This window comes from Jaculus jaculus, chromosome 2 (genome assembly GCF_020740685.1).
Source record: "Jaculus jaculus isolate mJacJac1 chromosome 2, mJacJac1.mat.Y.cur, whole genome shotgun sequence".
Lineage (NCBI taxonomy): Eukaryota > Metazoa > Chordata > Mammalia > Rodentia > Dipodidae > Jaculus > Jaculus jaculus.
The window spans coordinates 192,525,246-192,597,334 of record NC_059103.1 but is presented as its reverse complement, the minus strand read 5'-3'; the positions used below and the strand labels follow the sequence as shown (position 1 = coordinate 192,597,334).

Sequence of the window (72,089 nt, the reverse complement as noted above, 5' to 3'; positions counted from 1 at the left end):
GAGAGAGAGAGAGAACTGGCACACTAGAGCATAATGTAGCCATGGCAAAAAATGCACCATTTTGTGCATCAGGGGAATCGAACCTGGATCATTAGGCTTTGCAGTCAAGCATCTTAACAACTGAACCATCTCTCTAGCACCTATATTATGCTTTTTAAAAAGTTGTATCTCACTCTAGTCCATGCTGATCTGGAATTAACTCTGTATTCCCAGATGGCTTTAAATTTACAGCTATCCTCCTACATCTGCTTCCAAAGCACTGGGATTAAGGATGAGCCAGACCATCTAATTTCTAAGAATAAGAATGGTTCTGATGGTGCCTTCTAGCCTTTGATTCCAAGGAAAGGAATTGTTCTTGACTCTTCCACTGTGGAAGCAAAGGAAAGCATCTCTCAGTAAGAATAATCCATAGAGCCACACTCAATAGAAAGACTACAAACTCCACTCTTTGTTGAATGATTTTTAGATTTGTTGCTGAGGGCAAGCATTAGTCATAGAAATTGACTGCCATCAAGGCTTTCTGATTGCCTGTGAGGGGTTGACACTGTAGAAAAGTCCTGTGGTTAGAATGTAGTTTGTGGACCAAAGAAGGCTTCATGTATTAAAGCATAGATTCTTAATAAAGTATTTCATTTATTTATTTAACAGAGAAGGAGAGAGGGAGAGAGAGAGAGAGAGAGAGAGAGAGAGTGAGAGAGAGAGAGAGAATGGACATGACAGGGCCGCTAGCCACTGATAACAAGCTCCAGGTGCGTGTGCCATTCTGTTTATCTGGCTTATATGGGTACTCGGGAAATGAACATAGGTCCTTAGGCTTTGCAGCCAAGTGCATTCACTGCTGAGCCATCTCTCCAGCCCCCTTTTGGTGTTTTTTTTTTTTTAATATTTCATTTAGTTATTTATTTTGCATAAATTTTGAGTACGGTGATGTGAGAGGTGGTGGGACTTTTAAGACGTGTAGCCTAGAGGGGAGTCCTAAAGCAATTAAGGACATGCCCTCAGAAGGGTTCAGCCAGTTCTGATGGTACCTCAATTGCTTCTGGTGAGAGCTGTTATTAGAATAAACACAACCACGAATCACGGTGGTGCTGGTCTGGTGACATGACCCTTTTTTTCCAGCTGCAGTGACACTATCCATGTGAATCATTAAGCCTCAGCAAATACCAAACCAATGGGGCTTACTTGAGCTTGGAATTTCAATCCCTTGATCTATTAGCCAAATAATTGCTTTTAGTTTATGAAATTAAAAAAAAAGAAAGTGAGCCTGCCTCAAGAACTTCGCTAGTTTAACAGATAATTGATACATAGAGAAGATCGACATGGGGGATGATGCCGTTATGGTAACTATACCTGACAGCATGGAAACAGCTCTGGGTAACAGGCGGAATTTGCTAGAATGTGGATGAGGAGGCTAGTGAAACACCAGGAATGCTGAAAAGAGAACAGTGCGTACGAGTCTGAGTGGAGTCAGAAGATAAGAGAAGAAGCTAATCTTAGATGGAAGTAAGGATTCTATTATATATTGGGCTGAAGGCCATAATTGTAAAAAATTGGCTACATTTAGTCCGTGCATACTGTTTGGCATGCAAATAAACGACTAATGTATACCAGGCATGGTGGTGCACAGCTTTAATCCCAGTACTTGGGAGGCAGAGATAGGAGGATGGCCATGAGTTCAAGGCCAACCTGAGACTACATAGTGAATTCCAGGTAGCCTGGGCTAGAGCAAGAGACCTTATCTTGAAAAACCAAAAGGAAAAATAAAAAGTAAATAACTAAATAAAAAGAATATTGTGTTATCCGAGGCAGAAGATTCAAGAACAACAAAGCATTCAGGCTTCAGAACGGGCATTGTTAGCTGGTTTTTGGCAGATTTGCATTTAAACCCAGGAGTCAAGTAGCAAAACAGTTTGAGCCACTTGCAGACTAATTAGTGAAAAAGGTAAAATATAATTATAATGAAAACTGATAAGGCTGCAGCCGAGAAGCTGCTAAAGCGTGTGGCAGAGATAAAATTGAGCTTGTTAATTTGCATTATGCCAATAGTAAAAGGACCTGGGGGGCGTCTGAGGACTGAGATTCCCAGGAGTGCGAAATTGTTCCAGAGACTGGCTCACTGGAAGCCCTTATCTGTGCTGGAGCCTAGCAGTGATTATAGGGAGCTGTTTTTGCAGACATGCAGAATGTGAGAGTTGTGGGGAAATGGAGCTTCCACCAAGATGTCAAAGGAAAGCCCGGAAGCTCAAGCCAAAGTGTGTGCAGCACTGGAGCCTCTGAGGAATGGTCCTGATGAGGTCACACTTTAGAGATGCTTGGAGTACACCCATAGCAAGGAACACAGAAAGGTACAGCTATCAATTACATGCACTGCTCACTCCCTAAAGGCTGTTGTCTTCATATCCTGCCCAGTAACACAAACAGGCAGACTATGGCCAGCAAAGCCATAGGTAGGTTCAGGGCTTCCCATGAACTTGGGTGGCCAATGTGTTATGACAGGGCTTACAATATGAAAGGTTTAGAACTTTAAACTTAAATCAGATTTAATGGCTATTCTGTTAGGTTTTGGTCTTGCTATGGGCAGGTTATTGCCTTTTAATTTCCAATTTCTTTCTTTTGGAATAGGATATTTATTCTGCTCCTATCCCACTATTATGTCTTTGAAGTATAAGACTTGGCTCCTGACCTTACAGAGGTTTACACTTAAAATGATTACTTTTTAAAGACATCACCATGGACTTAGACTTTTGAGTGAAAGTGTCATAGAGTAAGACTTCAGGATTAAAAATGATTGGATAGAGCTGGAGGGATGGCTTAGCAGATAAGGTGCTCACCTGCAAAACCAAAGGACTCAAGTTTGATTCCCCAGGACCCACATAAGCCAGATGCACAAGATGGTGCATGCTTCTAGAATTTGTTAGCAGTGGCTGAATTCCCTGGCAAGCCAATTCTTTCTCTTTCATAAATAAAATAAAAATTAATAAAGATGATTAGATAAATGAATTTATAGAGCTGAAGAGATGGCTCATCACTTAAGGTGTTTGTCTGCAAAGCCTAATGATCAAGATTCAATTCCCTGGTACCCATGTAAAGCCAGATGCACAAAGTGGTGCATGCATCTGGTATTCATTTGCAACAACTAGAGGTCCTGGCATGCCCATTCTCTGTCTCTCTTCTCTATATCTCTATCCACTTGCAAATAAATAAAATTATTTTTAAAAGAAAAAAAGGGATTTATATTGTGAAAGAAATGTGAACCTTAGAGGCCAGGGGCAAAATGCCATGATTTCCATTTGTTCTTTTCCTCATGTAATCATACATTGGAGGCTTGGCCTTCTTTATAGTGACATAAGAAGTGATGGGGCTGTTCAAAGGTAAGGTATAGTGAGAGTTCCTTAGTCTACTGAGATAAAATCTAAGAAAGGGATTAAAGTAAATCTCTCATAGGATCCTCAGTTTTCTTGAAAGTCTGACTCTTGAATTGTACCCTGGTATCCTGGTTGTTAATATAATCTCTTGCACAACTCGTTCATTCTTGTGAGAGCTGAACCAATGCCAATTCCATTCCCTTGAACTTCCACAACTGTGGGATATAGCAGTGCCCTCCCAATGCAGGGGATAGAATTTAGGGCTTCACATGCAGCAGGCAAGTGATATACACTGAGACACTCTGAAACCCTTAAAGTGTTTTCTTTTAGAAAGGCACTCAGTTTCGTTATGAAGAAGCAATATGAAGAACTGAGCTAGTAAAAATAATTTAATACACAGTGTTGGGCACCATTCATCATTATTTTAGATAAAGTAAAGTACTTTATATTCTATTATCAATATTACAAATGACAAGTGATGTGGAATTATTTCACACCAGGGATGAAAACTGTGAACTTAATTTAACATTAGAAAAAGAGATAATTTTAGTTTTGTATTGACATTGAATAAAGTGACTTTGTTATGTTGGTGATGTAAATGTATTAAATTTGTCAGCTATTTCTATATTCATGACTTTTGCTGGGTTACGTTTCCTTTTCCTTTGTTGTGACTTTGTCCCATAAAATATCAGCAGATGTGTCGCATATGGAGACAGGAAACATTTCTGCACATTTGGCTGTGTTGGGGCCAGCAAATCTAATCAAGTATGCTATTATGCTTACTCATAAAATTCATTTATTGCTGGGCGTGGTGGCACATGCCTGTAACCCTAGCACTCCAGCTGTAGAGGCAGGGGGATCTCCAAGAGTTTGAGGCCACCCTGAGACTACATAGTAAATTCCAGGTCAGCCTAGACCTTGAAAAAAACCAAGACAAAGAATTCACTTACTAAATGTGTCAAATTTTGGCCAACTTGAATTTTAAGAAAATGTTAAAATATTATTTGGGCAAATTATTTTTTAATAAAACATAATGACTGAGACATACTGCTTCTTAAATTGCAACCAAATGCCAACATGATGATTTCTAAAATTTTGTTATCTTAGATAAATGATCTCTAAAACTTTAGCTATATCAGGTAGATGTGAAAAAGCCTACTCTATTGCAGTGGTGATTACAGAAATTACACAGCACATAAACTGTGTGTACAGAGAGACATGGGCACAAGAAAGGAAAAATTTGGCATTGTTCCATTTCCACCTCTGGTACCTACCATCCAGAGGGTCATGTGGGATTCTATTTTAGTTATTATTATTATTATTATTTTGATTTTTTTGAGCTACAGTCTCACTCTCTAATTAATCCAAGCCGACCTGGAATTCACTACATAGTCTCAGTGTGGCCTTGAATTCATGGCGATCCTCTTACCTGTGCCCCTAAAGGCATGCGCCACCATGCCCAGCTTATTTTGGTTATTTTCTACAAAAAGTGTTCCCACATCAATACTTCCTTCTTAAGGAATGTCTTCACTTCATGAGGGAAAATATAAATAACTAAATGAGCCAAAACCTGTGCCAGTCATTTAAATTTCAGTTTGTGTACTCAGTCATCAGCAGTAAATCATTAATGTCATCATATTTGAAATAGAGATTTTTTTTTTCAGCCCGGATACATAATCCTTCTCTAAGTGTTTGCAATAGAAGTTTAAGGAAAGTTGGTTTTTATATTTAATATTATAGCAGCATATAGGCATAGAAGGTAGAATTGAGTCCTTAGAGAAAAAATAAGAGCTTAACTTAGAGAAAATATGAGGAGGTTGGCAGTTGGCTTATACCCCTGGGATGTAGGGAATAAGAATCAGTAGGCAGGAATCTTGTCTTAGAGCCTACTCTTATTGCTACTTTTGTGGTTACATGAGTGCAACTATCAGGTTATTATTAAACTTTCATGGCTTTTTACTGTATTTTCAATTTAAAATAAAAAAGAAACAAAATAGCAAGTGCACTCTACAAGATAGGCATAAGGAACTGCTTCCTGAATAAGATCCCACTATCATAGTAAATTAGATTTACAGTAAACCACTGGGACTTCTTAAAACTAAAACACTACTGTGCTGACAAGCAAACCATCAACAGAGTCAATGAACAACCCACAGAATGGGAGAAAATCCTCACCAGCTATACCTCTAACAAAGGCCCAATATCTAAAATTTAGGAAGAACTCAAAAACCTAAGCAATAAAAAAAAATCTAACAGCCCACTCAAAAATATGGTAGACATTTGAAGAGAGAATTCTCAAAGGAAGAAATACAAATGGCCATTACACATTTAAGGAGATGTTCAACATGTTTAATCATCAGAGAAATGCAAAGTACAACAACTCTGAGGTTCCATCTCAATCCAATCAGGATGGCATTCATGAAAAAGTTGATTGAGGGCTGGAGAGAGATGGCTTAGCAGTTAGGGCACTTGCTTGTGAAGCCTAAGGACTCAAGTTTGATTCCCCATTACTCACATAAGCCAGATATACAAAGTGGCACATGCGTCTGGAGTTCTTTTGCTGGAGGCCCTAGCGCACCCATTCTCCCACTCTCCCCAACCTCTCTATGTCTATGTCTACGTCTACGTCTACGTCTACGTCTACGTCTACGTCTACGTCTACGTCTACGTCTACGTCTACGTCTACGTCTACGTCTACGCCTACGCCTACGCCTACGTCTACGTCTACGTCTACGTCTACGTCTACGTCTACGTCTACGCCTACGCCTACGTCTACGTCTACGTCTACGTCTATGTCTATGTCTACGTCTCTGTCTATCTCTATCTCTCTCCTTGCAAGTAAATAAGTTTTTAAAAAGTTGAATAACAATAAATGCTAGAGAGGTTATAGGGAAAGAGGAGCCCTTGCTCACTACTGGTCGGAGTGCAAACTTGTATAGCCATTATGGAAATCAGTATGGAGACTCCTGAAATGTTGAGCATACAGTTACCATTTGATCTAGCAAAACCAGTTCAGGTCATCTACGCTAATGACTCTGACCTTTACTACAGAGACCTTTTACTACTGAGATACCTGCTCAGCCATGTTTGTGGCTGCTTTATTCACAATAGCTAGGAACTAGAATTAGCCCTGATGCCCATCAACTGATGAATGGATGATGAAGATAGGGTACATATACACAATTCTACTAAGCAGTAAGGAAAAAGTGAAATGATAAAATTTATGGGTAAATGGATGGAGCTGGAAAAACATCATTCTAAGTAAGGTCACACAGGCACAGAAAGACAAATGTGGCATGTACTCTCTCATCTGCAGTTCCTGACTGGGATTAATTAGAGATGAGCGCAAATGATAGCCAGTTCCAGAAATATGGGCATTAAACTAGAAAGAGACCAGTAGAGAGAAGAACTAGGGAGAGAGAAGAGGAGATAGCTGACAAGTTAGGGCAGCATATCGAGAGGGGTTTAGAGGGGGAAGGAATATGGAGGGAACTACAGAAAAGGTAAGACATGAATCAGTTCTATAGAAATCCTAATACTAACTAGTATTCTACAAGCTGTGACCACCAGTCTGGAAAGAAGGTGGAAAAGCTTAATCTACTTCAAACCATGGACTGTGACTGGCAATTCCTAGGGCCAGAGATGGGTTGTCTCCTACAGTGAGCTGTTGCCCATGAGATTCCCAAAACAATGTAGGCCACTGCCAAAACAGTTGATTACCTAGAGCTAAAAGGTAAGACCTATTGCTGAAAACACCCAGGCCATGGTCACAGGACATCAAATTACCATGCTTGAGCCAAAAAGGAAACTAGCTCTCTCCTCACTAGGCTAACCCCAGTAGTGATTGAAAGCCCTATGGGAGCTGAGAGAGGACAATAGTCACCAACATCATAAAGAAGTAGGAGAACTGAAGACTAAAAAGTCAACCAGTGGCACACAGCCTCTGTGGGTAACCAACTGATCACTAATTGGACATGAGACCTGCTCAGTGGGAGAGAACTCATGCCTTGTACTGGAAACCAAGTCAGATTTCCATAGTCAGAAAACTCTGACTTCAGAGAGAAGACCTCAGAGCTCACTGGAGAAGAAGAGTGGGTTTGCACACCAAAAATCTCTCCAGTAACTTTGCACATGCCCTTTAACACAAGCTACTCTCACTCTTGGTTAGAGACTCTGCTTTATTTTACAGATGTAAAGAAAATGGGGGAGATTTGAGATATAGCCATAAGACAAGAAGATAACCAACTGCCCACCATTAGACTTGCCACCTCTACCACATCTCCCAGGACCCAGGAGTACTTGCAGTGGATGCAGCGTGATGAACCCTGCTCTCACTGCTAGCCTCACAACCAGCTCCAGGATGATAGTGGCAGACATAGTGATCAAGAACAACCTATCAAAGCAGAAATACAGAGATTTCAAAGAACTCAACACAGAATCAGACTGCTAACAGGCCTGCCATGGCTTAGGGAACATTAAGGGGATGGGAAGATTGTAAGAGCCATAGAGTGGGTGGGAATACTCTGAGGCATGGCCTCCCCACTGTCCCATTTGTATTGAGTAAGACCTTCATGACTCCACAGTAACTCCCATAACCATACAGAGGCGGGCCCCAGGGAAATGGGAACAGGGGAAAGGAAATACAAGAGTATAACATCTTAAAAAAATAAAACAAATTAACAAATCATACTATATAATTTTATTATATAATTACATATATTTGTGAGATACCAATTGAGGTTATAATTTATACATATTATGGGGTATAGAAGTATAATGAAATCAATTTAATAAACATACCTTTTTTTCTCCAATATTTAGAAATTTCAGGTAACTCAGTAGACTTTTCTACTTCAAGTGATTCAGTAGAAAAATGTAGGTGTTTTGAGGCATCAAATTGTTTTGTACTTGGATGCTCTTCTTATATTGTCCCTTTTGTCCTGACATTATTTTTGTTTTTATTGTTCTTCTTAGTACTGTCCTTTTTGGAGTTAATCATCTTATCACCTTAATATACCACAAACCTGATGTTATCTTTTATTTGAATATTCTTTCCCAACTTTATCACCTGATAACCTTTTGCAGTTCTATAAAGTGGATTTACAAATATTTTTCCATAGAACTGGTGAATTATTATGACACACATAATGTTCAGGGAAAAATTAGATTTTTTTTGACAAGACATACTGTGTGGATATTTTGTTTGCATTTATGTAATTTTGTCATAGATGAACATATATGTTAATAATTCAAATGCAAATATATCAACATGTCAAGAGTAAACAACTCACATCACAATTATTTAATGATGACAGATGCTTATTGCTTCTTAGTTTGTGTGAATGATTCAATAATGAACATGAGGATACAGATATCTTTTTCACATGTTGATTTCATTTTCTGTAGACTTTTACTCAGACGTGAAATTAATGGATTATATATGGTGGCTCTTTTTAATATTTTGAGGAATTTTCATGCTATTTTATCTCATGGTGCTTCTACTTTACATTTCTTTTTTAAAAATTATTTATTTATTTATTTATTTGAGAGCAACAGACACAAAGAGAAAGACAGATAGAGGGAGAGAGAAAGAATGGGCGCGCCAGGGCTTCCAGTCTCTGCAAACGAACTCCAGACGCGTGTGCCCCCTTGTGCATCTGGCTAACGTGGGACCTGGGGAACCAAGCCTCGAACCGGGGTCCTTAGGCTTCACAGGCAAACACTTAACCGCTAAGCCATCTCTCCAGCCCTCTACTTTACGTTTCTATGAACAGTATGTGAGGAGTCACTTTTCTGTGCACCTTTTACCACCATTGCTATCCTAAGAGGTACCTTTGTTATCATTGTGGTTTTGACTTGCACTACTCAGATAATTAATAATATTGAGTACTCTTTTTTATTTATTAATTTTTTATTAATTAGTTTTGTACTCAGTGATACAGTCAAGTTGGTACCATTGTTAGGCTTGTCCATGTACTACCCCCTCCCCTTGGCCCCTCTTTGTTGAGGTATATATGGGTCATGCATTGTGGTGTTAGCCCACAGTTATGGGCAAGAGAAATGTCTCTGCACATCATGACCCCACATGTGGCTTTGACATTCTTTCCTCCCCTCTTCTGCAAAATTTCCCTGAGCCATGCTGGGTTCATTTTAGGTCTGCTTCAGTGATGAGGTGTTGAGGGCCTCTGGGTCTCTGGATATCTGATATGGTAGGAGTTGATTGTTTTCTGTGTCGATCTCCTTCACCTTTGTACTGGTACCCGTTTCACCAAGAGAACAGCACCCTTGCTTGTTTCGCCCATTGTTCTTAGTTTCAGCTGGGGCCCGTTTGTAGTTTGATGGTATGGTTCTTTCCTTAGGATCTGTGTCTATCTGAGAAAGGGAAGCAGATTCTCCAAAGGGGAGTAATGTTAGCACCAGACAAATGGGATAATCCTTATTTTTTTTTAATAGAGAATTTAATAGGTGTAGGCCCACTTGTAACCCATGATTGGTGGTTGCTTGATAATGGAGAGTGGGCTCATGTTTGGATATGGTTCTGACTTATTTCCCAGCTCCATACCACTGAGGGGATCAGTTAGCCAAATCAAGAGCAGCTGGTTTCCCATCATGGCTGTGTGCCACATTTGCACTTGTGTGAGCATCACAAATTGTTATTTTTTGCTAAGTAGGTTAGACCATGATTTGCTTGGACAGATATTGGTCATTTTCCCCCAGTCGCCCATGTAGCGCCTTCTGGTACTAGATGCACTGACTATATGGGGACTGACTCTCTTCCAGCTTCCAGCCATGGCATTCCATTTTATGTGTCAACTGCATATGGTGCCTTTAGCAGTGGGGTCTTACCACTAACCTTTGGTGGGTCATCAAGTACTCTGAGAGGAATCTGTCTTTCTTTTAGCAAACCTTGTAGGTCTCTCTCATCAAAAGCTCATTGTGGATGAAAGCCACATGCTGGTATTGGGAGTTACAAGTCAGTGCCCAGTAAGAGACAGAAGAAAAAAGATAACTAATATAAAAGAGTTAGAAGAGAGACAGGTTGGGGGAGAAGCTGTAGAAGATTAAGGTCAGTCTTAGAACAAATGGTTGAACCTTCACCACGCCCTTAGAAGGAAAACCTTGAAAACCTTGAGCCACAAGACACCAGAGAGGGTATGATGAAGATATTGACTACTCTTAAAGGTATCTGGATACATAAAGAATTCCATATATAATATGACATCACATAATTACAAGAAACGCCAGCCAAGTGTGACAGTATAAATAAGAATAGAAGACAATATTTCATGTGAAGCAAGCCAGACATTAAAGGCAAATAAGATATCGTGTAACTTGTGTGTGCAGTCTAAAACCACTGAATTCATAGAACCAAAGAATAAAATGAATTTCATAAGGTCATGGGTGCTGGAGGACATGGGGATGTTGGTGAAAGTCGACAAACATAAATATGATCCACAAAAGCTCTCAACATCTAATGCACTACATGCATAGTGATGTGAGTATAACTTAATATGAGCATGGCAATCCTTATAAAATCCATCGTAATCCTTATAAAAGTACTATGGAAACTTCACATCATATGTCTTGGATAAATAAAAGTTTTTTTATTGTCACCATATTATATTTATTTGCTCTTTTTTTGAAGAAAAATGATGCATTTATTCACAAATTCCATGTTTTGCTGTGACATTATTATGTTTCATAAAAGGAACTTTTGTGATCTTTTGTGTTTTCACAAGCAAGTTGTCTTATTAATTATTCTAATATTAAGATTTGTGGTTGAACTAAGTTTCGTATTTTAAATCCAAGGGTCAACTGAGTTACCATTTACTACAAAAATGACTGCTTTATATAACTGTCCGTGTATTTCATTTTCCAGGGGGCAATTGTTCAGTTACATAACAGAACTTTTTTAAGGTTAAATCCAAACAAGATTAATCTTTACAAGTAGGTTAAATATTTCAGGAATATTATTTTTTCACAAACTTGACAGCCTATCTTAGAAATAAACAAAAAAGGGGGAAATATAGTTTAGGGAATTTTTTCCATGGAGACTAGTTTTCCAATTTTCAAATGGGATGCTTTTCTTGTACCTCATTTAAAATTGAACAGTGGATGATTTGGATTAATGTTGTGTCCAAATAATTGATATCATCCCTCACAGACAGCAGTGGTGGTTCTTGGAATAAGGAAACTTCCCAGGGATATCAGGCTACCAATTCCCACATGCCGGGATTGTATGGCCTTCCAGTCAGTCATCCTCTCAACCATGTTCAACACAGACACCTCCTGTCAAATGGTACAATGGCAATTTCTAGAACTAAAAATGGATGTTTAAAAAATTTATTGTTTTTATTTACTAGATAGTAAAACAGGGTATAGTAAAGGGAGATACTGCACTTATTTATATAAGTAGTCACATTAAAGAAAACTGTCACATTTCTATAAGATTTTGTACTTATAAGAATGACAGAGCAAAAGTCTTAGCATTTGTATTAAACACATAGAATGATGACATGATAAATAATGACATCAAACTAGTTAGCTATAAGACCAACTTTCACAAGTTGTGACAGGTCTTAGGCAGATAAAAAACAGGGATTTTTAAAAAATTATTTATTTGTTCATTTGAGAGCAACAGACACAGAGAGAAAGACAGATAGAGGGAGAGAGAGAGAATGGGTGCTCCAGGGCTTCCAGCCTCTGCAAATGAACTCCAGACGTGTGCGCCCCCTTGTGCATCTGGCTAACGTGGGACCTGGGGAACCGAGCCTCGAACTGGGGTCCTTAGGCTTCACAGGCAAGCGCTTAACCACTAAGCCATCTCTCCAGGCCAAAAACAGGGATATTTTTCACACTGTAACTATTATAATATTTTTCATTTTTTAAACTTTTAGTGATATGCCCCTCATGATTTTAATGAGATATACTATATTTCCTCATCTTACTTGGAAAATGACAATGATGGCCTATGTATTTTGTCCTTTTTTTCTTTTCTTTTCTTTTCTTTTCTTTTTTTTTTTTTTAGGACTGGAACTTGCTTTTATGATGATGTCCCACTCTCTAATTCTCATCAGCCTACATCTTGCATCTGGTATTCTGGCAATGAGCCAAATGAACCACCTCAACACTATTGGAAATATGACGGCAGCAGCCCAGGTTCAGAGTCCTCCATCCAGGGTTGAGTCCTCTGTGACTAAGGTAATTGCTTTCTTATAATACTGTTTTGGAATTCATCTTAAGTCATTATATCTTTATCTATATTTCCTTAAGAACCACAGAGCAGATAGGAATACTTTGAAGCTTGGTCCCATGGTACCCCATAGGGACTGATTAAGACATTCATGACTCCACAGTGATTACCGTGATTCCACTAGGAGGAGTCCCGGGGTAATGGAAGTGAGGCAGGGGGATAATAGTATATAATCTGCTATATGCATATATGTATATATGTATTATATTTATATATATATTATAGACATCTATGTGTATATATTATATTAAGTATATTTAAGAATGTATTATAAATATATAATATCTCTCTATATGCATATAGATACTAAAAAGAAAAGAAAATGATCAACAAATTCAAAGAGGAAAAAAATAAACATGTAAATGAACTAAAAGAAGATTGAACTGGGTGTGGTGGTGCACGCCTTTAATCCCAACACTCAGGAGGTAGGAGGATTGTTGTGAGTTCAAGGCCACCCTGAGACTACATAGCGAATTCCAGGTCAGTCTGGGCTAGAGCAAGACCCTATCTCATCCTGCCATAAAAATGAACAGAAGAAGATTGAAATAAGTAACCTAATGATACAGGGAATATAATGCAAAATATGAGAGGTTAATAAAAATTGATATGGTGAAAAATGTAAATAGAACTTTCCAATATTAAAAGCTCATTAAGTAAATAAAATCTCCACTAAATGTCTCACTCTTGTCAATTTTATCTCATTTATTTATTTGCAGGCAGAGAAAGATAGAAGAGGCAGAGAGAGATAGAAGAGAGACAGAGAGATAGAGAGAGGGGGAGAGAAAATGGGCATACCAGGGCTTCCAGCCACTCCAGATGCATGTGCCCTTTTGTGTAATTGGCTTTATTTGTGAACTGGGGAATTGAACCTGGGTTGTTAGGCTTTGCATGAAAGCACCTTAACCACTGAGTCATCTCTCCAGTCCTGAATGACTCACTCTTAATCACACCAGATTATGAGGAAGACAGACTATCAGATCTTGAAGACAAGTAGGTGAATTAAAGCATTCCAACCAGAACAAATAAAAGTGAATAATGAAGAAAATGAGTGAACAGAATATATTATGTCTTTAGGTCATTATTATACAATGAACTTACTAATGCTGAATGTAGAAGAAGAGCTACAAGCTGAAGTCATAGAAAATTCCTCAAGTCTTGTAGAAAAGATATGCATCATCGGGTCATAGAATCCCAAACACACATGACCAAACACACATCTCACAAGTTTTATACTTAATGCATCAATTAGGGATGGAGAGTTGGCTTATCAGTTAAGGCTCTTGCCTGCAAAGCCTAAGGAACCAAGTCTGAGTCCCCAGTACCCACATAAGCCAGATGCATAAAGTGGAGTGTTGCGCCCCTCCCGCCAGCAGGAAGAACGACAACAACAGGATTCTTCTCAAGCACACTTTATTGGGAGCTCCAAGCTGAAAGAGAGAAGGACCCCGACCCTACGGAGCGCCAAGCTTATATACTTATGGTCATGTGATTGTATAGCGTCGTCTGATTGGCTTAAGTCTCATCTGATGATTTTGCATCACCCAATCGGGATGGGTGAGCAACCATATTAGAATAACATCATGTGCTCATGCGCAGACAATTAGGATACAAAAGCAGTAAACAAGCTGACATGGCAAAGCCTGACGAAGCCAGCGTGGCTCCCAACAGTTCCCCCTTATAAAAAGTGTTTTGAACCTCAGGATACCCGATCCAGGACCAACCCTCATGATGGCCAGTCCGATCGAGGGTAGAGCCCAAGACCAAAATTTTGCTTAAGCACCTTCCCGAGTGCAATGGGAAAAATCCCTTCGGGGTACAAAGGCTGCTCGTGCAGGGATGTAAGCCTTCCAAGGTGCAATGACAACAAGGTCACTTGGTGTGCAAAGGCCTTACAGTAGACAGGGTGGAACTAACCATCTCGCAGGCTTGCCAGCCACACTTGTGGAGATGCTCCTTGATCCAAAGCCATGAGTGCCTGAACAATCTTTATGTTATCCTGCTGACGTTGTCGTCTGATTCGACAGATAAGCCAGAGACAGAACACCATACCACACAGAAGGGCTGCTCCAAACATAGCCACCCCCACCCATTCCTTAAAGAAAGAAAATGCAGAAGATAACCAAGAAGTAAAATCTCCCAAGGAGATTGGCTCCAAATGAGTTCCATTCAGCTGTACAATCTGGAACAGTAACTTCCGAGATAGCTGCTCTCCTTCAAGCGTCCAGTTTCCTGCCAAAAATTCAGCTAGCTTGCGACTCTGATTAAAAGAAGCAGTAAAATTAAATTGCAAAAGAGTAATACACAAATGTTGATACTGGGAAACACATCCAAGTTGTATTATTTTATATAATTCCTCTACTTGATTCTGCACCAGATCTACTCTTTGATTAACTAGATGAATACCAGCAAGAAGGTGTGTATTAATTGCTTCTTGTGTTTCTAATGCTGTAGAAGTCTTTTCTACTCTATTATTAACAACTTCCACAGTTTGAGCCTGAGATGTCATGGCAATAGCAGCAGTAGTTGCTGCTGCAGCTGAAATGACGATGGCGGAAATGATTGCTGCAGTAATACCAAAATCTCTTTTATGACGAATAAGTCCTACTAAAGGAAAGGTAGTTGGATCCGCCTCTACTGGAATGGGGACAAAAGTAGGTAATTTTACTATTAAAGCCAGATTGACGCTGGCATTCCAGCACTCTGCAAGCCAACATGTGATATTTCTACAATCTATCAAAGAGATGTTAGTGCTAACATTTGCTGTCAGAAAAAAGAATGGAGCTTGTACACAAATTGAGGCTGGATCAAAGCTACTATTAATCCATTGATGATTTTTAGTTATATCTTTAATATAAATTTTATCATTCATATTGACTCGAACTGCTGAAACATTCCATAATGCATGTTTAGTTCCCAATAATCCTGCTAAAGCTGACACATCTGCCATTGCACCTGCCTCATTGGACAGAAGCCATTTATACCAGGGCCAACCAGCACTATTACTAAGAGTATCATCTCCTTTACTTTTAAATTGGTAACGCCTTAATGGAGGGGTCATTTGAAAATTGAGGGTTCGAGTCCCTTCGTGGTCGCCAAGACTGCTGCAGCAAGCCCTGCATTAGAAAGTGGACCGCCAACTTCTCTACAGGCTTTCATCCAAGCCTGAAGTCCTTTCCCTTTCCAGGGCGTAATTGCCCATCTACAATCTTTAGTACATTGCTCATAAATTAGTTGTTCCACAAGTGGCATGGCTTGATCAGCATCACCAAAAATACGACCAGCGGCTTCCATCATGCGAGCTACAAAATCTGAAAATGGTTCAGTAGCTCCCTGAATAATTTTAGTAAGGTTACCTGATACTTCCCCTCTATTTGGCAATGCCCTCCAGGCTCTGAGAGCAATGGCATTTATTTGCTGATAAACTTGAAGAGGATAGGCAATCTGATTATTAGCCCATTGTCCTTGTCCCATAAGCATATCAAAATTCCATATTGGCTGATTATTTGCTGCATTTATTCTGGCTTGACTTTGAGCAGCATCAGTATATAGAGATTTCCAGTCTAAATATTGTCCTAGGCTTAAACAAGCCTTTGATACTCCAAACCAATCTGCCGGAGTCATACAATTGCTAGAAAGACGTTCTAACAAAGCCATAGTAAAAGAAGCATTTATCCCATAAGTTCTAGTAGCTTCTGCAAGATCCTTGAGTTCCTTATATCCTATAGCTTCATGATATCTAGTATTGGTATTAGGGTCCTCAAAGACTGGATAAGCACTAGCCAACTTTCTCCAAGTCTCTGGTTTTATCAAACTACATCCGGACGAAGGACGCGCCCCGAGCGGAAGTCTGCCATCTTGTTGTTTACACTTTTTACTCATAGAAGCATAAGCTGGAGGAGGAGTAAAGACTCCATCTTGTCTGGGTCTAGAACATTCCCGACCACATTCGGTCTCTACTTCCTCAAAATCCTGTTCTTCCTCTGGAATTAATTCTTCTCCCTCAGATTCACTAGAACTTTCTATATATAAATGTGCAAGTTCTGTTAAATCTGGATATAGCTTAGGACCTGAATTTGGCCCTTCCTTTTGTGATTCACTTTTATTCTGTGCACTTTTATTCTGTTCTATCTGAAACCTAGGTTCTCTTTTTATTTTAACCTTTTTTTGTTTTCCCCCTTTACTTTCTTCAGACTCTGACATACTATCTTGATGATGTGCTAATATGCGTTGACCTTCCCTGATCACTTCTTCACAACGTTTGTCCTCCAAGCATGATCGCACCAAGCACCATAAGGGCTGTGTACCTGCACGCAACTTTCGCGTTTCTGACTCACGGTCGATGTCTCTGCCTAACTTATCCCAGCAGGGCAAATTTAAACCTCCAGTCAGCTCAAACCAAGGCGCTATCATATCCACTTCTTCCAAAAACCCTTTAAGAGTTTTATCTGAAATCTTAAGTTTACGTTGTTTTAATACTTCCTGAAGTGGCTCCAAAAAGGTGGAGTGGTTTTGTCCCATTTTGCAACCTTATGCACGTTACTTAGAGATCAGTTACAGGCCAAAACTTATCATATAGCACCAGGGGAACTTACCGGTACCGCCGCTCCGTGTGTTGAGTTCTGAATCCTCCCTCAGACGTATCCTCAGGGGTCCTCTCCACTGGCCGTTTGTTGACAAGTTTCCCAGGTTTCGGCACCACTTGTTGCGCCCCTCCCGCCAGAAGGAAGAACGACAACAACAGGATTCTTCTCAAGCACACTTTATTGGGAGCTCCAAGCTGAAAGAGAGAAGGACCCCGACCCTACGGAGCGCCAAGCTTATATACTTATGGTCATGTGATTGTATAGCGTCGTCTGATTGGCTTAAGTCTCATCTGATGATTTTGCATCACCCAATCGGGATGGGTGAGCAACCATATTAGAATAACATCATGTGCTCATGCGCAGACAATTAGGATACAAAAGCAGTAAACAAGCTGACATGGCAAAGCCTGACGAAGCCAGTGCGGCTTCCAACAGTGGAGCATGCATGTGGAGTTTGTTTGTAGTGGCTAGAGGCCCTGGCATGCCCATTCTCTCTCCCCACTTTACTCTCAAGTAAATAAGTAAAATATTTAAAACAAAATAAAGTATATAAATTTAAGAAAGAATGATTAATACAGTAGGAAAAACGTGTTGCGTCACATGTAAAGAAAGGCAAACCCATTAGAATACTAACAACACATTGCGAAACAGAAACTCTTAAAACCAAGAATTCAAGAAATGATGTACTTCAATTCCCTAAAAGACCATACTGTGTCCAGCAAGAGTAACTTTCCAAAATGAAGGAGAAAAAAATCTTCTATGATAACTGATAAAATAAGGGAAATTGTGACAGTTAAACAGGCACTGCAAAATAAAAATTAGAAATACTACATAAAGAAAAAGAATGCAAACCCAAACATGGAAAAATAGGAAAGACTAAATTTCACCAGAGAAGTAGAGAAGGAGATGAGCACTGGGAAATGACCAACCATAGACAACAGAATATGGGCATATGTACCTGCCAATATCAACACTGCATGATAATGACTTGTTGGATTGTATATAAAATGAGAAACATGTCTCACAGGCAGACAAGCGATACTGAATGTGACCATTTGGACAAAGATATTCCACACAAACAGCATCCAAAAATCAAGCAGGAATAGTTATACTCATACCGGAAAAAGCTGGCTTCAAACAAAAATTAATCAGAAGAGACAAAGAAAGTGAATTCATATTAATAAAGAGAATTATTTATCAAGAGACTGGTACAACTATATATACAGATGCTCTTCATCTATGGCCATGACATGGTGGTTGAAATAATCCTCCAGATTATGATATTTTACTTATTCCCGAAGTTTCGGTACTTGCCAGTTCTAAGGGAATATAACTGTTTATAATTATAATTATATTTCTTTGCATATTTGGAGGCCCGCTAATCTCACAATGGTCACTATATGTGCCTGAAAGTGGCAAACACACTGTTCAAAGAAGCTTAAAGCATTCTGGTCTAGAACTGAAGAGCTTAAAGCTCCCTGGACTCTTTCCGGTGTGAGTTTGCGTGCTGAAGAGGCTGAATATGAAGTCTGCAGGCTAAAGCGGGAGCCATGAACACATTGACTCAAAAAGAAGAATAGATCCTGCTCACTGCTAAAGAAGTTCATACTTTTTCCACTTTCGTTTCATCTGGGTTTTCAGCTATTGGATGGCTTTGCTCATATTGCTGGTCAGTTTGTTCCTGTCTGTTGTCCTGCTTGGCAGTTGTCTCAGGAATTGCCTTCAGAGACATACCTAGATGTGTGCTTTACTAATTGACTGGGTGTATCTCAATCTAATCAGATCGACATTCGCTACTGGCTGGCACAGCTGGCTCAATGATGCCTCCACCCCTGCAGTAACTGTCATGTGGGCTTTAAAGCTTTCCAAAGTCTTGAAAGCACCGCATTTGGTTTTCTGCCAAATCCCCTCCCCCACTCAGAAACATTCAGCTCAACACAAGCTTGAGTTATTCACTTCTGAGTGACTTGAACATTTCTCCTTTCTTGCTTTTTCTTCCCATTTAACCTCTTACGATAGGTTTAGCGTTTCACAAACCTCACTCAAATCCTTCAGAGTCTATCCTTGATGTTCCATCATGAAGCTTAGTAAAACCTATGAAGCCTCACACCAGTCCTGAGCTTTTTCCTGTTCAACTTCTATCTTAACCCTCTGGCAAACAGTTCTCTCTGGCCCTGTGGACTAAACACCACACAGTACATTTTGCATAGTCAGTTCATGTGCTATCATGGTTATTTCATGTTTTTCTCTTCAATATCATCATTTTTTATTTCATTTTTTTTTTCTTTCTAACATGTAATTCTTTCTATGGTTCCCATGATTTTGGATTTCAACACTTTCATATTATCTTCTTTTTTTTACCCAATTTATCCATTCAAATAGAGGCCAATGCAGAGGATACTAGCTGAATTCTTTTGCATTCTAACTCTTCCCTTAACACAAACAAATTCTTGCTCAATAGCCACCTGGGCCTGAGCTGCATGTAACACTCACAGGAGCAGCGAGTACCTGACCATGCATCTCCTTGTCTGTAACTGCGGCCCACATGTGCTGCTCTCAGAGATTGCAGTGTGCGTTCTAGTGCTTCAACAGATTTTAGAGGGTGCCCCATTTTGACGCGGTGGATACCATGCATCAATCACGTGCTCCACACACACCCGGCTATTCTCCCAGACTCTCTGCTCCACATCACCAGCTGCTAAATTCTTCCCTCAGTAATGATGACAGAAGTGAAAGCACAGTTGTTATGTTGTTGCAGAAATTCTCCAATGCCAGTGTGAGTGAAAGCCAAAGAGCTTGAGATAGCCCTCCAAAGAAGCTCTGACCTCCAGTTGAGATTTTATTTACATTTTATAGTTTTCATAGCCAAGGGGAGGGGTAAGTGAACAAACAAGACATGGAAAATTTGCATAGCAATCTTTTCTGTAGCCAGGCCACCCTAAAAGTGAACTCTATTTTATTTTGTTTTAGCCTAAACTATCTTTCTTATCTTCCATCTGGGCCATTTCTGGACAGTTCCCTCTTTGAGATTTTTCCATCTGCTGACAAAGATAAATTTCGCTTCTCAGCAACTAACTCTTATTAACTCAGGGATTCAGTTCAACTTTTAACTTCTTTTCTACCACAATATGTCCACCCATTCAGATCTGTTTCTTCTTTCTCCACATCAGCGTCCATGCCAATTTGTGAATACTCCATTCACACTGCAATTGAGTCTTTTTTTTTTTTTTTTTTTGGTTGCATATCCTTTCATTTCCAGAAGCATGCAACCACCACTACAGCAAGGACACATACCATCCAGTATCATATGGGGAAAGGTATCCTTTTGGGATTAATTCAACAGATGCTCCAACCTCACATGATCAGCCTCAGTTGCATGTCAACACCCATGACGGGGGCCACGCAAGCACTCTTCCCCAACTCATCTTTGGTTCTGTAGGTCTCCGTCTGTGTGCTGTTTGTTGCGTTAAATTTTCCTGGGAATACATACACATGCACAGACCACACATACCACCACAACAAAAAAAAAATGAATAGGGGTGAAAATATTTTTTTACAAATAAGTAAAGAAACTAAACAAAAATTTGCAGTATAAGACATGCTTGTGACAAACCCTTGTAAACCCTAACCTCTCCGAAGCCTAACACAATTCTGAGAGCTTGATAATTTGGGAACTTCACAGGTATAATTTTTGGAGCCTCATGTTTTAGAAAATGTTTACTTTAATACTGAAAAAGGTAACAGAATCCATATCAATCTTATAACTATGGGAAATACCCTTACCATCTAATTTAGTATGTAATCAGAAAAACACATCCCTGTATATGTTATGAAGGAATAACATTTTAAATAAGTCAGGTATATGTGAAAATTCATGCCAAAAACAGTTCAGAGAAGGTGGTATTTTATTGACAAATAACAGGTATAATTTACCACACTTTTAGAGCTTTTTGCCCCTTTGTGATTGAGAAAAGGCCACTACACTTATCAGAGGAAGAAATACCATTTTACATTCACTTCATCCATAAGGGATTTTAATGACAACTAGGCTGGTGTGGTTTTCATTGTCAACTACTATTCTCACTCTGATATCTCTTTTGGGCCCTCTGATGTCCTTTGATAAAGTTTGTTTAGGTATGTTGGTAAAAGTGAAGATAGAAAGATGTATCTAATGTGTCTAAGTAAGGAGAAGACCAAAGTCTTCACTTAAATACCCTGTATCTTGCATACATCTTAAAACTGACAATAAGATCATCATATATGTGGTATATCCCATGGAAATATTTATTCCCATTTGTTTTTTTTTATTATTTATTAGTTTTGTACTCAGTGAATACAGTCAAGTTGGTACCATTGTTCAGCTTATCCATGTCCTTCCCCCTCCCCTTGGCCCCTCCTTGTTGAGGTATATGGGTCATGCATTGTGGAGTTAGCCCTCAGTTATGGGTAGGAGAAATCTCTCTGCGTATCATGACCCAATGAGTGGCTCTGACATTCTTTCCGCCCCCTCTTCTGCAAAATTTCCCTGAGCCATGTTGGGTTCAGATTTTGTCTGCTTCAGTGATAAGGTGTTGGGGGCCTCTGGGTCTCTGGATATTTGATTTGGTAGGAGTTGATTTTTCTCTGTGGTTGATCTCCTTTACCCTTGTGCTGATACCTGGTTCACCAAGAAAACAGCACCCTTGCTTGTTTTGCCAATTATTCTGTTTCATTTGTCTAATTTCATGGTAAATTTGTTTTCAACTTTGTGTTCAGTTGTTATTTTTATAAATCTCTTATGTTAACCCAGGCAGGGTGGTATATGCCTTTAATCACAGCATGTGGGAGGTTGAGGTAGGAGGATCACTGTGAGTTCAAGGCCAGCCTGATTCACAGAGTGAGGTTCAGGTTGGCCTCAGCTAGAGTGAGACCCTGACTCAAAAATAAATAAATAAAGCTTTAATGTTAATATGCAGACATTTTCTAAAAGTATCCTTCTATGGAATGATATGTATATTTATGATAACCATTGTATATACATGTTTATGTTAATTTTTCATTTGCATGAAATTTAATCTCCAAATATTCAAGAGGTTGAGGTGTGCCAAAGGAAGATTCGTTTTCCACCATGACAGAGTGTACAAAGAGCACAGTTCCAGTCCTCCTTTATCTGTGCTCTTTGTTTCAGTTCATTCAACAGTCATAAGATGTGGGTTTAAATTTCACTTTTCTAGGAAACTTGTGTTTAACTTGGGAACACTAGTTATTAATTTAACAAGCCCTAAGTACACATTTATGTAGTGTTGTTTCCTCAGTGGTATGTGTTGAAACAGCGACCAGATGCTTCTATTCAATCAAGTGCTTAAAATTACCATTTGAATGTTTTAAGTTTAATTAATTTAGTTGAATGTGTATGTGTGCACATGCATGTGTGTGTTTATGGACATGCCAGGCTCTTGTGCTGCTGCAAACACCAGACACATGGGCCAGCTTTGGTCTGGATTTATGTGGATGCTGGGAAATTGAACAGTATGCTTTGTAAGCAAGTTCTTTAACTGCTAAGCTATCTCTCCAATCCTTGGAATTGTTTTTGTAGTTGTTTATTGTACTTATAAATTGTCCATTTACAGTTGTTTCGATGACACCACCTAGTTGAGAACTGTTGACCCTCAGCTATCAGAAACTCTCCTCAGGTGTTCTTATTTCGATACAAGGGTCTCCTTGAGATCTCCCCCTTTCTTATCTCTCACACTGAATTAATTAATCACAGAGTTTTACTCATTACTGTTAATCAGTGTTTTGTGACTGCTTTATTTCAGCCACCAGTCCAACAACAGAGAAGTTAAAGTGGCAAGTAATGGTGAGAAACAGGGGATATTTATCCAGTGTGGCCACACTGAGAAGAATGAATCAAGAAGTTGAGTGACTGAGCAAGATCCATCTTTGGGGTCCTGAAATGAGGCTTAACTTTAAGTAAAAGGCAAAAGGTAGGTACGCATGCAAAAGCAGTTCCCAGCAAGGTGTGGACCCACTCACCACACTTTTCTCTGCTCCAATCTCTTCTGCAAAGCACTCTGTAAATACTTGGAATTATATAACATTTTTGCTTGGGAAACAAATTCCTCATCTGGCTGGCAGTTTGTCTAAACTGTCTTCTTTTCTTGTGCTCTTCTCCAGTAGTCTTTTATTCCCCTTGCAGTCCAGTCCATTGGTTTGTTTTGATAATTATACACAGTAGGAATTCACATGTATACCATCTTCACTTCTGTAATTTTCCATACTGCATCAAGCATAAATTCTGGTAACTAATTCTTTCCGAGTTCTATACTTTCACAAAAGGAAAGCCATTTCTCCTTGGCTGTACAAGTTAAAAGAGATTCTATTTCCCATGGCTTTTGTTTGATATTGAAAATACAACTTCAGTTTCATAAGTAAGAACTCAAAGAAGAAAATTTTGGGAACCTCATAATGGGAAAGGAAGGTAACTGCAACTATCAACTGGAGAACAATGTAAATCGATATATTTGTGTATTTTATGGAATTGTCACATTCTTCTTTTACCTAATTGCAATCTCTATTAGCATGTGAATTTAATATATAGTATTGACTTGTTTCCAGTTTTAGTCTTGATCTTAGAATAGTTATTAACAATAAAAGGAAAATTGGAAAATTTTATGTTCTTTCTTAAGTTTGTTAGCAGTGTACTCATCAGAAATATGGATGGCTACTTCTTAACTACCATTTTAATTACTTAAGCTACATTTTTTATTTAGTCTTTTTTTGCAGTGGGATTTAATATGTGATCGTAAGTCATCATTTAAAAAAATATTTTATTTATTTATTTACTTGAGAGAGAGAAGAAGGAGAAGAGGCAGATAGAATGGGCACGCTAGGGCCTTGAGCCACTGCAAATGAACCCCAGACACATGCACCCCTTGTGTATCTGACATATGTGGGTCCTGGAGAGTCAAACCAGGTTCCTTAGGCTTCACAGGCAAGTGCCTTAACTGCTAAATCATTTCCCCAGCCCATCAGTCATCGTAATCCCTTTTGATGGCCATTTTCATACCAGGATATTTAGTGAGCAATTCTGTCACCATAATTATTTTTTTCTGATAGCTAAGTTTCATCTTCTGACTAAATACTACCTCTTAATCTAAGCAGATGCTCTAAGATTTTGAGCATATTCATTAAGAGTTATTAACATTAATAGAATCTAAGTATGCAGTGGGCAGAGCTGACTCAGAATTGGCTGGATACGGATCAAGGAAATGAGACTTTTGAAAAGTGAAGTTAGTAGTACAGGCTTTAAGGTGGAATGAGCCTGACACTGACACATAAAGAAATAACCATCCTCAGGTGGGAGGCAGAAAAATAAGGTAGGGAGGCAAAACTGTACAAGTGGCAAGTAACCACATGAATAACGACAAATGAGAGCTATGAGAGATAAAATTTAGAAGCCAAGTTTATGGTGTTTGGGGCCTATGCACTCCAAAAGCAATGAGAATAAAGGACAACCAAAGTCTATCAACAGAACTAGAACAGATAGCTGCCTCCCTGGCAGGAGATGAACCACCCCTGGCACAGTAGCTAGGGCCCACATGAAACCACAGAGGAATGGATAAGATGAACAAGAGTGCTGCTTCTATGGCAAGACAGACAACCTGCACCAGGGAGACAGATGGAGCAGTAAGAGAAGACAGAAGCAACTGACCAGGAGTCCAAAGACTATGCTAATTGTAAATACATATATATATATATATACACACACACACACACACACACACACACACACTACAAAGGAACTGTGGGATCCAAATGTCTGGGTCATGAGTATACCAGTTACAGGTCAGACCCAAGGGTTTTTAAGAGTTGGCTCATTCTACCCTCCCCAGGGAACTTTATTTCAGACCCTCCACCTCTACTCCTGTTGAGGGTTAAATCTTCCACAAGAAAGGTTTCTATGGTACCAATTCATTTTGTGTTTAGTTTTGTGTTTATTTCCCCTCAGCTACCCTTCCCCTTCCACCAAACCTTTCTATCCCTATTGTGTGGGCCTCAAGTTGCCTATGAAGTATGCCAGCAACTCAAGCTTATCCAGGTTAAGAACTGGCAATGAATGAGACACTGTGGTGATTGTCTTTCTGTGACTATATGAGTTCACTGAGTACGATCTGTTTCATGTCAATCCAAGTTTCTACAAATTTCATTGTGTCACCTTCTCTTACTGCTGAGTAGGGTACCATTGTGTCTGTGTACCACAACTTCATTATACATTTGTCCCATGATGGGCACTTGAATTGAATCAAATTCATAGCTATTAAGAATTGAACAGCTATAAACATGGTTGACCAAAGATCTCTTTAGTGAAGTGTGGGTTCCTGGATTCTTGTTCCAGGGGCCAACCACTGTTCCCCCTGAAGGCATCCTGGCAACTGGGGTAAAGGAGCACATGACAGAAGAAACACTCCTGGGAGAAAGTTGAACAGCTCTCTCCGGTTATAGTCAGTGAAATGGGTTTATAAGCATCTGAGTGTGGGGGAAGGACCCTGAGAGGATCGGATGTACCAAGTTCATTTCTGATGCCTAATTAGCATATGGGGACGTTCATTCCAGCATGTAGGCAATGACAAGGGGTCAGGTGATCTAGAATCTCAGGAGGATGGGCTGTGTGAAGGCTGATAAGGAGTTTCCTAGGCAACTGGCCAAAGGTCACAGAGCCATGGGTAGGGCCTAAGTTCGGGTGAGCTGGGCTTGAAGGTGGAGTGGCCTCCTCTAGCCTGTGGGTCCTTAGCCCTGCCTGGAAGCTCAGGCCCCACTGCTGAAGGCTTCAGCATATGCCTGGCAGTTCCTGACAGTGAAGCATGAAGCATTTAGGGTGAATGCCCAGTAAAGGAATAACTGAGCCTGTTAATAGTTTGATATTTATCTTCTTTGTCTGGAATCTCCATAATGATTTCCATAGTGGTTGTATATTTTTGCATTTCCACCAACAGTGAAATTCCCATCAATGATGAAGGGGGGCTCCTCTTTCCAACCTCCTCACCAATATTTGTCATTTTATTTTTTAATTATTGCCATCCTTACTGGAGTAAGGTGGAATCTTATAGATATTTGTGTGTGGGAAGGGTAGGGACTCACTCTGGCCCAGACTGACCTGGAATTCACTATGTCATCTCAGGGTGGCCTTGAACTTATGATTATCCTTCTATCTCTGCCTCCCAAGTGCTGGGATTAAAGGCGTGCGCCAACAAGCCCAGCCTTTCATAGTTGTTTTTACTTTGTATTTCCCTGATGGTTAGGGATGTTGAACATTTTCTCAAATGTGTGTTAGCCATTTCTATTTCTTCCTCTGAGAACTCCCTTTTCTGTTCTCTACCACATGTTTTCAGTGGGGTTTTTGATTTTTTTTATTGTTTGGTTTTTTGAGTTCTTTGTAGATTCTAGATATTGAATAAGAAGTGACCTCCTTTGTTCTTTTTGGTTACTTTTGGTTTGAAGTTTATTTGATCCAATATTAATATAGCAACACTTGCTTGTTTCTCATTATCATTTGTTTGGAATATCATGTTTCATCCTTTCACCTTTTATTTAAGACAGCTTCTAGAAGGGTCCATTTCGCTGATTCACCCTGTTAGCTTGTGTCTTTTGATGGGTGAGTTAAGACAATTAATATTTAAGGTCCTATTTAATCCCTGCCGTGATGGTGTTCTTTATGGGTCTTGGTGTTTTCTTGAGCTTTGTACTTGTTTAAGCCTGCTCTAGTTTTCGTTATTGTGACTTCTTGTAGGCTTCTGAGGTTTGTTGCTTGACTCTTCTGTATGGAGTATTCCCTCAAGTATTCTCTATAGGTTTGGCTTTGTGGTCATATAATCACAGAGCTGAGTGTTTTCATGGAAATTTTTTCTTTCAGCATCGATTATGAGGATTCTTTTGCTGGGTACAGTAGCTTGATTTGGAAGCCATAGTGTTTTAAACTTTGAAGTTTTCCATAACACAGTTTCTATTGAGAAATCTGATGTAATTCTGATGGAATTACCTTTATATGTAGTAAGATGTTTTTCCCTTGCTGCTTTAAGCACTCTATATTTGTTTTCACTGTTGAGAGTTTAATTATGATGTGTCTTGCAGAGATTTTTCTTTGGTCCTGTCTGTTGTTGTTCTTGAACTTCTTATATCTGGATAGACAAGATTTGGAAAATCTTATTCAATAATTTTGTTCACTATGTTCCCTATGCATCTGGCCTGGATTTCTTCCCCTTCTGGTACATCCATGATCCAGATGTATGGTCATTTTTTGGTATCCCAGTTTCTTCATATTCTGTTTTTATAATTTTTTGAACTTAGCAATGTTTCTGTCCTCCCAGTCAATTTCTTCTGCCCTGTCCTCCAACTCAGAGTTATGCCCTCTGCATGCATGACCCTGTTAGTGAGGGGTTCTAGAGAGGTTTCTAAAAGCTCATTTGATTTTTTTTTATAACTTTTTTGTTCATTTTTATTCATTTATTTGAGAATGACAGACAGACAGAGATTAAAGAAGCACATAGATAGAGAGAGAATGCCCCACCAGGGCCTCCAGGCACTGAAAATGAACTCCAGATACATGTGTCACCTTGTGCATCTGGCTTACGTGGGTCCTGGGGAATGGAGCCTTCACCTGAGATCCTTAGGATTCATAGAAAAGCCCTTAACTACTAATCCATCTCCAGCCATCATTTGATTTTTGTGTTCTGGAATTGTTTTTTTTCTTTTTTTTTTTTTGCATCTCGTTTTTGAGGTAAGATTTCAAGTCAAGGTCTGGTTTTCTTGATGGTTCCTGGAATTTATTCTTGCATTTTATCATGTCTTCATTAAACTGAATCATTGGTTATTGTGACCCTGTATTTGTTGACTTACCTTCAATTCATTTATCTCTCTTTTGACACTCCTCTGGTTTTCTTCAACTAAGTTAAGTCTAGTGACAAAAGCTCTGTGTTCAATTTCATTTATACAATTTTTTTTTTTTTTTATGATTTGCTTCCAGTTCAGCAATTTGCTTGATCAGGGTCACATAACTTGTTGTGCTTTCATTTTGGGATTCAATTTCTGGTGTTTTCTCTATGTTTTCACTGGAGGTTTCCATTGTGTGATGAGGCATCTTGGGTGGAGATCTCTCAGTTTTCCAACTTTTTTTCTGCTTTGATATCTACTCATTTGGGGGCAAAAGTCTTATTTTATTAAGGAGGGAGTAAATATTTGTCCTTGTAGGATCTCCAGTAAGTGTTATCTCTTTTTAAATTTTTTTTTTTTATTCATTAGTTTTGTATTCAGCAAATACAGTCAGTTTGGTACCATTATTAGGCTCATCCATGACCTACCCTCTCCCCATTGGCCCCTCCTTGTTGAGATGAACCACATTGGAGTAGGATGGGATTATAACTGAAGATTCACAGATTGTGGAGGTTGCAAGTTTATCAAGAGTACCAAGGGACTCACTCCAGCTGTGCACACCCTTCATCACAGGGAAACTTAGGCTTCGAGGATCAGGGGTTGAGGACTCAGGAGCAGGGAAACTGGCAAGTCAAACAAAAGGAAAGCTCCCACAGTGGACCATGCACCTTCTGGCTCAGAGGAAAAGGGAGTTGGAAACCCAGAAGCCAGTCAATCAGGAAACCAGAGCAAAAGGCCAGATTCTGCACCATGCAGGCAGGATCTAGGCTGCCCCAAGCCAGTAGCAGGCGTACCAGGGCCAGGGAACTAGGAAGTGTGGAACTAACAGGGAGTTCTGGCCTACTAACTCCATGCATGTACCCTCCAGTGACCCAAGAGCTGGTCAATCAAGAGGCACGAGCAAAAAGCTTTCTTTTCCAGCATGTATGCAGGGTCCAGGACAGCCCAAGTCAGCAGCAAGGATACTAGGGCCAGGGAAGTTGGTTGAGCAGTATTTTTATGACCTTTTTGCAGTGAATCCTGCGATCTGGCAGAGGTGACCCATCTCATGGTAGGCAGTTAGTTTTATTTTCTTGTTTTATTGATGTATCCTATATCTCCCCAAAATCTCCTGCCATCTGAAAGAAAATATAAGTTCTCCAACCAAAATTGAAAGTAGCTTGGATTAAAAGGTATAAGGATAGTTGTTTGAGAGACTTTTTGATTTGTGTACCCACTCTTCTTAGACAAAGAACAGTGTAGGTTCTATCTGGAGTCTGTTGGTTTCCTAACTTTGCTAATCGGACTCTGTTCCCAGTACCACATGTGCATTGTCCCCACTGAGCAGGTCTCATGTCCACTTTGAGAGCTGTTGGTCACCCACCTAGGTTGTTTGGCACTATTGCACAGGCGTGTGCCTTTTTGCCCTGCTGATTGTTTTCACACCTTGCAGGATCTCCTGCTTATTCATGATGTTAATAAACATTATCCCCCTTCATCTACCCAAGGACTTTCTAGTGGTTTGAGGGCTGTCCATGAGGGAACTTGTTTCCTTCTCAGCTCCAGGGTGGTCTTTGGATATCCTCCCCTCCAGCTGTGGTGTCTTCAGCAATAAGGTAATACCTTTTATATATATGCTTTGGCAACAGCCTGCCTTATATTGTGGGCATCATGCATCTCCCTGACCGACAGCTCACTGTGGGTTGTAACCCAGTACTGCTCTGGGGATTTATTAGTCAAAGCGCACAGTGTTATGGTTAAGCTTTCTCCACTGTGTATGGACTACTTCAGTCAAGTGCCCCCTCTATCTTATTAAGAGATGTGTCTTGCATAGTGCTGACCAGGAGGAAGGTTTCTATGGTACTGAGTCGTAATGTCGACAGCTGTGGTGGACTTTCTCTGCCCTCTTCTCTCCACCCTCCTCTGAGTACTCTTCCACCCACCGCATTCTTTTTCTCTTTTCCTTTTGTATGTGTCCCTCAACTCCTTTGTCGAGCAGCCCCTCCTCCCTCTCTAGCATAGTCCCTTTCCCTTAGCTTCATTCTAATTCCATGTGAGCATGCCTGATGCCATTTACAAACAACTCAAGCTGTTACAGGTTAGGAAACACATTTGAGAGATAACATGTGACATTTGTGTTTCTGACTCTGTGTGACTTCACTTACTGTATATTTTTTCCCAAGTTCATCCATCTTCTAACAAATTTCATTATTTTGTTTTTCCTTATCACTGAGTAGAATTCCATTGTTTATGTGCCACATATTCCTTAACCATTACCCTGTTGTTGGGCATCTTGGCTGATTCCATTTCTTAGAGCAGCAATGAGTATGGTGGAGCAAGTGTCTCTACATGTTTTATAAGGACAACAGATTTAATTGAAAATTAAAATGTAAAAATAATGGGGCTGAGAAAGTTGCTCAGATAAATGAAATATTTTTTAAAATGAAAGAAATTAAAACAGTAGATCTTAATTTCTATATATTTTTAGTTTAACTGAAAAATAACTAAATAAATATTGCACAGTGCCTTCATATGATTTATTACTTTATCCTAAATTCAAATTTAGCATATTATGTTATGTTTTATCAAGTAATCCCAATACTGTGTTATTTTAGCTTTGAATTAAAACATGTTTTCTCTATTTAAATAAAGAAAAAGCTCAAAAATAATATACAAGTGAAATAGCTAAGTCTGTCCTTATTAGACTCTGACTCCATTTTGTGCCCAGGAAGGCCTCCTCCACACTGATAGCACTTTCAGGGCTTCTCATGACCCCGGACATGGCTCAGTTGTATAAACCAAGATAGCTCCAGGATAAACAACTGTACTTCCAAAGTTGCCCAGACCTCCATCTGGCACTGATATCATTATCTTTATGGTCTTTTGCCTTTAAAAACTTCACTGAGAGATCTCCTAGTCATGACCCTCCCTCCCCTCCAGTTATCAGCTTAATAAAAAAGGACTCGTAATTGGCTTGAAAAAATCATGGTGCTCTGTAATTCTCTCATGTGGACTAAAACACAGGTAGTCTATTTTGACTAAAGTTGAAATATAAGTTGTTAGTATGGATGAAAAAAATGAATCCTTTAGGTAAAAAGTAGAAAGGACACATGATATATAATCTACTAGCAGGCATTTAGTTTACATAAACACCTTGGTGGCATTTATAGCAAAAAGAAACCACCTAGTTTGATTCTAAGTGGTCTAAGAAAGCTATGGTGAGAAATGATACACATAAGCTGTCATTAGAAGAAGAGGATGAGCTCACATTTTTAATGTTTTGAGGAAATGACTTTTAATTTTTGAAGGTCAACTCTACAGGGCATTTGCATGTTTGCTGCAAGATTGGGAGCAATCATTTATGTGTTTACACTTGCATCTGTGAGACACTGTGTACATCATTGCAGGATTCTCTATGGGGCTTTCCCCATAGCAGCCTCAATAAGCACAGATTTCCTGCCAGAAAGTTTAAACCATCTCTTTCCTGACACTGTCAAGGATATAAAGAAAAGGTAAGAGTCTATGCTGACCTTCCCTGTGAAGATAGGCTGTGTAATTTGAAAGAACTGACAGAACTCTGAAGACTATTTATTTTGGACTTCATAAGCCTTAATAAGTGAATATTTTGGATAGTTTTTCTAATATGCTATGTGCCTACAATTTATATTATAACAATTTTATGGTTCATTTGTATGTATGTTTTTCCACATTGCAAAATGTTTTGTGTAATCTTGACTTAGAGAGTATTATCTGTACATACTACATGAGGATATTGAAGATTATTGATATCAAAGGACTCTTTTCTTTTATTAAAATCAAGATTTTATATTTTATGTGTTTTACCAATTAAGCCCCTGCAGGTTTGACTCTCAAATGACATCCTGCTTACATTAAGTAGAAATTGCATCTGAAAAAAATTATTATAAGTACATCACTTCATCTACAATTCTCAGAAAAATAATACCCACTTAGTACCATGCAAATATTTCAGGCCTCTAATAAGAAAAAAAAAACCTATGATATACAGATGGTCTGTGCATAAGAGGCATGTTATTATTATCTTCAAATGGACAATGTATTTCTAAATAACTTTATTGAATTCTTGTTTTACTTAGAACATTTATAGAAGATACATTTTTTTCCCCTAGATTATGTTCTATCTTTTAATGCATGGTGGCTAACAATGACTGATTACTACAACTGTGTCATTTGGAAGTAGCTTGGCCATATCTGTTTAGAACTATAAAAAGACCTATTTTATCAGAAGCCTCATGAAAGAGAGGCTAGTGGTGCAATGTCATTGTAGTAAATGAGCTGGTAATGTCTCAGTTTGCTCACCAGCACACTTTTGAACCATCTGATCAATACAATACAGTTTTCAAATGAAGATCCAATCACCTCTTCATATTCCATATCTCCTCCATTCCTGAAGAAGAGATCTTGAAGGACTATAAATATTTTTTCAATATGTTTCAGGCAATGGCATGAACATAAAATTAGAAATTAGAAGTTTTTCAGGGGGAGGGTGCTGGAGAGATGGCTTAGCAGTTAAGGCATTGCCTGCAAAGCCAAAGGATTCTGGTTTGACTTTCTGGGACCCATGTAAGGCAGATGCACAAGGGGTAGCACATGCATTTGGAGTTCATTTGCAGAGGCTGGAGGCCCTGGTGTGCCCATTCTTTCTCCCTCTCTCTGCCTCTTTCTCTCAAATAAATAAATAAATAAATAAATAAATAAATAAATAAATATTTTTTTAAAAGTTTCTTTATTGAATTGTCTTTAAGTATACTTTTAGGTAACTATACAAACTGAGCGAAATGCCAGAGCTTCAGAATTTATTTTAATTGTTTTTGAATATTGAAGACTTTATGTACAGACCAATATATGGTTTACTTTGGAAAAAGTCTCATGTGCTGGAGAAAAGAATGTGTGTTATGCAGTTGCAGCTATGGTATTTAGTAAGTGTTCTTTAGTCAGGGTGATATACAATGCAATATAACTCTGAGATTGTTCTTTGGATGTTTGGTCTAGATAATTTTCTTATTAGTGACAGGGAGTATTTTACTAGACCTATGTGTAACATAGTTTCCACTTGAATTTGTTTTCTAAAATTAAGAGCTTTAATACTTACCAAAAATACATATTAACATCATACCTTCTTAATGATTGTTTCCTTGTGTATATGGATCATATGCCCCTCAAGTTGGGTGTTTGTTGATGTGATGCCTAAGTTAATACACTTTACCCATAGATCCAGAAATGGAAAAAATGGTTCAATTTGCATAGTGTTACTTAACCTCAGTCTCAATATTATTTTTCTATTTGCTGTATAAAAGTTTTAAAATTATTATAGTTGGCCAGATATGCAAGGATAATTTGAAAGAAAAGATTCATAACATAACATTTCCTATAAATGATAGCCATATTACTTATCATACTTAAAAACATTAAAAGTCCTATGATCCTCAGGATTTCCTTCCCTGAATATACATATCTAAAGAACATGCATATCTAATGAATATGCATATCGAATGACAATCATGGAAGGAGACGTAAAAAGCATAGTGTAGAGCTTGTTTGTCACTTCCCATTGTAAGCAGAGTATGTTCCATTTAATTGTAAGACATACATTTTATTCAGCTAGTATTGCGATATAAATTAGGCCTTAAAATTGGGATCAATATCAAGGTTTTTTTCCACTATTATTTTCACGATTCATCTATTTTGTTAACTATGTTACTCTTTGTCAATCATAGAAAAGGGGTCTATGTTATAGTAAAAGAAATAAACATTATTTAAAATCGTGTCAAAATATGAACTCATTCTTCCCTGTATACATATTTGCTCTCTTCAACATTCACTGGTTTCTAGTAAGCCCTTCACTTGTTTGCTGGTGATGCTCTTGTGTCTTAACAAGCCCCTGGAATAAAAGACACAAAAGATAAATATATCAGTGACCAGGTAAAGTTGGGACAAATTTGAAAACCTGTTCTTTGTTCTGTACCACAATGTGTACATTTCTACATATGAAAAATTACTTTTCAACATCACCTTGAAATGGCTGTTACCATTTTAGAGAAGTTGAAAGAATTTGGATGAACAGACTAGAAAAAGAGCTAAATGATGTAAGTCAAATATTGTGGTTGGTTCTGGTATGGGCTCAGAAGACAGGCAAACTAAGAAATATTCATGGGTGGATATGAGAATGTTGTTGAAATTTAGACCAAGGGCAACCTTTCTTGCCCTTATAACAATAATTACAAAAATATATTATTATTTCCCTATGCATGTTTTTTTTGTATTTTTGAATTTGAAAAAATAAAATAATTTAATCTGATAGAGGAAATTTGCACACAGTAAGTGAACTTTTTCTCCACATGTGCAGTGGCACCCAAACACAAAAGGAAACAGAGTAGAAGTATTTGGAAACACTGAAGCCTGGTTAGAGAAAGTTTTTAAAAAAGAAAAAGCATGTGGAAGTGAAAATCAACTTGTTAAAAAGTCTATCAAGTAGAAACTGGAACCATGATTCTGTTAGAGACAACCCTGAGAAGTGTTACTAATCATTTTTCTCAGCCTAATATTTTGTAACTGTTATAGTCAGGTTCACATTGCTGGCAGAAAACACCTGACCAAGAGCAGCTTGTGAGGAAAAAAAGAGCTTATTTTGGCTTACGACCTGAAGGGAAGCTCCATGATGGAATAGGAAAACAATGGCATGAGCAGAGGGTGGACATCACCCCCCTGGCCAACATCAGATGGCCGACAGCAACAGGAGAGTGTCCCAAACACTGACATGGGTTAGCTGACTATAAAACCCATGAACCTGCTCCCAACAATACACTGCCTCCAGGAGGCTTTAATTCCTAAATTGACATCAGCTGGGAACCTAGCATTTAGCCCATTTAAGTATATGGGGGAAATTCTGAGTCAAACAACCACAGCAACCAAGTGACTTTTTCCCCCCTAGAAATCCTAGTACCCCATAGCCTGACACTAGCTTCATATCAGTAATGATATAGTTAGGAACTCATGAGGGGTAGGGAGCTTATCTTTATGTTTCAGACATTCTTTCAGAGCATTTTATGTTGCTTTTATTTGCACAGGTCATGCTAAATACAAATATCTTTTCATTTGCCAATATATATTAACACTTTCTCTTTCATGATAGCCTCTGTAAGAGGTATCAGATGGTCATGGTAAGTTTAATTTCTGTGTCTCTGATAATTAATGATGCTGAACACTTTTTATTTAGAAATTCAATACGCTAACATATTACAGATTGATTACATCCCCATTAGCTACATTCTCATGTTCCCTCTTCCCCCAGGACCATTCCATTGAGGACCCTCCTCAGTGGTATTGTTATTCACTGTGGAGTCATGAATGTCCCAGCCTCCCCATATGAATGGGTATATATTATGACTAATCCTTGCATCTTGATAGTGCAAAGTGGTCAAGCCTCAAAAACATGCCCTCCTTCAAATAGTAAACCCCAAGGGCATAGAATCAGCATGTTGAAGAAACACTCACACTCTCTTATTCATTATAGAAATGTATGCAACAGCCAAGACATAGAAACCATTATACTTCTATCCTTGAGAGATGATTTGAATAAAAATTGCTTACTCTTGAAATTGTGCCTACATATAAATAATAAGCAAATGTATTTGTGTTGCTATGCCCATGTCCTGAGAAGTTGAGCAGGGTTGCTTTGCATAGAAATGAGCTGGTGTGAAAAGAAGGATATGACACAGAAGAAGAAAAAAAATCTTTGGGTGAACTGTTGCCTGTTCATCTGTAATTGTCAGAGTACAAACTTTGAGATTGGGCCAGCTGACCTGTGCTGGGGCAACAGGAAGAATGTAGACTCTTTTGAAGGGAACTGAGTGTTCAAGGAGTGTCCTGTTCTCCCCTGGATTAACAAAGTGGTATCCAACCTGGTGTTGTGGAGTATAATAAATGTAGGAAAGAGAGGGTCACTGTGTTTGCAACACAGTCTTGTGTTTTGGAAATAGCCAGGGGCAGTGTGAAGCAGGTTTGTTGGATGCCTGAATGGAGACCCCATGAGCACATGAGGATGAACCATGGGATGCAATGGAGACCCAGTGGACATGCTGGCACTACGTGATGGTTGCTAGGAAACCTGCCGGTCCTGATGAAGTTTTCCAGGACTGTGCGTAGCCTAGCTGGAGGGGTGGAATTGGAATGCCAGAGACTTGTTGCTAGTTAGAATTATTGGACTTGGAGATTTGCACTGGCTAGAGTTGTTGGACTTGGAGTTACAGAGTTTGTTGTTTTTTCCTGTATAAATCTTGTGTTGATTGAATGTTTCTTTGCTATGCCCAGTGCCATCTTTTGCAGTGTGAATATTTATTCTGGGCCATTATGGGTTGTGGGGGATTTTTTTGTTATTATGGCTCAGTTAGAAGATCTTGGAGTATGGGGATGTTTGCACATCATTAGGGTTGATAAAACTATGAGAACTTTTAAAGATGGACTGACTGCATTGTATTTTACATCATGTATGGTTATCAGTTTCTGGGGGGCGGGGTGGAATGTGGTAGTTTGATTCAGATGTCCCCCATAAATTTAGGTGTTCTCTGCTAAGTTCCCAGCTGATGGAGATTTGGGAATTAGTGCCTCCTGGAAGCAGTGTATTCTTGGGGGCAGGCTTATGGGTGTTATAGCCAGGTCCCCCTTGCTAGTGTTTGGCACACTCTCCTGTTGCTATGGTCCACCTGGTTTTGGCCAGGTGCTGATGTCCACCATCTGCTCATGCCATCATTTTCCCTGCCATCATGGAGCTTCTCCCTCAAGCCTGTAAGCCAAAATAAATCTTTTATCCCCACAAGCTGCTCTTGGTTGAGTGATTTCTACCAGCAATGAGCACCTGACTTCAACAATAATCCAACTGGTTATAAATGGTTATTCACAAGATAGGGAAAACAAACATTGCTGATGAAAACATAATACCTGAATTTATCAATTTCTTTAACTTCCTAGTTCAAGAAAACATTTTATAATAAGTAACATGAGATTAAAATTTTTTTTTTCTATTCTGTAAAGACAATTATTTTAAAGCTAGTGTTTGGAGGCCTAACTATGGGTTTTGGAGACCTTCTTCAACATGTTGGTGATACTGGAAAATTTCAGATTTTCATGATCATCCTTGGTTCATTCTTGAATATGCAATTATCCCCTCATGACTTCATGGACAACTTTGTAGCAGCCATCCCTGCTCACCACTGTTACGTCAGCCTTCTTGACAATCTCAGCTCTGAAGCCAATATCACCATGAACATGACCACAGAAGCCTTGCTGAAGGTCTCTATTCCAATGGGCCCAGACCAGAAACCTGAGCCATGCCATCGGTTCCGCCAGACCCAGTGGCAACTCTTAGATCCTGATGTGTCACCCTCCAATAACACTGAGCTACAGACAGAGCCGTGCCTGGATGGGTGGACATATGACCACAGTGTGTTCACTTCTACCATCATCACTGAGGTAAGAAGTTAGTTATTGGTGATGTGGAGTGAATTAAGTGTGGGCCTCTGACATTGTCATGCCGACTAGTAAAATAAGAATACTATCTAAAGTATTAACCAATTGCTTGTTGCCAGTTTCATTTCTGATGCCTAGAATTTTAGGCATTAAAAAGTAATTTTGTATTCTGGGCTGGAGAGATTACTGAGTGGCTAAGTGCTTGCCTGTGAAGCCTAAGGATCCCGGTTTGAGGCTCGATTCCCCAGGACCCACGTTAGCCAGATGCACAAGGGGTGCACTCGTCTGGGTTCATTTGTGGTGGCTGGAGGCCCTGGTGTGCCCATTCTCTCCTTCTCTCTCTCCCTCTCCTTCTTTCTCTCTCTCTTGCTCTCAAATAAATAAATAAAAAGTAAACAAAAAATTTTTACAAAGTAATTTTATATTCTTTTGCATAATGCCAAAGAATCTTATGGCTGCCTCAAGGTATTTATTTATAATGATTGTAAACGCATAATTTTTACCCAATCTTTTCCAGTGGGACTTAGTATGCGATTATCAGTCATTCAAATATTTGGAACAGGCTATCTCCCTGGCAGGGCATTTGGTGGGCATTGCGATAAATGTCATGCTGTCTGACAGGTAAGCTTCATCTTCCAAAAATGCACCGTCAACCTAAACCCACACTAGTGTCTCTGTACACAGTTCACTCACAACTCAGTATGCACCTTAACAGAGTCTAACTATGCACAGTAGAGAAACCATGTGATGGATGTGGTTCAAAGTAATTACAAACTTGTAAAATCTTAGCTCATTAGGGTACACTCCTAATAGAAGGGAACTGAAAATTCCTGGTAGGGATAAGTCAAAAATTTAGGGTAGGGGTGGCAGAAATGTCCAAGAAATGATGATGTATATTGGCACAGGTGAGCCTTAAAGATCAAGTTTATGAAGCTAAGCTTTCCTTTTTTATGAAGTAGAAACTTCATATAGATGCACCATGTGTTGATACCACCATTTCCTTCCTCCCTGCCCCACTCCACTGAGGGCCCTCCTTAGAGGGATTGCTGGTCTTCACCATGGGGTTGTGGGCTATGAGTTGTTAGAGCAGAACTCAGAAGCTAATTTCTCTGTCTCCTCTCTCAGGAAACTTTACTTTTCTCCTTAAATTTTCTGTAGGAAATTTGACACTCCAAATGACGTTTACTAATGGCTATATCTGCCTTAATTACATATTCTTTTCTTAAAGTGATAATTCAGGAAGTTGCATTTGTGGGCCGATTTTAAGAAATTTTAGAAAAGTACGAAAATAAATCTGTAGAAAAATATGTAGAAACATGATGACTATTCAAGCTACTGTGAAAAAAATTATACGGGAGATAAAAGTCTCCAGAATAATAAAAATACATAATTAAAATAAATAGATTAAGATTAATAAGGAAGAAAATAAATCCAATGAGCATATATGGGAATACAGAGAAGGAAAGTGATCAACTAAAGTATGGTCTGTATCTTGGATTCATAAACTTTGATGTCAACAGGATTAGAGACAGATATAATCTATCTGAGCCCCAGAATATCCAAAATAAATAAATATGCAATTCCACAATGCCTTTTATGTATGCCACTTCTAAAATAGAAGATGGACAGATTTTGATGATAAAAACATGAACTGCACATTGCTGAAATTGTTGTGACAAGAATTCTTAACAGTCAGTTTAGTATAAAGCAATAATTGGTAGCTGACATTTTATCAGTCTTACCTGTAAGACTGGGATAATAAATTTCAAATGTATTTAAATGCCTTTTAATTTTCTTGGATTGCATGCGATAATAGTTGTAAAGAACCTATGATGTTAGCCAGGTATGGTGACACACGCCTTTAATCCCAGCACTTGGGAGGCAGAGGTAGGATTGCTGATAGTTCAAGGCAACCCTGAGACTACATAGTTAATTCCAGGTCAGCCAGGACCAGAGTGAGACCCTACCTCAAAACAAACAAACACACAAACAAAAAACCCAAAAAACAAAAAAAGAACCTATGATGTGGATTTTATTTAGAATTAAATAAATAATATATTATTAGTATTTTAAATGATAGAGAAGAAAATGTGTTTGTATGTTTCAGTGTGATCTGGATTTTTCTGGACAAATAAAATAAAATATTACCTTATTAAAAAAAATGTTCTGGGGGCTATATAGATGATGGCTCTGTGGTTAAGGTGCTTGCTTAGATGTCTAATGACCTCGGTTTGATTCCCAGTACCTACACAGAGGCAAATGCACTGGCACATGTATCTGTAGTGTGCAGGCCTGGGTGTCTCTGTGTCTGTATCTCCCCTATCTGTCTCTGTTGCAAATAAATAAATATAATATTTTTAAACAGAAAATATCCTGAAATAAGACTGCATTTGGAGGACACTCTGGGATTTTTAATTTATAATATTTTTGTAAGCTATGTTTTATACACTAAAATATTATATTTCAAAAATTATTTAACTATTTTCCTTTTTCTTTCCAACATTTTTACTAAGTAGTTTTTGAGGAGAAATACAAAAAAAAAATAGCATCATAAGTTTTCGTTCTACCTGATTAAAGTACTGGGAAGTAGAATCTACATAACTTTATAGGATGCTTACAAAACCAAAGGCCTTTGAACACAAGCAAGTGTGGGTCAGCCCCTTAAATTTCATCCTTGTTCCATAGCATTTTGGGGGAATGAAATGTCATTTGGCACAGTGTGTACACATTATGCGAATTCCAGTATATTAAAGGTGTGAATTTAGTGACTCAACTCTGAAGTAAAATGATTTCACTTCAGTAGGTTAATGTTACTTCGTGGGTGTGACAAGTGTTATAAGACTTTGAAAAACTGGAAACTAAACTGAATGACAGTTCTCTTATAATAGTCTAATGTTACACCGTTACTTTCTATGTTTTCCACAAAGTTGATTACTATTTCTATAGATTTGGACGGAAGCCACTGGTGGTCTGCTGTTGCCTAATCTATGGGCTCCTAGGCACATGCTGTGCGGTTGTTCCCACCTTCGCTCTGTTCTGTGCCCTGCGATTCATTATGTCTGCCTCCGTGACTACTCTGCAATGCACTGTCAGTATACTCGGTAGGCTTTTCCTCACCTGGGCACATATATCATGTTATATTTCTGTTGCCACTTTCTGTTGCATATCATAATTAATTATGTTTCTTAAAATTTATTTTCAGTTTTGGAAGTAATCTCCCTCAAATGGTACCCTGCAGTTGTGGCACTCTTTGGATTAACTCTTAGCACCGGACATGCATTACTTGGAGGACTAGCTTATGTTTTCAGAGATTGGCACAAGCTCCAACTGGGCATAGCCTTGCCATTCTTACTAGTTTCTCTCTTCATCTGGTATGTGAACTTTATGACGCATTCAGCCATATTGCTTATATGATCACGACCCATAAAGATTTGCCTGTCTATGCTGAGGAATATATTACTTTTTATTTTCACTTTTAGGACTGCTTATTTATTTATTTATTTGAGAGAGAGAAAGAGAATTGGCATATCAGGGTCTCCAACCACTGTAATCAAACTCCAGATGTGTGCACACCTTGTGCACATGTGTGACCTTGGGCATGCATTACTTGTGCATTTGGCTTATGTGGGATCTGGGGAGTCAAACATGGGTCCTTGGGCTTCACAGGCAAGTACTAAGCTATTTCTCCAGCTGGAGAATGAATTCTTTCATAAATTTACAAAATTGTTTCCCTTATTGTTAAAAAGTTCACTTAACAATTGTTACTTTCACTTCAATTGCTAAGATTCCTTTCATATCTATCTGTGGAAACAAAAAGCAAGATAAAGCCAGAGTACTGGCTTAACTTAGATCCTTTCCATATTCCTGTTTAGGGAGGGATAGAACTGTCATTCTGAGAACACAACTCCTGGTGTTTGTCAAACTTTCATTTTCTCAAAGGCAAAATATGACATGAATTATGGACACATATGGAAGTAGTTATGATTCCTAAAATTCAAAAAATTTAGAGGAAAATATAATTAATTAATTTACTCAGTAATCAAATTATTTTTAAAATAGTTTTCAAAGAATAAGGTTGGCTAGAAATAACATATGGCTATAGGATTGATACATAGATGGAGGGCCTATAAATTTATTTATTTATTTATTTATTTATTTATTTATTTATATTTATTTGAGGGTAACAGAGAGAGAAACAGGCAGATATATATATATAGAGAGAGAGAGAATCGGCACACCAGGGCCTCCTACCACTGCAAACGAACTCCAGATGCGTGTGCTCCCTCATGCATCTGGCTAATGTGGGTACGGGGGAATCGAGCCTTGAACTGGAATCCTTAGGTTTCACAGGCAAGTGCTTAACCGCTAAGCCATCTCTCCAGGCCAAGGGCCTATAAACTTAGATTATTCTTTCTCAGTAAGATGGAGATTGAAGCTGAGAAGATTATTCTTTTCCATAAAAGCACAGTCGTTTCTGTCTGGACTGGAGTGTGACATTGTCCCTCATAACATCTACCTCTCTTCTTTGAAACAGGTGGGTGCCAGAGTCAGTCCGCTGGCTCATGGCAACTGGAAGAACAAAGCGAGCAGTGAAGGAACTACAGAGAATCGCCTACTTTAATGGGAAGAAAGATGTTGCACAAAGTCTGACAATTGAGGTAGGGGGTCATAAGTACATTCTTCATCATCAACAGATGGAAAAATGGGGTAAGATCAGTGAAACACACAGCCAACAAGTATAAGAAGTCAGAAGAGATACAAACTGCAACTATTTTTATTATCATCCTTTGTGTATGCCTGAAATTTATATTTTTTAAAATATAATTTTAAGATTATTTTGGAAATTGTAAAGGGTTACAGAAACATGGGCAGTTAATTTTAAAGTCTTTATATTGAACACCCTGGAGAATGAAAGTGAAGGAGGGTTAACAGAGGTTATCTTTATTCTCTCTTTCTTATTCTCTACAGTTAGGATCTAGCATTGTTATTCTTCTGACATGACATTCCTGCTGATGGGGATGATCCAGAAAATTGATTCCAACAATATTTGAATTTAAGATCTATGAGACTATCAGCATTTTCTTTCTGTGTGTGTGACTTTTTTTTTACAATTAGAATGGGGGCTGAGGAATGTGAACATGAGATATACAGCTCGATGGGAATGTAATCAATTTGTAATATGTTCATATAACAAAGTCCTCAATTAAAATAGTTTATCCAGTATTCTCTACACGAAAGAGTCTGATATAACAAAGCATATTGTAGTTAGTTTCTCTTGTACGTGATTTCTACTCTCATTTCTGCAACAATTTAAGTCAGGTCACATGTCTAACAGAGTAGGTTGTCTTAATAGATTTATGCAAATAACAAGTCAATTGCAATCACTAATCACATTGTAAAGAAAGCTAAAGCCATAACTGAATTAATTTCTTGAGATAGTAGAGCTTAAAATATGGAGATGGGAAAATTGTCCAATATGGTATTTTAGACATTTAAGATTCAAATGCCCCTGAGGGTGTGTTGGCTGTAACTACAGGTGGACCAGAAAAAAAGCTACATATGAATATCACTGCTCTTGGTAATACTATAAAAGTTAAAGTTTCAAAAGTTATGTTATTAGCTAAATGCGTCAATAATTGCTACAAATGATCTATATTAATATGTCTATATTTATATAATAAATCACAAATATGATGACTAAATTGAATACATATTAGTTTCTATTCAATTCATCTAGTATATTTACTTTATATCTATAACATGGATAGAGATGTAAAATATATCATAACCTCTAATAGCACAATAGAATTCATTAATTGAAATATTTACAGTAGCTCACACGGAAGAGGATGAGGTTCACCACCACAGGACTACAAATACAACACAGAACCAAAGAGGTTCTTGTTCACCCTACAGCACCCAGAGCAGTGCTTGTTTGTTTTGTCCTAGTTAAGTGGTTTTCCTTTTCATCTTCTAACATATATCCATAATTAATATGATGGGAATGTATTCATAATGATTGTAACGAGAAGTTCTTACAGAGAATTTGCTGGCATTTTCATGACAACCAGCACTCAGCCATGAGCATCATTTGGTGCATTATTAAACAAGAAGATATAAGTGATTTATAATAAGCAGCACATAATTTTGAAATTAGAAATTTTGAGGAAGGATATCTGCGACATTTCACAACAACAGAAAATAGTTTAATAGCATAAAGGATATGTTTAACCATTTCTCCAGTGAATTTTTTCAGTGACATAATTTATCAGCCAGAAGCTGGAATATCATCTAACCAATGTGCTTCTTCAAATTTTTATTTATTTATTTATTTGTGAACAACAAACAGAAAGAGAAAGAGGGAGAGAGGGAGAGAGAGGTTGGGGGGGGGGGAGAATGGGCACATCAGGGTCTCCAGCAATTGCAAGCAAACTCCAGATTCATGTGCCACCTTGTGCATCTGGCTTATGTAGGTCCTGGGGGCTTGAGCCTTGACCTGGGGTCCTTAGGCTTCACGGGCAAGTGCTTAGCTACTAAGCCATCTCTCCATCCCCAATTTTTTTTTTTTTAGATAACCTGTTTGATTTGGTTTCATGGTAGTGTTACAGCATGAGGGATTAAAAGAATTAAATTTGGGAAAAAAATATATTTTACAGATGTATTACTTACCTCCTTTTGCTGTGAACAATAACTAGACAGAAGCAATAGAGGGAAGAAAAGTTTTTGTTCTTGCTTATAGTTTCTGAGGATTTGATGCCACATTCTTCTGCTAGCTTGGGATGGACCTGGTTCCCTTGGGCCTCAGTTGTGGTGGCCTGTATACACGGACCCTGGCAATAGAATTCTTGATCATTTGAGACCTGAGAAAACTTGCGAGGCTAGACTCCAGAGTTCAACTTTCTGTTGGCCTTATGGGTTTTCCAAGTTTATACCATAATGGCTCCTTGAACTCTGATTACTGGGATTTGCTAATGAAAAACCCCAGATGCTTTCACATTCCTCCCACAAACCAATTCCAATGATCCACAGGGTCAAATTTTTTATAGCTACATCACCGCTTCTTGACAACTATTTTCTGTTAGTTACTTCCTCATTTTTCTGACCAAATATATGATCAAAACAATATAAGGGAAGGTTTTATTTGGCCTACAGTTTCTAGTGGCATAATCTACCCTTTTGGTTGGCCAAGACAGGGAATTAGGAGAAGGCTGAGTCCTGAAGCTCTCAGAGTATAAAGAGAAAGTGAGGGTGGGCTATAAAACTTTAAGGTTCATCCTTCCCAGTGACCATTTCCTCCAGCAAGACTTTTCCAAGCAGTGTAACCATCTTGGGACTAAGTGTTCAAACACGTGATCCCATGAGGATCATTGTACATTAAAACCACAACTGAATCTTAATACTTTCGGTTTTGTATTCTCCTTCTCTTTCTTTCTTTTTCTTCCTCCCTCCTTCCCTCCCTTCTTTCCCTTAATTCTTTTTGAAGGTTCTGAGATGTGAAATGAAGGAAGAACTGGGTACAGTCAAAGCACATGTCATCGGAATAAAGGAAATCATTGTTAATCCTACAGCACGCAGAACAATGCTATGTTTGTTCGGCCTTGTGTAAGTGGTTTCTCTTTCATCTTCTAACACATAGCCTAGCACTTTAACATTATGCTGAGCCCTTTGAGGAATGCCTGTTCTATGGGGACATGTTTGTCCCCTTTACTCCAGACAACACAAACAACAGCACAAAGAAAAGGAAATAAATGCAACAAAGAAATGGGACTCAAACAACCCACATGAAAACAAGAGTTTTGAAGTGCTCACATGGAAGTCTTATTATTTGTAGAGAGCAAAGGGAATGATGAGTGGATAATGAAGATGTGCACATATGCACAATGGAATTCCACTCAGCACTAAAGAAAAATGATCCAATGAAATTTGTATTAAAATGGACTGACTTGGAACAGATTGAGCAAACTCACGAAGCACAGAAAGACAGAGACCATATTGTACTTACTTATCTGCAGTTCCCAAACTGACAAAGCTAGAGAACTCAACAATTCAAAGACCTACGAGGCCCCCAAAACAAGACAGGGCTTCTGTCAAAACACCTGATTACCTGACTGAGGTAAAAGGTAAGGGCTTACTGCTGAAGATAGCGTTGTTCATGCAGAACATCGAGTGATCCAGCTGAATCTGCAAGGAAGCCAGGAAATAAAGCATTCATATTAATAGACCAAATTAGCCATAAAATCTCTCCCTAAACAAGAAATGCTGATTTTTCAGACAAATTGCCCAGTTTTATTTATAAGAGATCACAGCATTATAGTAAGGTAAGCAGTATAATGATATGGTAATATATACATGTATATATGACAAATCTCATTTCATATTTAAGTCTCATATTATATTGTGTCTTTTGTTCTTTTCAGCTGCTGCAAATGTATGCCATTTTACTCTATACATGAGAAAAACTTGGAAAAAGTAAGGCAGATGGGAAGTGACCATACATTTTAAAAACACAATCAGTTAAAACTTGTGCATGTAAGAATGATTTCTAGGTCAGTTTTTAGAGTGAAAAAAATGACTGAGATTAGTTAAGTGGCTTCCCTAAAGACATAAGAGATCACAGCAGTAAACCTTTGCTCTGGGTCTGACCCATGAATTTTATGTATGGCAATAAACACTAAGTATAGTGTAGTGATTCTTACTCTTTATTAATAAATATATACATAGGTTCAAAATACATTCCTGCATGATTAGTTGATCAGAGAAAATTTTTTAAAAAGTCCAAATAGATAGTGTAAATACACTATTCCAAATAGTTAAAATTTTAAATTTGAATGGAAGATAATTATAAAATATAATATAGTCTAACAACATTTTTTATTATCATTTAAGAAATTATGGTCTCTTATAATCTTTGGCAACTAGAAAGAATTATACTATATCTATGTAAGTGGTACTTTAAGCATGTGGCCAAAAGTTAATGTTAGATTAACTTAATTACTAAATATGTTTAAAATTATCATTGTGTTCTCAGACTCTTGGCAAAATGCCACTGTCCTCTCATTTTGATCAATTCTTTACATAGATGTGCTAACACACACTATATGTAAGGCAATGCGATAAGAACTAAAACAGTGAGCAAAAAATGTATATCTCTTATCTCAGAAAGCATGCAAAATGCATTAAAATGAAAACTTAGTGTCTATAATTACAAATACCATATAAAGATAGGGTGAAATGTGAAGTTTATATATATTTCTTATGCATTTTGTTATGATTTACTAATACTAATACATTCTTGATTTGAAATTTTTATTTCAAATTAGAGGACACTATATATCATGTTATAAAGATTTTAAAATTTCAATAATATTTTAAGGTAACACTAATATTCTCTTGAAATATAAAAATACATATAAGTATTACAACTTATTAAGCAATGAAAAAATTTCCCTTATTCTCAGGGTGATATAATATTTCAAATTTATACATTGGATCCCACACACTTGTAGCCCAAACTCATAGACTGAATTATAACATTATGTCAGATACAAACTTGTTTAGGGATTTGCTTATGTATTTTCTAACTTAGTTCATTATTAAGATTTTGCTCTATTGCTCATATCTTTCAGTTTAAAAGAAGTAACAAATTCACACAGACAACTCAAACATGTACACATATACACACACTCCCTAATTAAGTGTATGATCATTATTGAGTTAACTGAATGCCTCTCTGTTTTCTCTCATAGGTTTTCACTTGTTTTCAGCTTTTTTGGCTTTATGATGGATATTGAGCATTTTGGAAAGGACATGTTCTTGGTTCAGTTTTTACAAGGAATAACAGACTTTCCCTGCAAAGTAATTGCATATTTTATAGTAAGACATGTCAAACGTCGCCCTTCAGTAGCCTTTTTACAATTTGTGTTGGGAAGTTCTATTTTGGTCAACATTTTTGTGCCCAAAGGTGAGAGATACAGTGTTTAAAAAACACTATTAAGAATATGTGTAATCCCAGCACTTGAGAGGCAGAGGTAGGAGGATCACTGTGAGTTCTCAGCCACCCTGAGACTACATAATGAATTCTAGGTCAGCCTGGATTAGAGTGAGAACCTACTCAAAAAAACCAAAACTGAAACAAAACAAAAGAATGTGTGTAGTTTATGGAATTCATATTCAACTAATGTCAAGATGAAAAATGGAATCTAGTTTTAAAATCTTAAGAGTTTTGAGGGTCTGTCATTGTTTAATAAGAATTCTTTCTTTATATATTCCCTTAAGCAGAAACAATTAATTCAGAAAATTTAGGTGCTTCTGCATGAATAATAAAAAGTCATATCATTGAACAGTATGTGCTTGGTACCAAGGGTGTATAGAAGAAGGGTGCTAAATATAAATAAGTCATTTTGAGTGCTCTCTCAGTAAAGCAACTAGGTTGAGTCATTATTTACAAATAAGATATTTGCATAGTGAAGAAAGTAAGAGCAGATAGTATGTTAGAGGAGCTAACCTAAGACATAGTCTTTTAATAGGCTTGTACATGCATAATGATTCTACAATTTAAAAAAGCTGTCTGAAGTTTTGTCCTTTTATAAAACTGTAAATTCATAGCCATTGACCACCTCCAAATACCCACTCTCCCCATTCCTTGCTATCATCATTCTATCCTTTACTTCTAGGTCCTGGGTTATTTTTAAATGCCCATTACATGAGGAATCCCATAAAATCTGATGTTTCAGTTGGCGCATTATCTTCCATGTCTAGCAATGGCTATTAAAATGGCAGGATTTCGGGCTGGAGAGAGGGCTTAGCGGTTAAAGCGCTTGCCTGTGAAGCCTAAGGACCCCGGTTCGAGGCTCGGTTCCCCAGGTCCCACGTTAGCCAGATGCACAAGGGGGCGCACACGTCTGGAGTTCGTTTGCAGAGGCTGGAAGCCCTGGAGCGCCCATTCTCTCTCTCCCTCTATCTGTCTTTCTCTCTGTGTCTGTCGCTCTCAAATAAATAAATAATAAAAAAATTTTAAAAAAATGGCAGGATTTCCTTCTTTTTAAAGGCAAAATAACAAGCTAGGGTATGTGTGTGACAGTTAATTTATGATTGCCAATTTGACTGGATTTAGAATCAATTTGGAAACACATCCTAGGGAATGTCTGAGAATGATTTTCTAGATTAGGTTAATTGAGGTGTGATGACCCACCGCAAGTAGGCTGGGCTCCAGACTGAAGAAAAGGAGGAAGCAAGCTGAGTAGTCCCCTTCCTCCTACTCTTCACTTTGATTGCTAATGCAGTGTGACAAGCTCTGTTTCAGCCTCCTGATGCCACGTTTTCCTCACTGTGGTAGTTTGAATGGATGCCCCTCAATAGATACAGGAATTTTACTCAAGCCTGTGACTTAGCTCTCTAGCCACCTGGCTGGAGGAGGTGTCACTGTGGGCAGATCCTAGGGTTCAGCCCCAGGATGTATTTGGAGGTGGATCTGTTTCCAGACAAAAGACATGTAGGGTGCTAAAGTTCTGCTATCACAGGGCCCCCAGATTATGCTTGCTGATAGTGATGGTGTTGCTTTCCTCTCTCTGTGTATGTGGACCTGTGAAAGGGGGACAGCTTCTTCTGCCATTATGGTACTTCCCTTCTATCTGTAAGCTTCAGTAAATTCCTTCCTCCATAATTTTACCTGGTTTGGAAGTTCACCCCAGAAACACTGAAGCTGACTGCTACTCTCATCAAGATTGACTGTAACCTAAAACTTTCAATTGAAATAAACCCTTTCTTCTTTAAGTTCTTCTGGTCAGGTATTTGATAATGACAATAAGAAAGTGATGCAGAGAATTGGAGCCCAGAAGGGTGGAGACTGTTGATGTGTGTGTGTGTGTGTGTGTGTGTGTGTGTGTGTGTGTGTGTGTATACATCTTATTTCTGTATATCCTGACTATGTGGTCTGTAGGCATTTGGAACTAGTTTTCAGAAGGGATGTGGAAGTGTTTGGTGCTTTGAGCTAGAAAAGTCCTTGAATAATACAATCAGGAAGAGCTTAATGGGGCATTCTAGTGGAGGGTAGGTAAGCCAAAATGGTGAGAAAATTATGAACAGTAGAGTCCTGGTTCCTGAGGTTTATAGGAGAATTAGGACTCTATAGAACTGGGCTAGGGACAGTTCATATTATATGTTATTCACAGAACTGGCTGTATTCTGCCTGTGTCCTTGGATGTTGATTGATAATGGATTAAAAAATATTGGGCAAATTTGTCTGGTGAAGGAAATCTCAAGATAGAATTACATTCAGGCTGGTGCTGAGAAAACAGCTGTAATTGTTAAGCAGATCAGCCCTCGTGAAGAGAAACTTTCTGCAGTTCACTGGAACCATACAAAAATTATTCCAGAGGCAAAACCCTACCAATCAGAGGCTCTACCTTATGAAAATCCAAATTAATTTGAAGGAAGAAAGATTAAACTGAAGGGAATTCCCTTCTCAGATATGACCATCTAAAGGAAGTATTTGCTAAGGTTATACTGCTACAAAGTCTTATTGCTACAACTATTGTCCAAGGGGGGCTAGCTATGTCCCAAACTGGTAGCAGAACTTGGCAGTAATGTCCAGTTGGTACTAATTTTGGAGGAACACAAGATACAAGATTGAGGGAATCATGAGTTCTTACTCCATGGATCCGGAAAGCCACTCAGTCCACACAATGTGTGGCATGGCACTGCAAGGTTGCCTTGAAAGGCTGCAATGTGATGTTATGACCTCAAAGTTGTAATGCATATCCCAGGTTGCTGTGGGTTGGTGCCAGAACCAACTGAGAGCTGCAGAAATGGGTTAAAACTCCCATAAAAAGAGGGTAGACAGCAGACTGAAAGGGAAGGGCTACCTAAGCACATTGGATTCCACCACAAGCCCCAGAAGCTGGACATGGAGCTATAGGATTTGAAGTTTGTTCTTTTGGGTTTTGGTCTTGATTTATCTAATTTTTCCTTTCAGTGTACTCTGTGACTATCTGTGCCCTGGGACCCCATTTTCTCAATATTCTCACCAAAATTTATTTAGTTTTTAAATATTACATGCGAATGTGCTCTTGTCCTCATATGTTCACCTGTGAGGGTAGAAAGCACTCCACTTCCTTGGACAAAGATGATTGTTAAATATCGCACTCAACTGCTCTTTTGCATACTCTTATTTGAGCTGGAGTCTCTTACTGATACCAAACTTGTTGCTTATATTAACCCCAGGTCATTCCCTGGTCTCTAATTCCTATTCCGGACAGGGATTACTAGGGCAGGTGGCCACATCCAGCTATTTAAGTGGGGTCTAGAGACACACACTAGGGACGTTTTAGTCCCCTAAGGCGCTCATGCTTGTGCAGAAAGCACACTTAACCACTGAGTTATCAATCCAGACAAATATTATTCATCTTGCTATGTGTGAAGCAATATCTGATTGGAATTTCAGTTTGAATTTCCCTGATGGTCTGAAATACCAACAGCATTTTCACATGGCTATTGATTTCTTTGCTTGTCTCCTTAGGTGAAACAGCTCTTCAGTGACTTCCCAAATTTGACTTATTTGGTTTTTTTCTATGCTACTTTAGAAAGTCCTCATGTCTTTTAACAATTACTTCCTGTCAGATAACATAGTGCACACATTTTTACTCCTGTTCCGTGGACTGCCTTTCTGCTCTGTTTATGTCACCCTTTTGGCTGACGATTAACTTTAGAATGATGTAATTCATCTTGTTCCCTGTGCTTGAATATTCAAAAAACTACTATTCAGATCAATGTCTTTGCTATGGTTTCTCTAAGTAGTTTTAATTTCAGATCTCTAAATAAGCTTATTGCACTCACTTTTGAGTGTAATGTGGGAGAGGAACCATTGTAAATTTCTGCTTGTGTATATATTATTTTCTGAACACCATTTATTAAAGGCTATCCATTATATATCATGTGTTCTTAACATTTTAGTCAAAAATCAAATGGAGTCACATAATTATACCAACTTATTTTTCTAACCCCAAATTCTATTCTGTTAGTCTATGTAATTTTTTTATGGTTGCCTAACAACATACTCTGTGACTAATGGAATTTTGTAAAATACTTTGAAGTCAGAAAATATAATGCTACCAGTAATATTGTACTTGCTCAAAATTGCATTGGTATTACTAGGCATAATGATTGCATGTTAAATTTTTTTCTATTTTATTGCAAAAGTTTAGTATTTTGGCAGAAATTTCTTTGGGTGTAGCCTTTTTTTTTTTTGAGGCAAGCTCAACAGATTGTCCTTTATTTATGAGAATGACAGCAAAAGGGAGTGACAGAGTGAGAGAGCAAGAAAGAGAGAGAGAGAGATTTGGCATGCCAGGGTCTGCAGTTACTGTAACCAAACTCCAGTTGCACGATCCACCTTGTGCGCATGTGCGACCATGCCTATGTGTCACCTTGTAGTCTGGCTTAGTAGGATCAGAAGGTCGAACATGGTTCCTTAGGCTTTGTAGGCACTTTAACTGTTAATCCTTCTCTCCAACCCTTGGTATGGCTCAGTTAACAGTATTATTTATTCTCAGTCATGAGCCCAGGGTATATTTTAATTTCTTTATATTGTTTTTATTTTATTAAACCAGTGTCTTATGGTTTTTAGTGAACAAATTTTTCACCTCCATGCTTTAATGTGCTCCAAAGTATCTCTTTTTTTAATGCTTTAGTGGATTATTCTTAATTTCCTATTGTGTAGCCCATTTGGTGTTCAGAAAGGTAAATGATTTTGCATGCTCCTTTTGCATTATGCAATCTTAATGAACTTATTTATATTTTCTAAATATACTTTTTATAAAAACCAATAATAATTCATCATATTATCTACATGCAAAATTATTCATCTTGTTCCATTTTGATTGTGATAGAAAATTTTGTTTTTCTCTTGACCAATTGCTCTATCTAGGCCTTCCAATAGGATTTTCTGTAGGAGTGCAAACACTGGATTTCCTTGTCTTGTACTGAATTTTAGAGAAAATATTTCCAGTCTATTATTCTTGACTATAATTTTGTCTGTGGTTTTTGTATGAATTAATTATGTTAACTTTATTTAACAAATACAATAATATGTATTTAATATGACACACATTTAATTTTCTATAATGCATAATCTTCAACTAAGATGACATATTTTCCTTTATATATTAACCTGTTATTTTGGCTGACCCAAGTCTCATCACTATACCAAATAAGCTTCAATTGATCTGGGTCAATGGTATTTAGTATAACTTGCTAGTATATTATTGAACATACTTTACATGAGTTTTCATTGTGGATATTGGCCAATAGTTTTCTTTGATTTGGTGTCAGGGTCATGTTGATCACATTAATCTCATAAGTTTGTATATGTTACTTTTCTTTACTTTATTTGGAAAAATTTACATTTGAAGCCATCTCATTTGGTTATTTCTTTGTTGGAAAGTTTTTGATGTGTACTAGAGCCATGTAACATGTTTTTCTGTCCCTTTTTATGTACACAAATTTAAGGTATCTTATAGACAACATATGATTGGATTAAAAAAATCCATTCAGCCACTCAAAATCTCAGATTGGTGATCTCAGTTCATTTACATTTAAATGATTAGTTATAGAATAAAGAATTATTAATTGTGTTTTGCCTTTTTTATAATTTTCTCAATCTTCTCTAGCCATCTTTCCTTGTTATTTCCCTTTTAAAGTCAGGTTTTATTTCTTTTCTCTTTCCTTTATATATTTATGGCTATGTTTTTTCTTTGGGGTTACTATGTAAATTGCACAAAATCTTTAATTATCGTGTTAACCTGTTTTAAGATAATAATTTAAATGACATATGAAAGATCTCAGATTTTACTTTCTTCTCACATACTTTATTTTACTGATACAAGAGGGGTAATTTTTCACTTGGTAAAATGTATTGTGACACATAGATATAACTTGTTAAATTTTGTTAATAGATCAAAAGCATTAATAAATTTTTCCACATATAATAATTCTAAATTCATCCCTGTTAGCAATCACAATAATTTTAATTGGGTTGTAAACATGAAACAGATGCCATAGATGATGATATAATGTAATAGACAATATGTTAACTGTGTTAGGGTTTTTTTGTGTGTATATGGGCTTTCATCTTAGATGGTTCAAGTGTACAATTCATTTGTTAATTACAAGTCATGAACCTCTTAGTATTTGACTTGTTAATGCACTTTATCCAATGCCAATCTTATAAGTTCTGATTTTTTTTCACTATATGCATTTTACATTTTCCTTGTTTTTGTTCTCCATCTATAGTGAGTTGAAACGTGTACTTCCTCCTACTCAAGATTACTATCTGTCTTATCCTCATTTGTCTAATGGTATACCAAACTATTGCAGAGCAGATGGTTTATAGATACCAAAGTATTCTACACTCTGGCTTTGTTTTATGTATGACTATGAGAATAGCTAAGTCTCTATCGGAGCTGTGATTTTTTCAGTGCCTAAAGTTCTAGTAGAAAAGACTTTCAGGCTTCTATTTTTTTGTGGATTCTTTTTTTCTACAAAAACATAATCCCAGTCTTCTGCTTTTTCTATTTTTTTTTAAATTTAATTTATTAGTTTTCATTTCAGTGAATACAGGCAGTTTGGTACCATTATTTAGGCTCATCTGTGATCTACCCCCTCCCAATAGACCCTCCTTGTTAATGAAAATGGGTCGTGCATTGTGGAGTTAGCCCCCACTTATTAGTATGATAAATGTCTCTGAAAATCATGACCCAACATGTAACTCTGACCTTCTTTCCGTCCCCTCTTCCGCAAGATTTCCCTGAGCCATGTTGGGTTCATTTTTGGTCTGCTTCAGTGTTGAGGTGTTGGGGGCCTCTGAGGCTTTGGCTCTTTGATTTGGTAGGAGTTGATTTTTCTCTGCGTTGATCTCCTTCCCCTTTGTGCTGGTATCTGGTTCACAGGAAAACATCACCCTTGCTTATTTCGCCAGTTGTCCTTAGTTTCAGTTGGGCCCCTTTTGAGGTATGTTGGGGCAGCTCTCTTCTTAGGATCTGCATCTATCTGGAAAAGAGAAGCAGATTCTCCAACGGAGAGTAAGTTAGCACCCAGAAAATTGAGATAACACTTACTTTTTTGATAGACAGTTTGATAGGTGTAGGCCCTCTTATACCCCGTGATTGATGGTAGCTTGATATTGTAGAGTGGGCTTGTGTTTGGGTATGGTTCTGACTTGTTTCCCAGCTCCAGCTAAGGGTCTAGTACCACTGAGTGGATCAGTTAGCCAAATCAAGAGCAATTGATTCCTCACCATGGCTGTGTACCACTATTGCACTTGTGTGGGCATCACATCCGGTTATTTGTTGCTAATTAGGTTAAACAATGTGTTGCTTGGACAGATCTTGGTCATTTCCCCCAGTCGCCTATGTAGCGCCTTCTGGCACTAGACACGCTGACTGTCTGGGGACTGACTCTCTCCTGGCTTCCAGCCATGTCATTCCATTTTACGTGTCAGCTGTGTATGGAGTCTTCAGCAATAGGGTCTTACCACTGGCCTTTGGTGGGTCATCAAGTACTCTGACAGAAGTCTGTCATTATTTTGGGAAACCTTGTAGGTTTCTCTGATCAAAAGCTCATTGTGGATGGTAGGCCCAAGCTGGAACTGGGGGTTACAGGTCAGTGTCCACTAAGAAAATGAGGGAAAAGATAACTAATATAGAAGAGGGTTTTTTTTGTTTATTTTAATTATTTACTTGACAGCAACAGAGAGAAAGAGGCAGAGAGAGAGAGAGACACAGAGAGACAATGGGCATGCCAGGGCCTCAAGCCACTGCAAACGAATTCCAGATGTGTGCACCCCCTTGTGCATCTGGCTAACGTGTGTCCTGGGGAATCGAGCCTTGAACCGGGGTCCTTAGGCTTCATAGGCAACTGCTTAACTGCTAACCCATCTCTCCAGCCCTGCTTTTTTTGTGTGTGTGTATTACCAATTCTGTGATTGTTTTCAGTTCTATGCTCAGAATGTTCTGAATTATATTGCCTATGTGGTAAATATCCAAAACAATGCCCATTTATTTCATTGGAACCTATATAAGCAAAGACTGATACCAGATAATAGCCTAGTGGCAAATATATAGAAAAATAAGAAAATACACGAATAAATAATTAAATGCATCTTGAAATAATTCTAATAAGTGTTTCTCAAATGTTGTTCACAGAACATAATATGCATCTTTTTATTTTTCTTGTGGGTAGAGCTTCCTTTGCAGCTCTCACTGTCACGTATATGGCTTTCACTAATGAACTGTCACCAACAATTATAAGGTAATTATAAGAAAAGAAACTGCTATGTTAAATATCACAAATATTTGTTGAATACTGCTGGAATGCTCTGGAATATTTAAATAAATATTACAGTTATCTTTTTTCATTGGTGGCACAGAACACCTGAGCATAAGCAGCTCATGGGAAGAAAGAGTTTATTTCTGGCTTACAGTTTTGAGAAGTATCAGTATGGCAAGGAAAGCATGACAGAGCAGGTGGACAGGGTATCACACACACCTTGTTAAATCAGCAGCATAGAGGGCACAGCAGGAGTGAGTTAGCTAGTAATGGCAAATAGGCCTGCTCCCAGTGACAGGCTTCCTCCAAAACTCCACCATTTTAGGATTGAGTACAAGGCTTAACCCCAAATATAATGAGGCTAAGTGGGACATTTCACATTCAAACCACCATGATGAATAAAATTAAATTATTTAAATGGAATTTTAATGAGCTTTCAGAAAATGAATGGCAACACATGGACATCACTTATGAGTTTCCTTTAGCAGATCAAAATGTTAGGTAGCATTTTCCCAACTCCATCTAGATTACTCTACTCAGAAAAGTCTATGGACTTAGAACAATAGCCTAACAACCTATTTCATCGACTCTTGAGGGCTTAGAGAATTTTTCTACAAACTATCATAGGTGCAACTTCATGATGATAATTTCATCTATAAAACAAAATGCTGACCAATAATAAACAGGAAAAATATAAGAGTTCTTACTAGTATGTACAGAACTATATTTTTAACTTGTGGATATTGTGGCTAAACATCATGTCTCAAGAAACAATCACTTGGTTTATATGCCAATGCCACACCCATCTTAGTATGATTTACTACTGAATTCTTTAGCTCTGAAGACAGAAAGTTTTAAAAATAATTCTGTCTTCTTCAATGGAGATTCTTAAATGTTTATATAATATAATGCCCAAATTTCAGACAACATGACAAAGAAAAGATAGACAATATTAATTTATCTTACTGAAAAGGAAGGCGTATTTAAACACTTGTTTGTTGATTTATTTTTCAAGTTTTTAAGTTTAGTTTTTGCTATTAGTGCTATACTATTTTAGTTACACATAGAAAATTCTATTAGTTACTGTATTCCTTATTTTTTTGAAGATTAAAAATATTATCAATAACCATTAGTAATTCTATATTCATATGATAGATAACTATTTTGAGGTAATATATTTTTATTCATTTTAGGCTATTCAACTGTTTTAGAGCAGAAGACACATCAAGCTTTTATTGACTTTAAAGGCCTTATGTAAATCCTTAGTATTATATAGGATATTGGTTAACTGTCAAAATATTCTGACAAGCTTCAAGCATTCAATTATATAAAAATAACTGACCTTTATGACTTTATCAAGGTATAATTAACATGTAAAAAGCTTCACATATTTAGTTAATGGAGATTGATGAGTTTGGGGGAAAGTATACATAAAAATAACCACCACCAGAACAAGGTTATACATGTGTTCACCATCTTTCTCTGTTTTCTGTGGCATTTTGTTATTCTTTGGAGCAAGAACTCTGAGCATTAGTTCAACATTTGTAGCATTTTTTTTTAATACTTACTTGAGAGAGAGGAAGAAAGAGAGAGAGAGAAGATAATGGTCATGCCAGGGTCTCCTGCCACTGTAAAAGAAGTCAGACACATGAGCCCCTTTGTGCATCTGGCTTTACATGGAAAGGAAAGGAACCTAGGCTGTCAGGCTTTGCAAGCAAGTGCCTTCAACCACTGAGCCATCTCTCCAGCCTCTGTGTAGCATTTATAAATATACCTTCTATCTATACTACTGTTAACTTTAGCCTCTATGTTGAACAGTAGGTCTGCAGAGTGTATTTACCATGTGTGGTTGAATTTTTGTCCCCACTGACCATTCCTTCCTTATTACTCACTCTCTCAGCCCTGTATGTGATACTGAGTGACTTTGTGATCTGGTCCACTTTCCTCAATCTTTTTGTGTCTCCATGTTATCACTTACAAAATTAAGCCATGAAACATTCCCACTGCTAATAATGAAACTTCAGTGGAAATCAGAGACTAAATTACTCATATGAGTAAAATGTCAACTTCATACAATTTTATGAATAAAAACCAGTTGTTAACACAATTTGGGCTATTCATTGGATTGAAGCAGTTCAGAATTTAATTTTTTCAAGTTCTATTTCTTATAATACATTTTTCTTTAAAACTCTAAATATCTAAAAATAAGAATTTCTGCCTTTGGATATTTAATGGGCTATATAATGCTTCTTCATAACTTTTCACGTTAAAATTTAATATGTCCATTCATGTATACTTTCTAGAATTGCCAGATTTAGTTGAAAGTGGAAGAACAGATAAAATATAAAATGAATAAGCCTGGTTTGTTGGCATACACCTTTAATACCAGCACTGAGGAAGCAGAGGTAGGAGGATCATTGTGAGCTCGAGGCTAGCCTGACACTACATAGTGAATTCCAGGTCTATCTGTGTGAGAGTGAGACCCCACTTCAAAAAACAAAAACAAAAAAGTAAGATGACTAATTAAATTTCAATTTCAATATACTTTCTTAGTAAGAGTTAACAAATAAAAATAAATATTGCATGATGATTGCAGACACTATAATACCATCACTTATCTCAAATTCAAATTTTTTTAACATTAACCTGGTAATCCCAATATTGGGTTATGTAACATTGGAACCTATGTGCATTGTTTCAATTTAGAGAAGCAAAGATAAAAATCATATATAGGTAGTATATTCTTCATAAAGATAAATGTGATTTTTATGTTGTTTTTAAATTTATTTGAGAGTGACAGACAGAGAGAGAAAGAGGGAGAGATTGAGAGAGAAAATGGGCACACCAGGGCCTCAGCCACTGCAAACAAACTCCAGACGCATGCGCCCCCTTGTACATCTGGCTAACGTGGGTCCTGGGGAGTCAAGCCTCGAACTGGGGCCCTTAGGATTCACAGGCAAGCGCTTAACCACTAAGCCATCCTTCCAGCCCTTTTATGTTTTTTCTACAATTGATGAGAACATCAGATAGTTATATCTAAAATGGAAGTAATGCTTTACATGGGGTCTAATGGAGTGTATTTAGTTGATGTGCATAGAATTAATGACATTTATGGAAATTAAAATAAAGTCTTTCAGGCTGGAGTGATGACTCAGTGTGTAAGGTGCTTGCCTGCAAATGCTAAGCACCTGGGGTTCAGTTCTTCAGGACGCATGTAAAACCAGATGCACAAGGTGACATGTTTGTTTACAGTCACTAGAGGCTCTGACGCACCCATACTCTATCTGCCTCTTGCCCTCTCTCTCTCTAAATAAATAAATAAAACATTAAAAATAATCTTTTGACTCTGAGAGGTCCACGAAAGCTAGAGTGAAAAATGGTGCATATGAGCTAGGATTAGAAGGACTGATTCCAACTTTTCTTTGTTTTTGAAGGTCCACCTTACAGAGCAGTTTTGGTTTTGCTCAGAAATTATCATCGATCTTCTCTGTTTTAACACTTAAAACTAGAGACTATTTTGTCCATCTTCCCATGATTCTTTGTGGGACTATTCCTATTGTAGCTCTAGTTTTCCTTTGCTATCTACCAGAGACTTTCAGTCATCCACTTTTGGATACGATCCAGGAAATGGAGCAAAGGTAAGCTCCTTTTGTACCCCTCCTGGGTGAAGGTAGCCTGTGGAAAGTTCACAATATGTACAGAAAAGTTAAGGCTATTATATTCACATTTCAAAAGGCAACATACGTACACCTGAGACTTCATTTGCAATATTTTATATTTATATTATGAATACATAATTTGTGTGCTTATGCACAATAATCACATATAATATATAAAAGTTTATAAATTCTGATTTACACAGGGTGCTTTTGGGTTCATTATTTCATGTAATATTGACCATGCATATATTCTGTTTATGTGAAAAAATTGAAGATTATTGGTAATAAAAGATTTTTATCTTTTCAACATAATAAGACAGTCTCTGTGAGAAAGTGGAACTGGACTCAAATAAGATTTCCTCAACTCTTACATTACTTTAATTAGTTTGAGTCATGTACTAAAAATTATCACTCTAATTGCTTAATCATATTTAATCTTTGCAGAATATCTGACACTTTTTTTATATGATGACAACTTATAAAGGATTATTTTGTCATTTCCATTCATCTCAAACTAAAAATAATTGCTTGTATAACAACTTCTAGAACATTATAAAACCTTTAAGATTTTCTAAAATAACATTATAATATATTTCAAAGTTTCAGTATAATATTTGGATATGTATATATTAGCATCAAAGTTTCATAGGTAATATTTTACAAAGAATTTTGTTTTACAAAACAGCTACTTTCTAAAATAAACAGTGATGATGAGGAGATGCTACTAAATACTCCTGAGATGCTGAAAGAGTGAATTAATGACTAACTGTCCTATGAACAGTGAGAAGGTACAGAAAATTATTGGGAGATTTCCTATCTAAATTCCCATTTTATCTTTAATAATACCTGAAAGATTTGCAGTATTGCTATGATCTTAGATGGAGAAAGTTACTAGGTATAATGTTAATTAATTAATTACTTAAGATGTTAATATTTTACATTTAAAAATTCAATTTAACATAGTTCTGTTGGACTTTGAAAAGCTGGAAGGAAGAATTTTCAGGCCACATGGGATTCTAAACAAGAGAATATTAATGGGAAGCAGTTATCCTGAAACTTCAGTTATAAAAGTAACTTAGAGAGCCAAGAGTTCAATGACCCTGAGTAATTAGCAGCACTAGCAGGATTTGATGAATTTTAAGGCAAACTCTGTCCTTGGTGTGGTGAAAATACTGAGCTGAATTATATACAACTAAGTCCACTTTGGCAAAGGATGATAATTTTGGCAGTGGCCATTGAAATTATTCTGATGAAAAAGATACCTTCCATTGCTACTTAAATTACTCATAACAGTGAACTAAGAAAAATGTAGTTTATGTGCTAAGTTTTTAAAATAATAGCCTCATGTTGTTAATATTAAAAACTTATATTCCACATATATGTTAAAAGTATATCTTTGAAAATGAATATATATATACATACATACATACATATATATATATATATTCCATTAAATATCCTGCAAAAATGTCATGTCTATCAATTCAATGTTGATCTTTCCTGCTTCTTATTAAGATAAAACAAATTAGTCTGGGAGAGACAAGCATACTTTTATCATGCCCAAGTATTGCCTATCAAGCTCATTTTATCTTTGTTATGTTTAACAGAAGAATAGTATATTTCTTTCCTATCCCATGTTCTCACTTAAAAAAAATGATTTTTGGTTTATTTTTATTTATTTATTTGAGAGCAACAGACAGAGAAAGAGGGAGAGATAGAGATAGAGAGAGAGAGAGAGAGAGAGAGAGAGAGAGAGAGAGAGAGAAAGAGAGATTGAGAATGGGTGTGCCAGGACTTCCAGCCACTGAAGATGAATTCCAGATGCATGCGCCCCCTTGTGCATCTGGCTAACATGGGTCCTGGGGAATCGAGCCTCGAACCAGGGTTCTTAGGCTTCACAGGCAAGTGCTTAACTACTAAGCCATCTCTCCAGCCCATGTTCTCACTTTTTAAATCTTGCAAGTGACTTCAGAAAAATGCTATGACTTTATGACTAGAAAGTAGCTTGATTGTGTCTCATCAAAACTGAGAAATAAGCCATTTGACCAGCCAGTTCTTGAGAAGAGGCTGTGTTTCAAATGTCACAATTATCTGTGTTTGTTGAAGACATATCCTTGTTGCATGGAAATAATACCTAATGACATGCTAAAAATAATATAGCATAAGAACAGGATTGGAAGAAGAAATTTTTTGATTAAAACTCCAAATATGCTTTTCCTAGGCAAGTAAATTGGTAAATTACAATACACCTCACAGGCTAAATTAAATTCAATGCTTCTTTATCATAATAAATGTTGAGAAGTACATGGATAAAGTCAAATACAGGACAAGGAAAACTTCAGTTTAAAAGTAATATTTTATAAGTCCATTTTTGTTACTAATTGGTATATGAATTGTTTTCTTGATTTCAGGGACAAGTTTAGGAACAAAAGACCTGGAGAAAAGCAAAGCAAAATTCTCTTGGAAACCACTGGCTGCTAGGGAGCCGAAATGTATCCACACAATGGAAAATCAAGCAATCAGGCATATTTTCACATAGTGTTTTATTCTTTTCTGTAAATGTTTAGACCTTGGTGGGCAGTCATTAACATAATCATTAGATAGGTGATTCATAAAAAAAATCTCAGTGAAGAAAACATGATATAAGAGACATATTCAGAGCTATAGGAGATGTACGTATCATTGTGTCCAAGATTTAGAGAACATTGAAGATGAGATGGGCAGAAAGAACATAGCCAAAAATGTAAAAATGAGGAGTGCTGCAATATGATGTCTTCCAGGCATCATGTGGATGTTGTATTCATGACCCCACACTGACGACTGATAACCTGTAAGTCATTGGACCCATCAACATTGCATCATGGATGACTAAATGGGACCCCAAAACACATCAAAGTAGAAAAGTAGAAGGACTAGTGGAAAGAATAGGAGGCTCAGGGGAAGGGGGCAAGCTGAAATAGATGGAGGGGCTTATGACCAAAATTCATTATTTACATGTCTGAAAATTCTCAATAAAAAGCTAAAAGAGAAAAAGCATTGCACACCATGTATACTTTTAATGTTAAAGCTTTTTTTGTAAATGGCATATGTGTGTGTTGAAGGGGATATAGGTAGGTTTGCATTTTGGTGGGCACAAGTATGTGTGAGGGTATACACATATGTGTTTGGTTGTATGTGGGTGTGGTCAGAGGATAACCTTAGTTTCATTCCTTCAATACAATGGACACCTTGTTGAGATAGCAGCTCTCATTGACATAAGGTTTGCCAATTAGTCTAACTTTACTGGCCAGCACGTTTCAGGTGTTTGCCCATCTCTGCCTCCTCAGCATCTAGATTGCAGGCACACACTACCATTTACAACATTTTTAATTTGTTTTATTTATTTGAGAGAGAGAGAGAGAGAGAGAGAAAGAGTGAGAGAGAAAAAGAGGGAGAGAGAGAGGGAGAGAGCGTGGGTGTGCCAGGGCCTTCAGCTGCTGTGAATGCGCTCCAGATATGTGTACCCCCTTTTGAGCATGTGGGACATTGTGTGCTTGTGTCACTGTGTTTCTGGTCTACACGGGACCTGGAAATTCGAAGATGAGTTCTTTTTATTAAGATTTATTTTTGTTTATTTATTGGAGAAAGAGAGAGAGAGAGAATGGGTGCCTAGGGTCTCTATCCACTGCAAACGAATTCCAGATGCATCTGCCACCTTGTGCATCTGGCTTACATGGGACCTGGAGAATCGAACCTGGATCCTTAGGCTTTGTAGGCAAGTGCCTCAACTGCTAAGCCATTTCTCTAGCTCTATTTCTGGTATTTTTACATACATCCTGAGAATTGTTGTCAGGTCAAATCTTCATGTTTGTGAGGTAAGGCATTTTCCCTTCTTCTCATCTTCCAAGCCTTCAAAGTTTAATACACAAAAAATGGAAATATGGTTAAGATAAAAGGAGGGCTAGAGAGATGGCTAAGTGGTTAAGACACTTGCCTGCAAAGCCAAAGGAACCAAGTTCAACTCTTGAGATCCCACATAAGCCAGATGTTCGAGGTGGTACATGCATTTGGAGTTTCTTTGCAGTACACCCATTCTCTATGTCTCTCCCTCTCTCAAATAAATAAATAATAAAATATTTTGGACACTTCTGGCCAAGATGGCGACCGCCTAACTGTACTGCACATCCCCAGGAAAGAAAGGCAAGGCATTAATGGTTCACTGGGTCTTTTAGGGGAGAGAAATCTCTAATAGATTGCCAGTGAGACGGCACAGAGGGGAAAAAAAAAAAAAGGAATCACTGATTCCCTCGCTTGCAGGTAGCTCACCAGTCCCCCAATCTCCCCAAGCAGCCAACGTACCCACAGTCCCAGCTTTAGGATACTCCCGCACTTACTGCAGGAAAGGGGACCCAGGTCAACGTAGTTCCACTTGACTCACTGCACAGGGGTGATCACCCTGCTCCCTCTACCCACCCGTGACTTGGGAAGCCTCCTCCCACTGGCCTGCTGGAGCTCAGGCTTCATTTTCCCACCACATTAGTGCCACTGATCCCCGCTTGTGCAAGCTTAGCCTGCTCTCTCTGCCCATTTGCTCACTTACTGCTCTGGCCACTGCCCATTCACCCGTGAGCTCAGGCCCATTCTACCTAACCATGCAAGCTCAGGTTCACTCTGCCTAACACTTGTGCTAGCTCAGGTGCCAGCCCCTCCTCGTCTTCCATGCGGGCTGACCGCCATTGTCCTGCAGCGGTTGACCCACTCACAAAATGGGGCAAAGAACTGGACAGGCAGTTCACAGAGGAAGAAATACAAATGGCAAACCCACACTTAAGAAAATGTTTATCATCCCAAATCATCAGGGAAATGCAAATGAAAACAACTATTAGATTCAACTTTTCCCCGGGAAGGATAGTAAACATCCAAAAATGAAATGAAAATAAATACTGATGAGGATGTGGAGAATTAGGAACCCTCATCCACTGTTGGTGGGAATGTAGGATGGTACAACCATTTTGGAAAGCAATATGGAGACTCCTGAAAAAGCTGACTATAGAGTTACCAACAATCCCAGTTATTCCCTTACTGGGCATGTACCCTAAAACCTTTAAACCACAGTCCAGAGAGATATGCCCGACCATGTTTATAGCAGCTCAATTTACAATAGCTAAGAGCTGGAATCAACCCAGATCCATCACTAGAAGACTGGATAACTAAGATGTGGTAAATCTACAAGATGGAATTCTATACATCAGTTAAAAAAAAAAAAAGACACAATGAAATTTGAGCAAAAATGGCTGAACCTGGAACAGATCATTCTCAGTGAATTTACCCAATCACAGAAAAAAAATAGACATATTCTCACTTATCTACAACACCTAACCTGAATCTACCCAAGATTCCTTACATACCCAGCAAGCACCTCATGGACTAGACAGTAGATGAATGGGGAGGGAGGGGAGGGCATTGAAGGGGTGGGAAACAGCAATGGTACCATAAAATTCTACTTCCTAAAAGGCAGACCAAATGGCTGAACCTTCACTAGACCCTTACAGGAAACACCTGAACCACAAGACACTGGAGAGGGTAGGATCAAGACTAACCTAAATCTTCTACATCTTCCCTCCCTCCCTCTTCTCCCTCTTCCCCTCCCCCCAACTCTTGTATATTACTTATGTTTTTCCTCATTTTCTTAGTGGGCACTGACCTGTAACCCTCACTACCAGCATGGGGCTATTATCCACAATGAGCTTTTGATCAGAGAAACCTACAAGGTTTCCTAAAACAATGACAGTCTTTTGTCAGAGTACTTGATGACCCACCAAAGGTCAGTGGTAAAACCCTGTTGCTGAAGACTCCATACGCAGCTGACACGTAAAATGGAACAGCATGGCTGGAAGCCAGGAGAGAGCCAGTCCCCAGACAGTCAGCGTGTCTAGTGCCAGAAGGTGCTACATGGGCGACTGGGGGAAATGACCAATATCTGTCCAAGCAATTCATGGTCTAACCTAATTAGCAACAAATAACCTGTTGTGATGCCCACACAAGTGCAATAGTGGCACACAGCCATGGTGGGGAACCAACTGCTCTTGATTTGGCTAACTGATCCCCTCAGTGGTATGAGACCCATAGCTGGAGCCGGGAAACAAGTAAGAACCATATCCAAACATAAGCCCACTCTCCAATATCAAGCTACCATTAATCATGGGGTAGAAGAGGGCCTACACCTATTAAACTCTCTATCAAAAAAGTGTTATCTCAATTTTCTGGGTGCTGACTTACTCTCCGTTGGAGAATCTGCTTCTCTTTTTCAGATAGATGCAGATCCTAAGGAGAGAGCTGCCCCAACATACCTCAAAAGGGGCCCGACTGAAACTAAAGAAAATTGGTGAAACAAGCAAGGGTGCTATTTTCCTGATGAACCAGATACCAGCATAAAGGGGAAGGATACCAACACAGAGAAAAATCAACTCCTACCAAACCAGAGAGCCAGAGCCTCAGAGGCCCCCAACACCTCAGCACTGAAGCAGACCAAAAATGAACTCAACATGGCTCAGGGAAATTTTGTGGAAGAGGGGGCAGAAAGAATGTCAGAGTCACATGTTGGGTCATGATATGCAGAGACATTTATCATACCAATAACTGTGGACTAACTCCACAATGCACAACCCATTTACATCAACAAGAAGGATCCATTGGGAGGGGGTAGATCATGGATGAACCTAAACAATGGTACCAAACTGCTTGTATTAGCTGAAAAGAAAACTAATAAATTAAATTAAAAAAAAAAAGAAGAGAAAAAAAAGACACAATGAAATTTGAGGAAAAATGGTTGAACCTGAAACAGTTCATTCTCAGTGAACTTACCCAATCACAGAAAAATAATCACTGCATAATCTTACTCATCTACATCACCTAACCTGAATCTACCCAAGATGCCAACATACCCAGCAAGAATCTTGAGAACTGGAAGTGAGTCAGTCCCCAGACAGTCAGTGTGTCTAGTTCCAGAAGGTGCTACATGGGCGACTGGGGGAAAATGACCAATATCTGTGTAAGCAACTCATGGTCTAACATACTTAGCAGCAAATAACCTGTTGTGATGCTCACACAAGTGCAATAGTGGTGCACAGCCATGGTGGGAAATCAATTGCTCTTGATTTGGCTAACTGATCTGCAGTGGAACGGGACCCATAGCCAGAGCTGGGAAACAAGTCAGAATCATATCCAAACATGAGCCTGCTCTCCATTATCAAGCTACCAACTATCATGGGCTACAAGAGGGCCTATGGCTATTAAATTCCCTTTAAAAAATAAGGGTTATCCCATTGTCTGGTGCTAACTTTTCTCTCCATTGTTGAATCTGCTTCTCTTTTTCAGATGGATGCAAATCCTAAGGAGACAACCACCCGGTCATACCTCAAAATGGCCCCAGCTGAAACTAAGAATAATTGGCAAAACAAGCAAGTGTGCTGTTTTCTTGGTTAACTGGGTACCAGCACAAGGGTGAAGGAGGTCAACATAGAAAACAATCAAGTCCTACCAAATCACATATCCAGAGACCCAGAGGCCCCCAACACCTCATCATTGAAGCAGACCAAAAATTAACCCAACTTGGCTCAGGGAAGTTTTATGGAAGAGGGGGCAGAAAGAATGTCAGAGCCACTCGTTGGGTTATGATATGCAGAGACCATTCTCCTACCCATAACTGTGGGCTAACTCCACAATGTATGACCCATATACCTCAACAAGGAGGGGTCAGAGGAATGGGATAGGACATGGATGAGCCTAATAATGGTACCAACTTGACTGTATTCACTGAGTACAAAACTAATTAATTAATAAAGAAATAAATGTTTTTCAAAAGAAAAAAAATGCACTGACTGTGACATGATACCTCAGAATGATAAATTGAATCGTTTTTCACATTTTAGATAGTGATATTAGTTAACACCCCAATTGAAAATTGCATGTCCAGCATGTGCAATACCCTTGGCACCTGTGCTTTCGGCTGAGAGCTGGACTGCAAACACAAGTTAAACACTCTTAATGACATATATGCTTCCTTCATTTGAGAAAGGAGTAGGGACACCCATTGTTTCATAGGTTACTTTGTCCATTTTGTGTGGACCCTAAGGCTGCTTCATAACCTGTGTGCTGAGCTTCCTATGGGAGCAAATAGGAAACACACATGAGAAACATGGACACTAGAAGCAAAAGCAAATCAAAGTGACAACTTTTGCCACTTCGGGTGACCTGAGCTAAAGGTTAGAGGCTGACTTCTATATATATGTAATTCTTCTTATCTGTAAGCTCTGTTGAAAGAGTAGTGATGTTTTCTCCCTTAATGATGATGAATGAGTTTGCAGAGAAAACACCACTTTGATGTTCTAGTATTGAGTGGAGGCTGAGGCAGAAATTGCTTGATAAACCCATTTTCTCAACATCTATTTCTAACAGCTTGTCATTTAATTTTATTAGGTTTACAAGTTTATACTTTTATTATGTATATCGATAATTTGATCCTTTTGTTTTGCTTATTGTATGTTTGCTATGTGTTGTGTTATGTTTGTGTGTGTATGGGTGTTATGATGTGTTTGATGTATGAACATGTTGGGTGAAGTACTTTCACTGTGGTACAATTTTTTACTTAATTTATTGTTAATGAACATTTTGATTATTTCCAATGTTCAGCTACTAGGAACAAGGGTTATAGTTATATGAGAATTATTTAAAGGATATTTGGGGAAGATATATACATACATACAAATATATATATATATATGTATATATATATATATATATATACACACACATATATATACATACACATATATATACATACACATATATATATACATATATATATATACACAAATATATATATACACAAATATATATATATATATATATATATTTGTACATACATATGCATATATTTCCTTGGTAGTGTAACAATTGTCAAACTTGTCTTGTGGTAGGCTTGTTTTGCCCCTACTAGTACAGTGAGCAAGTATTTTTAAGAAATGTATATTTGATCATCCTCTTTGTACTTCTGAGTAAGATGGCAGACTAAAGGCTGCTTCTGTGAAAACCAGTAAAGGAGATAGAATAAAGAAAAGTAGGCATCATTTCAATGAGACAAATACAGTGAAATCTTCAGATCTCTGGGAAGGAGGTGAAATGATACAAATAAAGCAGAAAAAAAAAAAAAGACAACTTGACATGGAGAAGTAAGGCAGTGTCCCAGTAGGGGGAGGGGCTTCAACTACTCATTATATAGTAGTTTTGTCATTTTCACTTAATGACGACTGGTAATGTGCTAGTAGACTATAATAGATTTCAGTGTGCTCTTACATCTTGCATTGTCTGATGTTAATGCTTCTCTAACGGTTTTTTTTTTCTCCCCTCATTACCAAGTAGAGGGAAGGAATATGATTGTATAGAGAATCAGTAAAGCAAAATTGCAGTGTACATTGGCACTGAGAAAAAAAAAAATCATGGAATTGCAGAGTCCTTGCCCTTGAAAACTGAGATATAGGCCTCAGAATATATAAACTGCATGGGTCCACAAAGCAGGAAAAAAAAAATGGTGAGTCTGAGATAGACCCAGAGGGGTAAATAAATTTAGTTCTGTGAAATGGGGCACTGGTCCAGATCTTGTACCAAAGAATTCTATGCTGATGTTTACTGCTCATATCATGTCACTGTGAAACATTTTTTTAAGTTGTTCAAAAAGTCAGAATTCAGATTGAATAGTCAGAGTTGGTTGCTGGCCAGCCAAAGTGAACAAACATGGACTACAAAGAAGTGTTTTTTGTTTATTATTTTTATTTATTTATTTGAGAGTGACAGACAGAGAAAGAGGTAGATAGATAGAGATAGAGAGAGAGAGAGAGAGAGAGAGAGAGAGAGAGAGAGAGGGAGAGAATGGGCGTGCCAGGGCCTCCAGCCACTGCAGATGAACTCCAGATGCGTGCGCCCCCTAGTGCATCTGGCTAAAGTGGGTCCTGGGGAATCGAGCCTCGAACCGGGGTCCTTCTATTTCACAGGCAAGCGCTTAACCCCTAAGCCATCTCTCCAGCCCTACAAAGAAATTTTTGATTTGCCTAAATGAGAGAAAATACTAAACAATAATATCTAAAGATGTTTTGAGAAGTGATGTTAGTTTATATGTTCTTGTTACAATTGCAAGTGGACCTATGCCATCATGTGAAGCTGGACTCTTTGGAGACAAGCCTGTCTTGTAGACATTTAGCACAGTATGGGAGTGGTTGAAAATGTTTCTATTTATTCTTAGTTGGAGAAAGTCACTAAAGAAAAGTAGATGATACTTAAATTAGATTCTCTTAAAAAATGTGTTTTTAAAATCAGAAGTTTTTGTACCTAAGTGGATGAATACCCAATTATAACAATTATCTTCATAAAAGTAGTTCAAAAATTATAAACTACTTGTAAACATAGGAAAATGCTTTCCCCTAGAAATGAATTTTTGGTGATGCTGTTTTCATAGTTCAAAGTAACAATTTATTATTATAGAAGAGACTTATAAATTACAAACCAATTTGTATATTTAAAATATAGAGTGCAAACACAGTTTGTATTTAAAAAATGTAAAATGTGTCACCAAACTATGCAAGGGATGTATAGAAAATACATTGTTTTCTCAAGTGCTATTATTTGAGTGTATGTCAAACATACCAAACATGCAATAAGCAAAACAAAAAGGAACACATTTTTTATATGCATAATAAAAGTATAAACTTGTAAACATAACAAAATTAAATTACAAATTTTCAGAAAGTATATGTTAGAAATGGGTTTAGCAAGCAATTTCTACCCTAACCTAAGGTTACCCACAGGGAAGAGGGAAACACATTAATGAGTTCTAACTAATTAGCTAATTATAAAGGAAAAAAGAGACAAATCAACAAAAAATACTCATTCCAAAAGAAGCAGGAAAATAAGTTCAAGAAACAGAAAACAGATGAAATAAATAGAAAACATCCAGGAAGATTTTAATCCAACCGCGTCAATAATAACATCAGATCTCAGTGATCTAAAGCAGGGTCACCAAAGCAGGGTCCATGAGCCAAGACTAGTCACGCTTGTTTGTTTTATTGATCACAGTGCTTTTACACTGCACTTGCAGGAGTGATTCATTGTGAAAGACACCTCATGGCCTGCATTACACAAAAACATCTATGATCTGGCCTTTTCAAGACAAGCTTGCCAATTTCTGTTCTAAGCATTCTAATAACAAAACAGATTGTAATTCTAGGAAGAAAAATCATGAACAAACTACATACTATCTAGATGACAATTACTTTAAAATTCAAAAACATAGACTTAGGGAGGAGGGAAAAGATGGTACCAACACATGGTGTATCCACACAAAGTATGTTCTCAATAAAAAAATCATAAAGTAAAAGATAAGCTAGGAATTTCTAATGGTCAGGTATTTTTAATATTTAATATTTAATTTTTAATTAATTAATTTTTAATTAATTAATTTTAAATATTTAATATTTAATTTATTGATTTGCAAGGGGAGAGGGAAAGAAAGGAGACAGAGAGGTGTGCATACATCACGTTGTGCATCTGGCTTTACATGGGTGCAATTGCAGTGTTATTATTTGTATCAGACAAAATAGACTTCAGGATGGAAGACATTATCACAGAATAAAGAGAGATAAACAAGGTGGGATTAGAACTACAGGTGGTCAGTTCTTAACATATATCTTCAAAACATGCAACATAATTACTTTTAGAACCAAAAAAGATGAGTATTAAAGAAATTTATATTATACATGAAAAAGTCTTAGAACTTGGGTTGTAGTAAATGGTATCAATAATGGAAAATCATTAAACTTAAAACAATCTGTGGGGCTGGAGAGATGGTTTAGCAGTTAAGGCACATTCCTGCAAAGCTTAGGGACCTAGGTTCAATTCCCCAGTACCCACGTAAGCCATATGCACAAGGTGGCACAGGCATATGGAGTTTGTTTGCAGTGGTTAGAGGCTTCTCTCTCTGTGTGTATCCCTCAAATAAGTACATAAATAACATTTAAAAATGATGTGGACACCATTATCAAAGGTAAAAAGTTGAGATTAACATTCTGAGAAAATAACACATTGCTAATTTTGTGGATATTTATCCCATTTTGTTGGTAGTGAGTGATCTTTCGTGCACAAAGACCTAAAATTTGAGGAAGGGTGTTTTATGTTTTGACGCCTATTCTTTTTTTTTAAATTTTTGTTTATTTATTTGAGAGCGACAGACACAGAGAGAAAGACAGATAGAGGGAGAGAGAGGGAATGGGTGCACCAGGGCTTCCAGCCTCTGCAAACGAACTCCAGACGCGTGCGCCCCCTTGTGCATCTGGCTAACATAGGACCTGGGGAATCGAGCCTTGAACTGGGGTCCTTAGGCTTCACAGGCAAGCACTTAACCGCTAAGCCATCTCTCCAGCCCTTGACGCCTATTTTTAACATTGTATTTTATACGTGTCTTATGAAAACAACACTGTGAACCTCTCCC

At 37.9% G+C, this 72,089-nt stretch overlaps 1 protein-coding gene across 10 annotated transcripts; it reads left to right on the top strand.

Annotated features, from left to right (window-relative positions):
• Nucleotides 1-22,663: 22,663 nt before the first annotated feature.
• On the top strand, nt 22,664-62,568 carry LOC101598792 (solute carrier family 22 member 22-like). Of its 10 annotated transcripts, XM_045144158.1 has the most exons (13): nt 22,664-22,718; nt 23,000-23,167; nt 31,496-31,600; nt 37,158-37,595; nt 38,110-38,213; nt 40,539-40,693; nt 40,795-40,963; nt 42,127-42,250; nt 45,076-45,194; nt 47,339-47,553; nt 55,790-55,895; nt 59,348-59,551; nt 61,984-62,568. In XM_045144158.1, exons 4-13 carry the CDS (start codon nt 37,194-37,196, stop codon nt 62,051-62,053), a joined length of 1,668 nt encoding a protein of 555 aa, XP_045000093.1. In that variant the 5' UTR covers nt 22,664-22,718; nt 23,000-23,167; nt 31,496-31,600; nt 37,158-37,193; the 3' UTR covers nt 62,054-62,568. The 10 variants fall into 10 exon arrangements, with proteins under 10 accessions (XP_045000093.1, XP_045000095.1, XP_045000094.1 ...); XM_045144160.1 differs by lacking the exon at nt 31,496-31,600 and having other exon boundaries at nt 37,318-37,595; XM_045144159.1 differs by lacking the exon at nt 31,496-31,600 and having other exon boundaries at nt 37,245-37,595.
• Nucleotides 62,569-72,089: the final 9,521 nt, after the last annotated feature.

Bases quoted from the DNA above. Each gene is read 5' to 3' on its own strand.
- LOC101598792 (XM_045144157.1), top strand. From the start codon at position 37,194: ATGGGTTTTGGAGACCTTCTTCAACATGTTGGTGATACTGGAAAATTT. The intron at 45,195-47,338 runs GTAAGTGGTTTC...TTTCTCTCATAG, and splicing joins CTATGTTTGTTCGGCCTTGT to GTTTTCACTTGTTTTCAGCT. The intron at 55,896-59,347 runs GTAATTATAAGA...TTGTTTTTGAAG, and splicing joins CTGTCACCAACAATTATAAG to GTCCACCTTACAGAGCAGTT.